Raw genomic sequence first — 72,089 nt, 5'->3', positions numbered from 1 at the left:
TTTGTGCGCATCTTTCCTTCATGGAAAGATTATACCGCAGACACAGAACAATTTCCAGTCTTCCTCCGCAACTTACGCGTAAGTAATGTACTAATGTTATTCATGGTCATTGCTGCATATGTTTCTGCTGACAGAAGACACAAGATTCATTCTTTTAAATAGGCGAGGACCAAACTGGATTGTGAAGACGAGCAAGGGTTGGTTGCGCTTTTCAAGCACTCGTTGATGAAGTATCGTTCCTACCTGAGGCAAGCGCACTTCGATGGCAAGCCTCTAAACGAAATTTCTGTAAAGTCTCCGGTGCTACATTTATCCGACGGTGACTGGAATAATCTTGTTACACATTGGTATCGGTTGCAGCGTAAGGTACTATCTATGATATCACATCACAATTTGAACTACATTTCTGCATTTGCCTTAACGTCTCACTTGTACAAAAATTGTTAGCAGAAGAACATTCATTCTCAAGGGACCACAAAATCTCGCAACTATATTGCACACTGCATTGCTCTTGTGAGTACCTCTTGCCTTGTATGACCATACTTACTTTCATAGCTGTTTGATTATGTAGCATCACTGCACATGTTAGCCTCGTTATCGTCCATTTGGTGGACATTATAAGATCTGTATGGACTCTTACATAAATTTAGAATCAACCCAATGCTTTTGAAGAGGTTTAGCTCTGCAGTCCTCTTGTAAGGACTGAACGTCGTCTATCACTGTACTTACATTAACGGCTACTCCCTCCGTCCCATAATATAAGAACGTTTTGTACAGTAAACCAGTGTTCAAAACACTCTTGTATTATGGGAAGAGGGATTGGTTCATTGTGTAGCATTCTGCATCTTATCTCCCTCGCCCACCATTTACTAAAAAAGATCAGATCTATATTTAATCTTACCAAAAAGTAGAATACACAGACAATGCCAGTGCAGAAGTGTAGCCCATTGCTCTTGTCAGTACATTTTGTCCTGTAATGCTTGTACTTCCAGGGATTGGTAGTTGATTATGTAGCATCAATCTGCATCTTATCTTCATTATCCTCTATCCCTTCCAGTATTATCATATCTATAATTACTCTCTACAAAATGTAGAGTACAGACAATGCTTATGAAGAAGATTCTGTGCTGAAATTCTTGAGTTATCCTTGACATGGAGAAGGGCATTATAAAGCCGGTGTTAACTATTAATGTAAGTCAGTCCTTCTAAAGCCTTTATCCTCAACTGCTGTTTAATTTGCTCATACTCCCTATCGTTTACTGCTGTTTAGTTTGCTGTTTCTACCAAAATGCATGTTCGCAAGAACCGTAAGTTCTAAGTTTTACTTGTAAAACCAAATTCCTTATTCATACCATGCACATTACTCAATACTCCCTATATGTATGCTTGTTTTTGTGGATCTATAATCCAGTGTGTGGTGAAGCAGCCCACGTTTGCACCTTGTCATCTCCTGTTTTATCTTACTGATGTGGCTGATGATATGAACAACATGCCATGCACATTAACCAAAATAGATACAATGATTTTCTTTGCCCTTCATCTATGCTTGTTATGTTGACATGGTAATCCAGTAGTGTGGTGAAGCTCCCCACATTATGAACAATGCCAAGTTATGCTATTGATATTTTGAACTTACTCTTTATTTTCTAATTTGAAATTGGATGGAATTGACAGCACAGTTATCATCTTTGTTTATACACGTGCAAAACCTGTCATCTCTCTGCTTTGTTTCAGGGTGATATGCCTGATGGCATGCACAAATCTGCTGAAGGTTGTGAGACAAACCCAACATATATTGCAGCAAAGAAGGCAAAACATCTTGAGGATAGCGAGACAACCTCAAAGTCTTGTCTTGATGCAGTGTTCAAGTTACTCGAGACGAGCAGTCAGACAAGCTCACAAAATTCGTTGTATGAATCAGTTCAACTACTTCAGTCCCAAGTTCTAGCAGAAAGGCATTCTGCAACTCAACTTCGACTTGAAGTCCTATCTCTAAGAAAGATTGCGGAGAACACCAATGAGAACCTCATCGCTAAACAACTACACCTGGAAGCTATGACCGACATGCTAGGCCGGTCTCACAGCCTTGCTCAGCAGCTTGCGCAGCAGTTCCCGCGCAAGGCTAACCTTTCTTGAACTGTCTTGGAAGTGGTCTCGGTTCAGTATTATTTTGTTACGCTGCAATGGTGCCCGGTTTTGTAATCTGCTTCTTCGTTGCGCGTTATGATCACTGGTGGCGAACTTCGATGCCCAGTGGATGTAATATACCATAAATCCTTTATTGTATAGTGTAGGTTTATTCTTAGTTACTATGCCGTAATTTCTTTATTGTATAGAGTAGGTTTGTTCTTAATTCTTAATAGTTACTGCCAACATTCGCTATCTGAAAAAAAATCAGATGTAGTCGACCGGGCCGAAACATTCGCCTCTAACGGGCCTGGTGTTTAGCAGGCCACAATTGGGCCAGCCTGCATCTTTCTTGGGCCCGAATCATTGGGGCCTTCACACTTTGTGCGAGGCCCACAACTTACACCGGCCTATATTTTAGTCGGGCCTTTTGTGGACCCGGCGCTTAGTTTGGCCCAGGTAGCGTTGGGCCATTAACAGGCTGAATATTGTACTGGCCTGTTACGACCCAGATGAAACCATGGGCCTTTAGCAGGCCGAAATGCATATTGGGCCTCAATTTTCACTAGTCGTCGACGGGCCTTCAGCGGGCTGAAATGTAGACGGGGCCTCTTGGGCCCATTTATATCACGGGCAGTTACCAGGCTGAAACATATCTCGGGCCTTAGTTGGCCCACTGATATCATGGGCCTTTAAGAGGCCGAAAGCTTAGTACAGACATCAACGGGCCGAATTATGCGACAGGCCTTTAACAGGCCCAAAGTCACGTTGGGCTTAACTGTTGCCACCTTTATCACGGGCCGTTAGTGGGCCCGATGTCCTGTCGAACCATATATGGCCCATGGGCAGCACAGGCCATTCCTAGGCCGAAAGTCACACCGGGCTGAAATGGGCCCATGTCTACATCGGGCCTCTAACAGTCCAAAAGTCACTGGGTGTAATTGGGCCCAAATATTCGGCGAACAATTAACGGGCCAGATCTGGCTTCGGGCCGTAAATGGGCCCAAATATTAGGTGAACAATTAACGGGCCAGATCTGGCTTCGGGTCGTATGACGGAGAGGTATCTCTGGGCCCACTCGGTAATGCATCATCATAATGAGCTCAATGTGACTAAGGAGTTAGTCACGGGATCATGCATTGCGGTACGAGTAAAGAGACTTGCCGGTAACGAGATTGAACAAGGTATTGGGATACCGACGATCGAATCTCGGGCAAGTAACATACCGATTGACAAAGGGAATTGTATACGGGATTGATTGAATCCTCGACATCGTGGTTCATCCGATGAGATCATCGTGGAACATGTGGGAGCCAACATGGGTATCCAGATCCCGCTGTTGGTTATTGACTGGAGAGGCGTCTCGGTCATGTCTGCATGTCTCCCGAACCCGTAGGGTCTACACACTTAAGGTTCGGTGACTCTAGGGTTGTAGAGATATGAGTATGCGGAAACCTGAAAGTTGTTCGGAGTCCCGGATGAGATCCCGGACGTCACAAGGAGTTCCGGAATGGTCCGGAGGTGAAGAATTATATATAGGAAGTCCAGTTTCGGCCACCGGGAAAGTTTCGGGGGTTATCGGTATTGTACCGGGACCACCGGAAGGGTCCCGGGGGTCCACCGGGTGGGGCCACCTATCCCGGAGGGCCCCATGGGCTGAAGTGGGAAGAGAACCAGCCCTTAGTGGGCTGAGGCGCCCCCCATGGGCCTCCCCCCTGCGCCTAGGATTGGAAACCCTAGGGTGGGGGGCGCCCCACTTGACTTGGGGGGGGAGTTCCCCCCCTTGGCCGCCCCCCCCCCATAGATGGGTTCTTGGCCGGCGCCCCCCCCCTCCCAGGGGGCCTATATAAAGGGGGGAGGGAGGGCAACAACAGCCCTGGGCGCCTCCCTCCTCCCCTGCAACACCTCTCCCTCTCGCAGAAGCTTGGCGAAGCCCTGCCGAGATCCCGCTACATCCACCACCACGCCATCGTGCTGCTGGATCTCCATCAACCTCTCCTTCCCCCTTGCTGGATCAAGAAGGAGGAGACGCCGCTGCTCCGTACGTGTGTTGAACGCGGAGGTGCCGTCCGTTCGGCACTCGGTCATCGGTGATTTGGATCACGGCGAGTACGACTCCATCAACCCCGTTCATTGGAACGCTTCCGCTCGTGATCTATAAGGGTATGTAGATGCACTCCTTTCCCCTCGTTGCTAGTATACTCCATAGATGGATCTTGGTGATGCGTAGGAAATTTTAAAATTCTGCTACGATCCCCAACAGTGGCATCATGAGCCAGGCCTATGCGTGGTTACTATGCATGAGTAGAACACAAAGTAGTTGTGGGCGTAGATGTTGCCAATTCTTCTTGCCGCTACTAGTCTCATCTTGTTTCGGCGGTATTGTGGGATGAAGCGGCCCGGACTGACCTTACACGTACGCTTACGTGAGACAGGTTCCACCGACTGACATGCACTAGTTGCATAAGGTGGCTAGCGGGTGTCTGTCTCTCCCACTTTAGTCGGAACGGATTCGATGAAAAGGGTCCTTATGAAGGGTAAATAGAAATTGGCATATCACGTTGTGGTTTTACGTAGGTAAGAAACGTTCTTGCTAGAAACCTATACAAGCCACGTAAAAAACTTGCAACAACAATTAGAGGACGTCTAACTTGTTTTTGCAGCATGTGCTATGTGATGTGATATGGCCAGAAGATGTGATGAATGATATATGTGATGTATGGGATTGATCATATTCTTGTAATAGGAATCACGACTTGCATGTCGATGAGTATGACAACCGGCAGGAGCCATAGGAGTTGTCTTTATTATTTTGTATGACCTGCGTGTCATTGAATAACGCCATGTAAATTACTTTACTTTATTGCTAAACGTGTTAGCCATAGAAGTAGAAGTAATCGTTGGCGTGACAACTTCATGAAGACACGATGATGGAGATCATGGTGTCATGCCGGTGACAAAGATGATCATGGCGCCCCAAAGATGGAGATCAAAGGAGCGAAATGATATTGGCCATATCATGTCACTATTTGATTTCATGTGATGTTTATCATGTTTTGCATCTTATTTGCTTAGAAAGACGGTAGTAAGTAAGATGATCCCTTATGATAATTTCAAGAAAGTGTTCCCCCTAACTGTGCACCGTTGCGAAGGTTCGTTGTTTCGAAGCACCACATGATGATCGGGTGTGATAGATTCTAACGTTCGCATACAACGGGTGTTGACGAGCCTAGCATGTACAGACATGGCCTCGGGACACACGCAATACACTTAGGTTGACTTGACGAGCCTAGCATGTACAGACATGGCCTCGGAACACGGAGGACCGAAAGGTCGAGCATGAGTCGTATAGAAGATACGATCAACATGGAGATGTTCACCGATCTTGACTAGTCCGTCTCACGTGATGATCGGACACGGCCTAGTTAACTCGGATCATGTTTCACTTAGATGACTAGAGGGATGTCTATCTGAGTGGGAGTTCATTGAGTAATTTGATTAGATGAACTTAATTATCATGAACTTAGTCTAAAATCTTTACAATATGCCTTGTAGATCAAATGGCCCACGTTGTCCTCAACTTCAACGCGTTCCTAGAGAAAACCAATTTGAAAGATGATGGCAGCAACTATACGGACTGGGTCCGGAACCTGAGGATCATCCTCATAGCTGCCAAGAAAGATTATGTCCTAGAAGCACCGCTAGGTGAAGCACCAATCCCAGAGAACCAAGACGTTATGAACGCTTGGCAATCACGTGCTGATGATTACTCCCTCGTTCAGTGCGGCATGCTTTACAGCTTAGAACCGGGTCTCCAAAAGCGTTTTGAGAAACATGGAGCATATGAGATGTTCGAAGAGCTGAAAATGGTTTTCCAAGCTCATGCCCGGGTCGAGAGATATGAAGTCTCCGACAAGTTCTTCAGCTGTAAAATAGAGGAAAATAGTTCTGTTAGTGAGCACATACTCAGAATGTCTGGGTTACACAACCGCTTGTCTCAGCTGGGAGTTAATCTCCCGGATGACGCGGTCATTGACAGAATCCTTCAGTCGCTTCCACCAAGCTACAAGAGCTTTGTGATGAACTTCAATATGTAGGGGATGGAAAAGACCATTCCTGAGGTATATTCGATGCTGAAATCAGCGGAGGTGGAGATCAGAAAAGAACATCAAGTGTTGATGGTGAATAAAACCACTAAGTTCAAGAAGGGCAAGGGTAAGAAGAACTTCAAGAAGGACGGCAAGGGAGTTGCCGCGCCCGGTAAGCCAGTTACTGGGAAGAAGCCAAGGAATGGACCCAAGCCTGAGACTGAGTGCTTTTATTGCAAGGGAAGTGGTCACTGGAAGCGGAACTGCCCCAAATACTTAGCGGACAAGAAGGCCGGCAACACCAAAGGAACTGCGGAATAAACGGAGACTCGCAAAGGACGAGGTGACGATGCGCGTCGGGAATGGTTCCAAGGTCGATGTGATCGCCGTCGGCACGCTACCTCTACATCTACCTACGGGATTAGTTTTAAACCTCAATAATTGTTATTTAGTGCCAGCTTTAAGCATGAACATTGTATCTGGATCTCGTTTAATTCGAGATGGCTACTCATTTAAATCCGAGAATAATGGTTGTTCTATTTATATGAGAGATATGTTTTATGGTCATGCCCCGCTGGTCAATGGTTTATTCTTAATGAATCTCGAACGTGATGTTACACATATTCATAGTGTGAATACCAAAAGATGTAAAGTTGATAACGATAGTCCCACATACTTGTGGCACTGCCGCCTTGGTCACATTGGTGTCAAGCGCATAAAGAAGCTCCATGCAGATGGACTTTTGGAGTCTCTTGATTACGAATCATTTGACACGTGCGAACCATGCCTCATGGGTAAGATGACCAAGACTCCGTTCTCCGGAACAATGGAGCGAGCAACCAACTTATTGGAAATTATACATACCGATGTGTGCGGTCCAATGAGTGTTGAGGCTCGCGGAGGATATCGTTATGTTCTCACTCTCACTGATGACTTAAGTAGATATGGGTATGTCTACCTAATGAAACACAAGTCTGAAACCTTTGAAAAGTTCAAGGAATTTCAGAGTGAGGTTGAGAATCAACGTGACAGGAAAATAAAATTCTTACGATCAGATCGTGGTGGAGAATATTTAAGTCACGAATTTGGTGCGCACTTAAGGAAATGTGGAATCGTTTCACAACTCACGCCGCCTGGAACACCTCAGCGAAACAGTGTGTCCGAACGTCGTAATCGCACTCTATTGGATATGGTGCGATCTATGATGTCTCTTACCGATTTACAGCTCTCATTTTGGGGCTATGCTTTAGAGACTGCCACATTCACTTTAAATAGGGCTCCGTCGAAATTCGTTGAGACGACACCGTATGAATTATGGTTTGGGAAGAAACCTAAGCTGTCGTTTCTAAAAGTTTGGGGATGCGATGCTTATGTCAATAAACTTCAACCTGAAAAGCTCGAACCCAAGTCGGAGAAATGCGTCTTCATAGGATACCCTAAGGAAACTATTGGGTATACCTTCTACCTCAGATCCGAAGGCAAGATCTTCGTTGCCAAGAACAGGTCCTTTCTGGAGAAAGAGTTTCTCTCGAAAGAATTAAGTGGGAGGAAAGTGGAACTTGATGAGGTGATAGTCACCCCTTCCGAACCGGAAAGTAGCGCAGCGCGGGAAGATGTTCCTGTGGTGCCTACATCGACTGGGGAGGAAGTTAATGATGATGATCATGAAGCTTCGGATCAAGTTACTGCTGAACTTCGTAGGTCCACAAGGACACGTTCCGCACCAGAGTGCTACGGCAACCCTGTCCTGGAAATCATGTTGTTAGACAACGGTGAACCTTCGAACTATGAAGAAGCGATGGCGGGCCCGGATTCCGACAAATGGCTAGAAGCCATGAAATCCGAGATAGGATCCATGTATGAAAACGAAGTATGGACTTTGACTGACTTGCCCGATGATCGGCGAGCCATAGAAAATAAATGGATCTTTAAGAAGAAGACAGACGCGGATGGTAATGTGACCATCTATAAGGCTCGACTTGTCGCTAAGGGTTATCGACAAATTCAAGGGGTTGACTACGATGAGAATTTCTCACCCGTAGCGAAGCTGAAGTCCGTCCGAATCATGTTAGCAATTGCCGCATACTATGATTATGAGATATGGCAGATGGACGTCAAAACGGCATTCCTTAACGGCTTCCTTAAGGAAGAACTGTATATGATGCAGCCGGAAGGTTTTGTCGATCCTAAGAATGCTAACAAAGTATGCAAGCTCCAGCGCTCAATCTATGGGCTGGTGCAAGCATCTCGGAGTTGGAACATTCGCTTTGATGAGATGATCAAAGCGTTTGGGTTTACACAGACTTATGGAGAAGCCTGTGTTTACAAGAAAGTGAGTGGGAGCTCTTTAGCATTTCTCTTATTGTATGTGGATGACATACTATTGATGGGAAATGATATAGAATTCTTGGAAAGTATAAAGGCCTATTTGAATAAGTGTTTTTCAATGAAGGACCTTGGAGAAGCTGCTTATATATTAGGCATCAAGATCTATAGAGATAGATCAAGACGCCTCATTGGTCTTTCACAGAGTACGTACCTTGACAAGATATTGAAGAAGTTCAATATGGATCAGTCCAAGAAGGGGTTCTTGCCTGTATTGCAAGGTGTGCAATTGAGCACGGCTCAATGCCCGACCACGGCAGAAGATAGAGAAAAGATGAGTGTCATCCCCTATGCCTCGGCCATAGGGTCTATTATGTATGCCATGCTGTGTACCAGACCTGATGTAAACCTTGCCGTAAGTTTGGTAGGAAGGTACCAAAGTAATCCCGGCATGGAACACTGGACAGCGGTCAAGAATATCCTGAAGTACCTGAAGAGGACTAAGGATATGTTTCTCGTTTATGGAGGTGACGAAGAGCTCGTCGTAAAGGGTTACGTCGACGCTAGCTTCGACACAGATCTGGATGACTCGAAGTCACAAACCGGATACGTGTATATTTTGAATGGAGGAGCAGTAAGCTGGTGCAGTTGCAAGCAAAGCGTCGTGGCGGGATCTACATGTGAAGCGGAGTACATGGCAGCCTCGAGGCAGCACAGGAAGCAGTCTGGATGAAGGAGTTCATTACCGACCTAGGGGTGATTCCCAATGCGTCGGGCCCGATGACTCTCTTCTGTGACAACACTGGAGCTATTGCCCTTGCGAAGGAGCCCAGGTTTCACAGGAAGACCAGGCATATCAAGCGTCGCTTCAACTCCATTCGTGAAAGTGTTCAAAATGGAGACATAGATATTTGTAAAGTACATACGGACCTGAATGTAGCAGATCCGTTGACTAAACCTCTCCCTAGAGCAAAACATGATCAACACCAGGACGCAATGGGTGTTCGATTCATCACAATGTAACTAGATTATTGACTCTAGTGCAAGTGGGAGACTGTTGGAAATATGCCCTAGAGGCAATAATAAATGGTTATTATTATATTTCTTTGTTCATGGTAATTGTCTATTGTTCATGCTATAATTGTGTTATCCGGAAATCGTAATGCATGTGTGAATACATAGACCACAACGTGTCCCTAGTAAGCCTCTAGTTGACTAGCTCGTTGATCAACAGATAGTCATGGTTTCCTGACTATGGACATTGGATGTCATTGATAACGGGATCACATCATTAGGAGAATGATGTGATGGACAAGACCCAATCCTAAGCATAGCTCAAAGATCGTGTAGTTCGTTTGCTAGAGCTTTTCCAATGTCAAGTATCTTCTCCTTAGACCATGAGATCGTGCAACTCCCGAATACCGTAGGAGTACTTTTGGTGTGCCAAACGTCACAACGTAACTGGGTGACTATAAAGGTACACTACAGGTATCTCCGAAAGTGTCTGTTGGGTTGGCACGGATCGAGACTGGGATTTGTCACTCCGTATGACGGAGAGGTATCTCTGGGCCCACTCGGTAATGCATCATCATAATGAGCTCAATGTGACTAAGGTGTTAGTCACGGGATCATGCATTGCGGTACGAGTAAAGAGACTTGCCGGTAACGAGATTGAACAAGGTATTGGGATACCGACGATCGAATCTCGGGCAAGTAACATACCGATTGACAAAGGGAATTGTATACGGGATTGATTGAATCCTCGACATCGTGGTTCATCCAATGAGATCATCGTGGAACATGTGGGAGCCAACATGGGTATCCAGATCCCGCTGTTGGTTATTGACTGGAGAGGCGTCTCGGTCATGTCTGCATGTCTCCCGAACCCGTAGGGTCTACACACTTAAGGTTCGGTGACGCTAGGGTTGTAGAGATATGAGTATGCGGAAACCCGAAAGTTGTTCGGAGTCCCGGATGAGATCCCGGACGTCACGAGGAGTTCCGGAATGGTCCGGAGGTGAAGAATTATATATAGGAAGTCCAGTTTCGGCCACCGGGAAAGTTTCGGGGGTTATCGGTATTGTACCGGGACCACCGGAAGGGTCCCGAGGGTCCACCGGGTGGGACCACCTATCCCGGAGGGCCCCATGGGCTGAAGTGGGAAGGGAACCAGCCTTTAGTGGGCTGGGGCGCCCCCCATGGGCCTCCCCCTGCGCCTAGGGTTGGAAACCCTAGGGTGGGGGGGCGCCCCACTTGACTTGGGGGGGGGGAGTTTCCCCCCCTTGGCCGCCCCCCCCCCATAGATGGGTTCTTGGCCGGCGCCCCCCCCCTCCCAGGGGGCCTATATAAAGGGGGGAGGGAGGGCAACAACAGCCCTGGGCGCCTCCCTCCTCCCCTGCAACACCTCTCCCTCTCGCAGAAGCTTGGCGAAGCCCTGCCGAGATCCCGCTACATCCACCACCACGCCGTCGTGCTGCTGGATCTCCATCAACCTCTCCTTCCCCCTTGCTAGATCAAGAAGGAGGAGACGCCGCTGCTCCGTACGTGTGTTGAACGCGGAGGTGCCGTCCGTTCGGCACTCGGTCATCGGTGATTTGGATCACGGCGAGTACGACTCCATCAACCCCGTTCATTGGAACGCTTCCGCTCGCGATCTATAAGGGTATGTAGATGCACTCCTTTCCCCTCGTTGCTAGTATACTCCATAGATGGATCTTGGTGATGCGTAGGAAATTTTAAAATTCTGCTACGATCCCCAACAGACATCTGTCCCAACGGTGAGCCGACACGTGTTTCCTCCAGCCAATGATGATTTTACACGTGGAAAATCCCCATTGGTCGGGGCTGTTAACGGGTTATCGGGTCCAAAACCGGACCCGATAGCTGAACCGCGTTCCGTTACGGTGGATGCCACATGTCGGTCACCCTTGACAAAAGCACTTCTGTGACGCGCGATTTATCGTCATGGAAGTGGACACTTCCGTGATGATAATTTTGGTAATGTCATGGAACACTTCTACGACTGCACAGGTATGACTGTCTTGATTCTGTCATAAATTTGTCATGGATGTACATGCATGACAGAAAACGAGACCTACTGTGACAAACACGTATCATCACGGAAGTGTATATTTTTTGTAGTGTGTTCCGGGTGGCGTGAGTTGCGAAATGATTCTGCATTGTTTCAAATGAAGACAAAACTCGTAACTCAAATATTCACCTCCACGATCAGATCGTAGAAATTTTATTTTCTTGTTGTGATGATTTTCCACTGCACTCTGAAATTCTTTGAAATTTTCAAATGTTTCAGACTTATGTTTCATCAAGTAGATATACCCATATATGCTCAAATCATCTGTGAAGGTCAGCAAATAACGATACCCACCGCGAGCCTCAACACTCATCGGAACGCATACATTAGTATGTATTATTTCAAAAAAGTCTGTAGCTCGCTCCATTGTTCCGGAGAACGGAGTCTTAGTCATCTTGCCCATAAGGCATGGTTCGCAAGCATCAAGTGATTCCAAAAGCCCATCAGCATGGAGTTTCTTCATGCGCTTTACACCAATATGACCTAAACGGCAGTGCCACAAATAAGTTGCACTATCATTATTAAACTTATATCTTTTGGCTTCAACACTATGAATATGTGTATCACTACTATCGAGATTCAATAAAAATAGACCACTCATTAAGGGCGCATGACCATAAAAGATATTACTCATACAAATAGAACAACCATTATTCTCTGATTTAAATGAATAACCGTCTTGCATCAAACAAGAGCCAGATATAATGTTCATGCTTAACGCTGGCACCAAATAACAATTATTCAGGTCTAAAACTAATCCTGAAGGTAGATGTAGAGGTAGCGTGCCGACGGCGATCACATCGACTTTGGAACCATTTCCCACGCACATCGTCACCTCGTCCTTAGCCAATCTTCGCTTAATCCGTAGCCCTTGTTTCGAGTTGCAAATATGAGCAACAGAACCAGTATCAAATACCCAGGCACTACTGCGAGCATTAGTAAGGTACACATCAATAACATGTATATCAAATATACCTTTCACTTTGCCATCCTTCTTATCCGCCAAATAGTTGGGGCAGTCCCGCTTCCAGTGACCAGTCCCTTTGCAATAGAAGCAGTCAGTCTCAGGCTTAGGTCCAGACTTGTGTTTCTTCACTTGAGCAGCAACTTGCTTGTCGTTCTTCTTGAAGTTCCCCTTCTTCCCTTTACCCTTTTTCTTGAAACTGGTGGTCTTGTTGACCATCAACACTTGATGCTCCTTCTTGATTTCTACCTCCGCAGCCTTTAGCATTGCGAAGAGCTCGGGAGTTGTCTTATCCACCCCTTGCATATTATAGTTCATCACGAAGCTTTTGTAGCTTGGTGGCACTGATTGAATAACTCCGTTAATGACACTATCAACCGGAAGATTAACTCCCAGTTGAGTATACCCAGACATTTTGAGTATATGTTCACTGACAGAACTATTCTCCTCCATTTTGCAGCTGTAGAACTTATTGGAGACTTCATATCTCTCAATCCGGGCATTTGCTTGAAATATTAACTTTGACTCCTGGAACATCTCATATGCTCCATGACGTTCAAAACGTCGTTGAAGTCCCCATTCTAAGTCGTAAAGCATGGCACACTGAACTATCGAGTAGTCATCAGCTTTGCTCTGCCAGGCGTTCACAACGTCCGGCGTTGCTCCTGCAGCGGATCTTGCACCTAGCGGTGCTTCCAGGACGTAATTCTTCTGTGCAGCAATGAGGATAATCCTCAAGTTATGGACCCAGTCCGTGTAGTTGCTACCATCATCTTTCAACTTAGCTTTCTCTAGGAACACATTAAAATTCAACGGAACAGTAGTACGGGCCATTTATCTACAATAACATAGACATGCAAAATACTATCAGGTACTAAGTTCATGATAAATTAAAGTTCAATTAATCATATTACTTAAGAACTCCCACTTAGATAGACATCCCTCTAATCATCTAAGTGATCACGTGATCCATATCAACTAAACCATGTCCGATCATCACGTGAGATGGAGTAGTTTTCAATGGTGAACATCACTATGTTGATCATATCTACTATATGATTCACGCTCGGCCTTTCGGTCTTAGTGTTCCGAGGCCATATTTGCATATGCTAGGCTCGTCAAGTTTAACGCGAGTATTCTGCGTGTGCAAAACTGGCTTGCGCCCGTTGTATGTGAACGTAGAGCTTATCACACCCGATCATCAAGTGGTGTCTCGGCACGACGAACTGTCACAATGGTGCATACTCAGGGAGAACACTTGTACCTTGAAATTTAGTGAGAGATCATCTTATAATGCTACTGCCGTACTAAGCAAAATAAGATGCATAAAGGATAAACATCACATGCAATCAATATAAGTGATATGATATGGCCATCATCATATTGTGCCTTTGATCTCCATCTCCAAAGCACCATCATGATCACCATTGTCACCGGCTTGACACCTTGATCTCCATTGAAGCATCGTTGTCATCTCGCAAACTATTGCTTCTACGACTATCGCTACCGCTTAGTGATAAAGTAAAGCAATTACATGGCGATTGCATTTCATACAATAAAGCGACAACCATATGGCTCCTGCCTGTTGCCGATAACTGTTACAAAACATGATCATCTCATACAACAAATTATATATCATCACGTCTTGACCATATCACATCACAGCAAGCCCTGCAAAAACAAGTTAGACGTCCTCTACTTTGTTGTTGCAAGTTTTACGTGGCTGCTATGGGCTTAGCAAGAACCGTTCTTACCTACGCTTCAAAACCACAATGATTTTTCTTCAAGTGTGCTGTTTTAACCTTCAACAAGGACCGGGCGTAGTCACACTCGGTTCAACTAAAGTTGGAGAAACAGACACCCACTAGCCACCTGTGTGCGAAGCACGGCGGTAGAAGCAGTCTCATGAACGCGGTCATGTAATGTCGGTTTGGGCCGCTTCATCCAACAATACTGCCGAATCAAAGTATGACATGCTGGTAAGCAGTATGACTATTATCGCCCACAAGTCATTGTGTTCTACTCTTGCATATAACATCTACACATAGACCTAGCTCTGATGCCACTGTTGGGGAACGTAGTATTTCAAAAAAATTCCTACGATCACGCAAGATCTATCTAGGAGAATCATAGCAACAAGCGGGGAGAGTGTGTCCACGTACCCTCATAGACCGAAAGAGGAAGCGTTAAGTAACGCGGTTGATGTAGTCGAACGTCTTCACGATCCAACCGATGAAGTACGGAACGCACGGCACCTCCGCGACCTGCACACGTTCAGATCGGTGACGTCCCTCGAACTCAAGATCCATCTAAGGCCGAGGGAGTGTTCCGTCAGCACGACGGCGTGGTGACGGTGATGATGAAGTTACCGGCGCAGGGCTTCGCCTAAGAACTACGACGATATGACCGAGGTGTAAAACTATGGAGGGGGCACCGCACACGGCTAAAGATCAACTTGTGTGTCTATGGGGTGCCCCCCTCCCCCGTATATAAAGGAGGGAGGAGGGGAGGGCAGGCCCCTAGGGCGCGCCCCAAGAGGGGAATCCTACTAGGACTCCAAGTCCTAGTAGGAATCCACCAAGAGGGAGAGATGGGGAAGGAAAGGAAGAGGGGGAAGGGAAGGAAAGGGGGCGCCGCCCCCTTCCCCTAGTCCAATTCGGACCCAAGGGGGGGCGGCCAGCCCCTCCTGGCCCTTCCTCTCTTCCCACTCAGGCCCATAGAGGCCCATTAGTTCTGCCGAGGGTTCCGGTAACCCCTTCCGACACTCCGGTGTTATCCGAAACTCTCCGAAACACTTCCGGTGTCCGAACAACATGGTCCAATATATCAATCTTTATGTCTCGACCATTTCGAGACTCCTCGTCATGTCCATGATCACATCCGGGACTCCGAACAACCTTCGGTACATCAAATCACATAAACTCATAATACCAATCGTCATCGAACGTTAAGTGTGCGGACCCTAAGGGTTCGAGAACTATGTAGACATGACCAAGACACCTCTCCGGTAAATAACCAATAGCAGAACCTGTATGCTCATATTGGCTTCTACATATTCTACGAATATCTTTATCGGTCAAACCGCACAACAACATATGTTCTTCCCTTTGTCATCGGTATGTTACTTGCCCGAGATTCGATCGTCGGTATCACCATACCTAGTTCAATCTCGTTACCGGCAAGTCTCTTTACTTGTTTCGTAATGCATCATCCCGCAACTAACTCATTAGCCACATTGCTTGCAAGGCTTATTGTGATGTGCATTACCGAGAGGGCCCAGAGATACCTCTCCGACAATCGGAGTGACAAATCCTAATCTCGATCTATGCCAACTCAACAAACACCATCGGAGACACCTGTAGAGCATCTTTATAATCACCTAGTTATGTTGTGACGTTTGATAGCAGACTAAGTGTTCCTCCGGTATTCGGGAGTTGCATAATCTCATAGTCAGAGGAACATGTATAAGTCATGATGAAAGCAATAACAACAAGCTAAACGGTCATAGTGCTAAGCTAACGGATGGATCTTGTCCATCACATCATTCTCTAATGATGTGATCCCGTTCATCAAATGACAACACATGTCTATGGCTAGGAAACATAACCATCTTTGATAAACAAGCTAGTCAAGTAGAGGCATACTAGGGACACTCTGTTTGTCTATGTATTCACACATGTACTAAGTTTCCTGTTAATACAATTCTAGCATGAATAATAAACATTTATCATGATATAAGGAAATGTAAATAACAACTTTATTATTGCCTTTAGGGCACATTTCCTTCAATTCCACTATTGGTGCCCTTGGAGGTGGCGACCGAACCTTTACAAACAAGGTTGGGGCAATCTCCACAACTTAATTGGACGCTCCCAACGACACCACGAAGCTTCATCGCAATGGAATATGGCTCCGCGGTGACCTCAACCGTCTAGGGTGCTCAAACATCCAAGAGTAACAAGATCCGCAAGGGATTAGTGGGGGAATCAAATTTCTCTTGGTGGAAGATCAGGGCCTTCTCAACCAATCCCTAGAAAATCAACAAGTTTGATTGGCTAGGGAGAGAGATCAGGCGAAAATGGAGCTTCGAGCAACATTGGAGCTTGGGAAGGGAAGAGGTGGTCAGGTTGGGGAAGAAGACCCCCCCTTATATAGTGAGAGGAAAGATCCAACCGTTACCCACTTACTCAGCCCGCGACATGCGGTACTACCGCACAGGCATGCGGTACTACCGCTCGCGCGGCAGGGGCCAGATGAGGCCCTGATGCACATGGCAACGAGTGGTACTACCGCGCGCCCTTGCGGTACTACCGCAAGGCAGGGCTCATTCTGGGCTGGGAAGGCACGGACTAATAAAATTACCTCCGTGGTTACTTCCGTTGAGTTTCGATCTGTGCAAAAATCCGGCACGGTACTACAGCTCACAGGGAGCGGTACTACCGCGTAGGGTGCGGAAGTAAAAAATTACTTTCGCCCCTACTTCCGCGCATGCTACCACTCTGGGCCAGAGGCCACGGTACTACCGCGTGCTAGGAGCGGTACTACCGCACTGGCGGTACTACCACTGCCATGGGCGGTACTACCAACGCCATGGGCGGTACTACCATGGGCAGCTGCGGTACTACTGCTCCCTTGAGCAGTACTACCGCACGCCACAGAACAGTAGCACTAGGAAGCCTTCATCTTCTCAACGACAAGGGAAACAACCGGTGCTCCAATGAAGCAAGGAAAGGTGGTGCAAAAGAACAGATGTGTACGTGTTGATTCGACCCTAAGCTTTCCGAAGCGGATCCCCTCTTAATAGTACGACTTTCCTACGACTCAAAACCATCGAAAAGAAACATAGAGAAATGCCGTCTTTGATAGGCTCCGAGGGGCACCGAATCGTCTTGTGCCTTAGACATGAGATATCTGAAATTCTCAATGCACACGATTAGTCCGCAAATGCATTGTCATCAATCACCAAAACCACTTAGGGAGAAATATACCCTTACAAATACAGAAACTCCGGAAATGAAAACGGAAACAGATACTACCAGAAGCAGAAACGGAGCGCATACAGAGCGGACACGGAAACAAAAGTGGACGTTGGCCGGAACTTAAAAACCCTTTGAATCATATGAAAATGAACAAGTTTAATGAATTGGTGACATGGCTAGAAAATAATATGATTATGTTAGTAACTTAGCATAGTATTGCAGTAGTATTGGACAATTGCGTATGGATATAGTTGAGCACGGGTGTGGTAGTAGAAGTTGGGATTCAAATGATCCATTCTGCTTATTGTGTCATTGTGTGTTGTTTGGTGGTTGGGCTACATAGTAGCCATAAGCCTATAGTAAAAACAGAAATTCCATATTCATGGAAACGGAAAGTTTCGTTTCCATGTCTGTTCCACCGCAAAACACTGTTCCATTTTTTTTTCATTTCCGTATAAAAAATTCCATTTCCACCTCCGTTTTGCAAATTTCCATTTCCGTTTTCATATTTCCTCTCCGTTTTCATTTTTATTCCGGAAAAGCGGAAATTTTCCAGTCCATTTTCATCCCTACGGGGGTGGACAAATTACGGTCTTTGCCTCCTTTGCAAAAGGGAGTCCAAACGTGGGGGAACATCTTTTCTTCAAATGTCGTTACTCCCTTAGGCTTCGGAACTTGGTCATTTGAGAAACTTCACCTTGAGAACATAACCACATCTTCATGGCCTACCGAGGACAACGTGAAGAATTAGTGGTCAAGTAGAATCTGCGTCGGCCCACTTCATCGAAAAGCCATGGCTTCGCTTGTCACGCTAGTGCCTTGGACCATTTGAAATGAGTGAAACGCCCGAATATACCGTCACAAGAGCACCCGGCCGTCAATCTTACTCAACATCATCATGATCAAGGCGAACTTGTGGATCACCGCGAGTGCGAAGAAACTAGAGTCAATTGTATTGTGTTAGTAATCTTTCATGTGGTGTTCGAGAGTCAATTGTATTGTCTGAGTAGTCTTCCACTCTAGACTGGTGAACTAGTGCGGTAGAGGCTAACCGGGCGTCTGGAATTGCCAGCTGCGTGGATGGCCCCTTGTCAAGATCTGGAGAGGCCAAATCCGATGGGGTGTTGGTCGATGCACTTTCGATGGTGCATGTAAGCAGTCACCAACACAGTACTAGATCCCCACGTGCATTGACTTGGCGCCTCTTTGTCGGGCGTCTAGTGTGTCGGCTTTGGCCTTCCTTCGCTCGTATGTCGTGGGAGGTCGGGTGGAAAGTCCCTGCCTCCCTTTTCTGGTGGGTGATGTCAGCCTGTTTTGGCTTCGGGGCGAGGTCCCTTGCTCGTGTAGGCTACAAAGGGGGTTAGCATTGGGTAGCCACGTCTCGTGTTTTCTAGCGGGCGCGTCCGGATCTCCTCATTTTCGTCTCAGATATGAGCTGGGTTGAGGGGCATCGGACAGTTCAGATCTCCTTATTTTCGTCTCAGATATGAGCTGTGTTGAGGGGCATCGAACAGTCCGGACGTATAGAACAGGTTTGTGTGGGCTGACTGGGTTGCATTTTCATGACAGATTATTGACCGGGCCACTCACAAGCGGGAGCCAGTGTAATTTTTCACTACTTTTCAGCTCGGTGTAATTTTTCCTTTCTTTTGCTGGGAACACGCAATGTACAAACATGCTGTTGGGAGAAGTTGATTGCCTGGTTACCAGCCAACTCGACCCAGCACGGCGGAAAGCGCAGTGCACGTACACGGCCCTGTGGATGCGCAGCAACGACCCATCCCTTGGTCATGTGCGAACTAGCCATTTCGTGCACTTGTCGTAGGCTGCCTGCTGCCATCTGCAGCACTGCGGCACTGCAACCCTCATCTCTGTAAGAAACATGTTCTGTCCGCTGCGCAGAACGCCATGGATCTCGCTCACTCGCTCGGACGGAGCCGAAAACCAAAAAAGTAGTAGGCCCTTCTGGATTCCTGCCAAGATTTACAGAATAATATCCTGTAACTTAAACGAGTCCTTGCCCACAATTTTTTTGCAGTAAGTTGTAAAACTGAGCAGGCAAAAAGGAATGCGTGAGAACTTAAAAAAAAAGAAGGAATGCGTGAGAAGTTACGGCCTTGCAGGACACTAGGCAAGATAGCACCAGACACTGGTGATGGAGCAGGGCATGTACATGTACATGCACTGTAGTACCTGTTAGCGGATAGATTCAGAAGATTTGGGTACAAGCATTGTACCTGTTGGCGGAAAGATTCACAAGACTTGGGTATCTCTTGGAACAAACCAACTGCTCTTGCAATCTACGCTAGATAAACACAGCGCGCGAACAACGGCGTCCGCGGTACAAAAGCCGAGGGAATTACAGTGTCCACGTTTTGTTCTTACGACCCGCACTACATGCCAGCAGTTTAATATTCTAATACGAGTATTAAGTTATAGTTAGTCAGTAGTGCGCATCCGAAGCAACTCCGCAGGTCCACAAAGCAACAAAACATGGCATTGATATCGAAAGAAGAAAAATATGTCAGCATCACACGAACAACAATGAAGCATCATGTGGCACTGAAGTTCAGGTAGCAAGAGTAGGACAGCACAGCGTACACATAGACCATACTACTTTTGTGTGGCGATGTGTTTCTTATTCCCTTCGACATAGCTGAATCATACGTACGTAGTACTCCCTCCGTAAACTAATATAAGAGTGTTTAGATCACTACTTTAGTAATCTAAACACTCTTATATTAGTTTACAGAGGGAGTATGTTGCAAGAACATCTTTTATAGGAAAGATACTATTGGATAAATAAGAAAATATTTGATCTATAACCAGAAAACTCATGGATATCATCCAACACGGGATATGAGAGGGCATTCCATTTGTTGAGGGGGTCCATCATGACGAAGGATGCAAATTACAGGGACTGTGATCAGAGTGTACAGCTATCAAATTGCAGTGGGTACACATGAAGACCATCAATGCAGGGTGCAAGTGTACAATAAATACAGTGAGATTCAGCAGGACCACTTTGGCACAAGACAAGTCTGTATCATCCTTGAAGCAACAACTTCTCAACAAATAGCGATTATCAAACCAAATAGCACAGAGATGCCACCACACAGCGAACTGTTCCATGGCTCAGAGTTTCCGAAAACACAAAGTGCCTACTGTTCGCCTTCAAATCAACTGTTCCATGCACCTCCTCCCAAACCTGCAATGGGACATTGCAGTGCTGATGAGGATGTATGCGGAGAAAAACAGACAACTAGGCCTTTATCTGTCGTGTCAGATGTCGACAAAAGTTCAAAAGCATGAGTGAAAACTGAAACTGAACACAGGATTGAAAGTTCACAAGCAGACAGACAGAACAAAGGGCGGTGTGTGTTTGACTGATAGATAGTGAAGACACCTATTCATCTTTGAAAGCGTTATGACATAGGAAAAATAGGATCTGCTATAGACTGGTGAAAGATCATTTTTATTGAGAACTAGTGTTCATATTCAGTTATTGATAGATCCCATGGGATATGTAGAGCTATGAAGAATGGCTCATCCTTTGGATCAACAAAATGATACACAGGAAATCCATATAAATGTTGTCTGTCAGGAATTTATTGCCAATTCAAGGACATTGTTTAACCTGGATAAATTCAAGCACGGTTCCATAGTACTCACACAGAAGATTGCTAAGGATCCAAACATAAACCATTGTACAGAACACTAGCGATTGGTTATATACAGGACTCTGCAAAACACAAACAAGTGAACGTTACCTGAATGGGGTCAAATCAATGTTTTCACATACTGATCGAGATGTTTATTGAAAAGGTCACACCTGCAAATAAAAATATGTTCAGAAAACACTAGAGAACAGAACAAAACAAGAGCCAATGTAGCCACTAAGCTTGGAAATGGTTATGTAACTTGTGTATGGGCAACAAAATAATGTTTTAGTTCAGATGATCCTACAAAAAAACGTTGTTCTTGATGAAGAGCGAGCAAATAAACTAACACTCCCTCCGTCCCGAATTACTTGTCTTAGATTTTTCAAGAATGTATCTAGACACATTTTAGTGTTAGATACATCCGTATCTAGACAAATCCAAGACAAGTAATTTGGGACGGAGGTAATAGGACAGTATGCCCTTATGACTGAATGCAAATTCAATTTCCATAATTTATTATCCTCCATGAAATGAATTCTTCACAGGTAGGATGTTGGCACATTAGGCAGATCGAGAGGACTTGGCATGAGAAGATCTAAAATGAATTGTTAATATGTATGTTTCACACAATTCCTTATTTAGGTACATCCTATTTGCAACATCTATATGCTTCCCTAAACAATTCATGAATCTATCTGTCCAGTTTAACCCACTGCTTTAGTGGGACAATTGCTCAATCATGAAATGAAAAGGTATCCTTGTATAAATAAAGTGACAAAAATGATGCCATCTCCATTCAACTTTCAACCATCCTGGTATTAACAACTGCTTCTAGCTAATCATGTAGCACAACAATTTTCAATTGATAGGCACAACTTACTTGATTGGGCTGCCAGGAGCATACAGAGGATTCTTTACAACATACTCCACATATAGGCTGTAAATATGCTTCAGCGCATCTCGTTGATCACCAGTCCTTGGATGGGTAAGGAGAATAAGCTGTATAAAATGGAAAATACAGTGAATATATATCTTTTTGAACAAAGGATTATCACATACGTATATGCGCTTTAAGTACCATGGTAAAGGTGGAAGGTTACAATCATAGTTTAAAATATGCGTAGTGTGGACTGTCGAACAGGTCTGCATGAAAAAATGCCGCACTGATGCTTCTACATTTAAGGTCACACTAGTTAATTATGGCTTCCATTGAAGTGATACAATGGCTGGATTCACATTAGTTTAAAGTCACTGAAAAACAACCTTAGTCTTCTTCATCCAATACTGATGAGGAACACTAGATGAGAAGAAAGAAAACACATGCCAGATCTGTTTGGCTACTTCTAGATGCTTCCACTCTAGTGTAGTATTTCTTTCCTTTTCTTTTCTATCCTACCTACTGTTTTCTAGAGTCTTCTAGTTGTGAGTAGCTATGAGTAGAATGGTGAAACTTACATAATGTTTTCTAGAGTATTCCAGCTATAAGTAGAAGTATGTGAAGGCTTCCCAAAGCCCTATAAATAGAGGTCCTCGCCTCTACTTTGGAGGCAGACTATGTACCCCTACCTATAATAGAACTTGTTGTTCTTATCTAAGATCTTGGAGTAGATCTTGTGCCCTAGGAGTTCTGGATTGAACTCTTGCTGCCCTATCAACCTACATTCACCTCTAGAGCGATATCTAGCGCAGCACGTTGAAGCTGTTCCTTCAACACTTGTGCTGTACACATTGTAGCAGCAAGGTGGAGTTGCTCCTCCACAAACTTTATGCTGCTTCAGGTGGTATCAGAGCCTCGTTGACCCATACTAGTTCTTGCTGTCCTCTTCGAGAGTAAGTTGCAGCAAGCAATGGAGCAATTGGAGAAGAGGATGGATGCTGCTGAACAACAAATCAAAGAGCTGCGTGAAGATCTTAATAGGAGATTTGACCAGCTGGTTGAGATGATAAGAAAGGGTGTCCCCCCTGCTACCAATGAAGGAGATTCATCTAAAGAAGAGGAAGATGTCCATCAAGGAAGAAGAAGAGGTAATCTTGGAGCAAGACCGCCACGACAACATGTTGTTCAACGTGCTTCAAGAAGGCCAATTTATGTTGATGCTTCTGAAGGTGAAGAATATGATGATGCCCTTGAAGAAGCAGATCTCTACGCATATCGGAGAGTACCCAACCCTACATATGCAAGAGATACATACAAGGTGAAAGCTGAGATCCCAACTTTTAATGGAAATGTTGACATTGAAGGGTGCCTGGATTGGTTATATGAAGTGGAGACTTTCTTTGAGGTCATGGAGGTCCCGGAAGATCGTAGAGTTCCTTTGGTCGCATACAAACTGAAAGGAGGAGCCGGTGCATGGTGGCATCGCGTTCAAGAGGAGCGCAGGCTCAGAGGAGAACCTCGTGTTAGAACTTGGCGACAAATGAAAGGCCTCTTGAAAGGGAGATTTTTGCCCGCTGATTATGACCAGATCCTATTTATCCAATTTCAAAATTGTGCTCAAGGAAATAGGACTGTTTCAGATTACACGGAGGAGTTTCTAAGGCTACAAGTGAGGTGCAACCTTGCTGAAAGTGAAGAGCAACAAGTTGCAAGGTACATCAATGGTCTCAATCTATTCAAGATCGATTGATGATGCAACAAATCTGGTCCGTTGATCAAGCACAAGCTCTAGCCTTAAAGGCCGAGAGGTTTGTGAGGATGAGAAAGACAACTAAGGCTCCATATCCTCCATATCCTCATACCGAAGGCTCATCTAGGAGCCAACCTAATAGAGTGGAAGAAAAGACCACTCCACCAAAGACAAAACAGCCCATCCCGAAGCAAACTAGAGGCAAGGGTAAGGCAAATGAAGGCCCAAAGTGCTATAAATGTGGTAAAGAGGGACACATATCCAGCGGCTGCCCACTAAGGAAATTTGTTAACACGACTATCCATGATGGTGAAAGCGATGAGGAAGAATACGAATCTGAAGATGTAGACGGACAAGAGGTTTGTCAAGAAGAAGGTGAAGAGGTGGTACGTGTGATCCAGCATGTCCTATGTTCCACACCACAACTCGATGACACACAACGGAAGAAAATATTTGAGAGCAAATGCACGGTGAATGGCAAGGTATGCAAACTAGTGATTGATAGTTGCAGCTGCGAGAATCTTATCTCCCAAAAGTTGGTGGACCATTTAAAGCTTGAAACCTATGATCATCCAAATCCCTACACTATTGGATGGATCAAGAAAGGAGTGAATATGAGGATCACCAAACAATGCAACCTGCCACTTTCTTTGGGTAAGCATTATCGCTCAAATGTGTTGTGTGATGTGGCTGACATGGATGCCAGCCATGTTCTTCTTGGGAGGCCTTGGCAATTTGATGTGGATACTACACACAAGGGCAAGGAAAATTCTTACTCTTTCATTTGGAACAAGAGAAGGATCATTATCTTACCAAACAAACCCGAAGGTAATACCTCTAAGGAGGAGGGGAAAACTATGTTAACTATCTCCCATACCTCTCATGAGTTTATGGAAGACTTGAAGGAGGCAGATTTGTGTGCTGCACTTGTTGTAAAGGGAGAAGAGCACCTGACTGTTGAAATTCCAGCAAAGGTACGTGGTTTATTGGCAGAATTTCAGAACATACTTGGGGAGCCACATGGCTTGCCACCGATGAGAGGAATTCAACATAGAATTGACTTAATTCCGGGAGCAAGTCTTCCTAATCTTCCACACTATCGAATGAGCCCAAAGGAGCATGGTATATTGAAGGAGAAAGTGGAGGAATTGTTGCAAAAGGGGCACATTCGAGAAAGTATTAGCCCATGTGCTGTACCAGCCCTACTCGCGCCAAAGAAAGATGGATCTTGGCGCATGTGTACGGACAGTAGAGCCGTTAACAAGATCACCGTAAGGTACAGATTCCCTATTCCCCGTCTGAATGATATGTTGGATCAGCTTAGTGGAGCAAGAGTGTTCACAAAGCTAGATTTAAGAAGTGGATATCATCAAATCCGTATAAGACCCGGGGATGAATGGAAGACCGCCTTCAAGACAAAGGAAGGGTTGTTTGAATGGCTAGTCATGCCATTTGAACTCTCAAATGCACCAAGTACCTTTATGCACTTAATGAATCAAGTCCTTAGACCCTTCTTATCCCACTTTGTTGTGGTCTATTTCGATGACATCTTGATATATAGCAAGGATGAGGATGAACACTTTGATCACGTTCGGAAGGTGCTAGAAGTACCAAGGAAAAATGAGCTCTACGTCAACTTGAAGAAATGTGTTTTCCTGCAAACACAATTTCTTTTCCTAGGATTCGTCATAACATGTGACGGCATTCGTGTTGATGATTCTAAGGTTGAAGCAATCCGAGAATGGCCAACTCCTAAGACCATTTCTGAGGTAAGAAGCTTTCATGGCCTTGCAACTTTCTATAGGCGATTTGTTAAGAATTTCAGCACTATCATGGCACCAATTACCGAGTGTTTGAAGAAAGGAAAGTTCCAATGGGCAGAAGCAGCTGAAGCTAGCTTCAATGAGATTAAACAAAAGCTATCACAAGCTCCTGTCTTGGTACTACCTGATTTCAACAAGACTTTTGAGTTGGAGTGTGATGCAAGTGGAGTAGGCATTGGAGCTGTCCTATCTCAAGAAAGGAAGCCCATTGCTTTCTTTAGTGAGAAGTTAAGTGAAGCTAGACAGAAATGGAGTACCCATCAGCAAGAATTATACGCCGTTTTCAGAGCGTTGAAAACTTGGGAAGTCTATTTGCTGCCTAAAGAGTTCATTGTTTATAGCGACCATCAATCCTTGAAGCATTTTAGAAATCAAAAGCATGTTGACCGCATGCTAGCAAGATGGGCAGCATATCTTGAGAGGTTTAACTATCTCATCGTGCATAAATCTGGAATAACTAACAGAGTGGCCGATGCTTTGAGTCGTCGTGGATGCCTCTTGACTTCTTTTGAAGCTGAACTTCCGGGCATGGGTCAAATAAAGGAGTTGTATGAGGGTGACGAAGACTTTGGCCATGTTTGGGTAAAGCATGCAAGGGGCCAACCATTAGGTGATGACTATTTGATGCAAGATGGATATCTCTTCAAAAATGATCGTTTGTGCATTCCAAGAAGTTCTCTACATGACAAGCTGGTTAGAGAGCTCCATTCAAGTGATCTTAGTGGCCATATTGGACGGGACAAGACTATCGCTAACCTAGAAGCTCACTACTTTTGGCCACAACTAAAGAGAGATGCTGGAAAGTTCGTTCAACAGTGCCCCGTATGTCAGACCTGCAAAGGCCAAGTCCAGAACACAGGGTTATACATGCCTTTGCCTGTTCCTGTTGCTCCATGGGAGGACATATCTATGGACTTCGTCTTGGGCTTGCCAAGAACAAGACGAGGAAGTGATGTTGTATTTGTGGTCGTGGATAGATTCTCTAAGATGGCTCATTTCATCCCATGCCGCAAGACAACGGATGCTCATCATGTGGCAAACCTATTCTTTCGAGAAGTGGTCAGACTTCATGGAGTTCCAAGGTCCATTGTCTCAGACCGTGATAGCAAGTTTCTTGCTGCATTTTGGCTCACTTTGTGGAAGCAATTCAACACTGAATTGAAATTTTCTAGCACTGCTCATCCACAAACAGATGGACAAACGGAAGTGGTGAACAAGTTTTTGGGTAATCTGATCCGTTGCATTTGTGGAGAAAGAAAGGGGCAATGGGATTTGGCTTTATCTCTTGCAGAGTTCTCCTACAATAACTCCAAGCATAGATCCACAGGAAGGAGCCCTTTTTCCATTGTCTACACTGAAGTTCCAACACATGTGGTGGACCTGGTGAAGCTGCCATCAAGGGGAAACTCAAAATTAGCATTGTCCTTTGCTGATAATTACACCGAGTTATTTGAAGAGATTCGCGGCGCTTTGGAAGCACAAAATCAGAAATATAAACAACTTGCTGATTGCAAAAAGAGGCCAAAATCATTCCAAGTCGGTGATAAGGTGATGGTCTACCTCCGAAAAGAGAGGCTGCCTTTAGGTGTTAAAGGAAAACTTAGGCAGCGAAGGTATGGGCCCTTCTCTATCATGAGGAAGATAAATGATAATGCTTATGTGATAGATCTTCCAAGTGACATGGGTATCTCCAACACTTTCAATGTTGCGGACTTGACTCTCTACCATCCAGAAGAAGCGCTCTATGAAGATAACTCGAGGGCGAGTTCCAAACAACCAGGGGAGAATGATGAGGAACACTAGATGAGAAGAAAGAAAACACATGCCAGATCTGTTTGGCTACTTCTAGATGCTTCCACTCTAGTGTAGTATTTCTTTCCTTTTCTTTTCTATCCTACCTACTGTTTTCTAGAGTCTTCTAGTTGTGAGTAGCTATGAGTAGAATGGTGAAACTTACATAATGTTTTCTAGAGTATTCCAGCTATAAGTAGAAGTATGTGAAGGCTTCCCAAAGCCCTATAAATAGAGGTCCTCACCTCTACTTTGGAGGCAGACTATGTACCCCTACCTATAATAGAACTTGTTGTTCTTATCTAAGATCTTGGAGTAGATCTTGTGCCCTAGGAGTTCTGGATTGAACTCTTGCTGCCCTATCAACCTACATTCGCCTCTAGAGCGATATCTAGCGCAGCACGTTGAAGCTGTTCCTTCAACACTTGTGCTGTACACATTGTAGCAGCAAGGTGGAGTTGCCCCTCCACAAACTTTGTGCTGCTTCAAATACAAACACTTAAGTGTGGTTATCCAGAAAAGACCTTCGATTTTCACAGGATCTAACCAAGTTACTTCACCAGCCAAAATAAAAGCACGATGATTCTAAGAATGGAAGACAGCAGGGGAAGATAATAATAACATATCGACTAACCTTTATACCAGACGGGCTCTCCATGTAGTTCAATTTATATGTGTTTGTCTTGAAGCTATGAAATGAACATCCCTGACCTGGCAGTAGTGGCGCCCCAAGATTCGCGTGTTCTGTTCTGCATATGTAAAAGGTGCATGAGCCAAGTATGACTCTAGGATGTGAAGTGCTAAACATGGTACCCATCAACAATTCCAGTTATCTAGGTTATACGGTTATAGATATATTTCTTAGGGCCAAAATTTTGGAAAGAGATAATAGAGAAACAGTGCCCGCCTGTCCGAAGATGAAAATACACGATTTCTGAAGCAGGGGAGCAGTATGGCAGTGCTAGTCATTCTATGGCTAGAGTTTTAAAAGGTTTACCCGTATCATCTCTTCAGATTTGTCATTCCGCCGTTAAGCTACCTCAGGTGCGTACACTGACTTTTGTTGGCAAGTAGTATGCGGCATTTCGTATAACCCTGGAGTTTACATTTTTCTGGCTCACAGAAGTATGTACAGAAAGATCTTGAAAGGAAGATCAAATGTCTCCCTTTCGGCATTTTTATTCAGTCACGAACAGTGGTTGTTCACTGTCTGTCTCTCTTACCCTTCGTTTCCCCCCTCCCATCCCTTGCCCCACTATCTCCTGTTACTTCGTACAGTAAAATCATGCAATTTCTGTCAACTAGTCAAATTGGTCATAGTGTGGATTGCTCCTACCGAAACAAAGTTGTGGACTAACATATACTGCCAATAAACTCACTGGATCTCCATTTCAAGAAGCGTCTAGTCCATTATCACTCACCGACAGATTAGTCAAGATTAGCGAACTCAGTAACCTATGACCGAGATCAACTACCGGAAATAGTGTGTGTGAGGTAAGAAGTGGCATACGAGGTGGGGTCGATCTTGGCGGTGAAGGAGCGGAGGGAGAAGAGGAGGCCGAACATGAGCTTCTGGTCCTGGTTGCGGGCGAGCGTGCGGAGCGGGCGGTGCCACTCGCGGTACAGCAGGCACACGCCGTTGCGGTTGAAGACGTAGATCACCTGGGCGTTGGAGCCCGTTCCCGTCCCCGGAGGCGCCGCTGGTGCCGGGCTGGACTCCGGCGCGACGGACGTCAGCGACGACCCGCCGAAGAACTGCATCGCGGAAGCAGCGGCCGAGCCGGGCGGAGGGGCGCGGCGGTCTGGCGTGGATCTCCGGCAGGGGTGAGGAGACGACAACGGTGCGGAGCGGAGTTGTTACTGCTGGAGAAGATCGTGGACCGGTATGGCAAGGAGATTATGGGCCAATCTCTACATAAAACCCACACGGACGCAGTTTTGGGTTCGAGGCTCAAGGCCCAATGGGCCTTCCCTGTAGACAAGATGCAGTTCCATGTGCCAAAGGTAAATGCCGCTATTTAAAAAAACAATAACTACACGCACTGACATGTGACGGGCGTTTTACGGATTGGTTAACGCTAATTGGCCTCTCCCCCCTGATTTTCAGGGGGATGGGCCCCTGTCTTTCCCTAATCCCAATTAGAAGATGCCACCTGTGCTGGTCCGTGAACTACGTAAAAACTTCTCCGTGTGTGTAGCATCTCTCTTAAAAAAAAACTCAGGTGTTACCATGTGACACATGTGGTAAGCAATTCAAACAATTCCAAAAAAAAACTCAGGTGTTGGGACTGTCACGACAGTGTGTATGGACAGGGAAGGGTTGTTCATGGGAGCATTGACCATCTTCTTCAAGGGCATATCTGATCCTACAACACTCGAAGCTATGGCAGTAACAGAAGCTATGGCGGTAACAGAGGCTATGGCTCTAGCGGAGGATCTGAATCTTCAGGCTATCCATGTGTCATCCGATTGCAAGATGGTTATCGATGACATCCAGCAGAATAGTGGTGCTACTTATGGTGCTATCATACATGAAATAATAGAATATTCTAGGAGTTTTAATTCTTACAACTTTGTTCATGAGTTTAGGAGCTCTAATGTCGCGGCTCACAATCTAGCGAAGCATGCTTTATATTAGGGGTTGACCGTCATGTTTTGTTAGGCAACCCTGGTGAACTTTCCTTCGTCCCTGTAAACATTCTGACGGATCAATAAAGTTTCGTATGATTGTCTTGGAAAGAAAGTGTGTGTATGATGAATGCTAAGCTTGGAGCTGCGCCATCACACATTTGGCAATCAATTCTTGCAGGTCGCGACACCATGACAAGGGGGCTCATTAGGCGAGTTGGTGACGGGATGTCAACACACATATGGCAGCAAAACTGGATCCCAATAGACTTTAATATGCGATCGATAGTCAGCAAAGTACCACATCCCCCAAGTCTAGTGGCCGAGCTACTCAGACCAAATGCATCATGGAACACAAACAAAGCTAGATGAAATTTTCTTGCCCACTGATGCCCAAGCGATCGCAATAATACCATTGTGTACTAGGTAGGTGGACGATTTTTGGTTGTGGATTCACAAGAAGAACGGTATTTTCAGTGCCCGATTGGCGTGCAGAATGATTGTTTGCAAAGCTAAGGTGTGAAGCATGGCTAGATGGACGAGTTCATCAAATTCAAATGCAGAAAAGAAGACGTGGACTAGCCTGTGGAAAACTCAAGTGCCATCTAAAATCAAGATATTTTTATGGAGGTTAGCACAGCAATCTCGACCATCTGCTGATTTATTGCATCACCGAAATATGTCGACTACGTCAACCCGTGGAATCTGTGGTTCAGAAGATTCTTGGCAACATTCCCTTCTCCACTGTCATATGGCGAGGTGTGTTTGGGCCCTTGAAGACCCGAACCTGGTCGAGGCCATGGAGAGCAGCAGAGAATTGGGTGCCAAAATGTGGCTATTTGCACTTATTGATTTGATGATTTTATCAAAATTGTGGTCACCTTATGGGCTGTGTGGCATGCACACAGGAAAGCATTTCACAAACATATCTTTCCCTCGCCCCATTCAACGCACCACTTTGTGACTAACAATATAAGGGAGCTGGGTGATGCACATCAAAGAAGCCACATCTAGCACCCGTGACCGGACCAGCACACATGCGTGCAGTACCCCGGGCTGCTGGACATGCAAAAATCAGAGTTGATGGTGCAACTTCACGTGGTTTGGACGGTGGCTTGTATAGCGTACTTGGGGGCTTCAGCTATCAAGTACGCAGGCATAATTGATCCGGCATTGCTCAAGGCACACGCTTGTCGAGAGGCTCTTTCTCTCGCTCTGGACTTAGATCTAACACATGTGATAATAGTGTCGGATTGCCAAGCAGTTGTCACGAACATTAACAAAGGCTCGGGAGGATTATATGCGGGCATTGTTAGAGAGATCCAAGCTACTGCTAATCAGTTCACAGTTTGCTCCTTCATCTTCGAGGATTATATTGAGGCACATAGCTTCGCTAAGCATACTTTAGGACTTTCTTTTGGACGTCATATATGATGTCTCGATACTCTGGACCTAAATTGTATTACTGTGTATTTGGACTATGATCAATAAATAAAGTATGTTTAGACTAAAAAAGCATGTATGCTGGAAAAAAAGTTCATGTGTGTTCGTGTTAAGACATGAGGCTCGATCAACTTGAGTAAATCATCTGTTTTTTAATTGTTTTCTCCGTTTTTTCGTTTTCTTTTGTTTTCTATTTGGTTTTCTTATTTCTTCTCCGGTTTTTCTTTTTTTCGTCATTATACTTCGGTTTCTTTGTTTTTCTTTTGGTTTCTTTCATGGTTTTTATCCATTTTTCATTTCTTTCTCATTTTCTTCTTTGGTTTTTGTTTTCTTTCTTGTTTTCAGTATTTTTTCTTTGTCTCTTTATTGAATTTCATAGTTATTCAATTCTTTTTGCATTTGTTTTTAGTTATATTTTTCATATTCCTTTTTCTTTGGTTTATTTCTGATTTTTTTTTGTTTTTTCATTTTTCTTCTTTATTTTGGTTTTCATTCTACATTCTTCTAATACAAGTTTTACATTTTTTAAATACAAGTTTAACATTTTTTGAATACATGGTCACATTTTTTAGGCACATTTTAAACATTTTTGAAAGACAAGATTAACATTTTCAAATGCTCGATAAACATTTTTTAAAGACAAATTTAGGATTTTTAATGCTTGGTCAATATGTTTTCTATACATACTTAACATTTTTCAAATACTTGATTAACTATTTTTCAAATGCAATATTAATATATTTTTAATACATGGTAACCATTTTTTATACACATTTAACAATTTTCAAATGCTCTGTTAACAGTTTTCAAATGCAATATTAAAAAATTTGAATACATGGTCAACATTAATCTGCCTTGCAAATATTTTATGTATTTTCCAAATATTTTATGTATTTTTTGTAATATATTTATTTATAATATTTCGAAGTATAAACAGAAGTAAAAAAAATCAAAAACATGAAAAAAAAACCCTAGGAAACGAGGCCTGAGCCTCCTGCGCGGCTGGACCGGCCCATCTAGAGCTCCCCGGTGCGAGAGCTTCCCTCTGTTTCGCAACAAGCGAGTCATAGGGGTGCCCCATTTGTCAAGTGTTCCTTTTTTTGAAGGAATTGAGGGGAAGTGTTCGTCATGTTAGATTGTGTCTCTTCTATGACATTTCCATAGTGAAGCAAAGCATAGATAAAATAAAAATCTGACAGCTCTATTGTTTACCTTGGTGTGATCGTAGCCGACATTTATCTCTCTCAAAAATAAAAACAAAGCCAATATTAATGAAACAGATGGTATTTTGGTCCTGATATTTTTTAAATGGAATGAACGACTCCGAACCGGAAGGAAATGTGGTGGAAGCTTTAATAAAACTATCATGGTGCTATTTGATGGGAATTTGATCCTAAAGCGACAAAACAATGGTCCATTAATCTGCCTTGCAAATCATTTGATCACATCCGCAATAACTTCTCGCATACTAGGACCCATGCATTTTTTATAGTCTTTGATGTTAGTCCATATTGCATATGTTTGTTCATGTACAATGCTAGGCCCCGGTCGGGAGAAGGGTGCGGTAGATTGACCGCCTCTCCCACCACTCGACCCACTTAAAATGACAATTTTGATGTGTCTAATTGTCGCAACCAAAAGGCCCACACATAACGGTTTCTACATATGCAACATTGTAACATTTTTGTCCAGATTATGACATGTGAAAGAACATCGCAACATTCAAAACACATCGATACAATATATATTTATTTGTAAAATAAAATATTAATTGACCACAACACATCTTTGAGAACAATTGTTTACAAGGTATGCAAACATAGAAGCCAACATTTGCAACAACACGGAATAGCTTGGCAACATGAACATAACACTTGTTATGGATGTCTAGATGCTTATAGTTGTTGTGGCATGTCGTTCACGTGTACAAGACAAAATAGTACATGCTTGCATGAAATACCCCTTGGAAGATAACTCTTATGTGGTCTAGTGGTAGGCAACTTGGCTGGAGCTGTCGTTGACCCGGGTTCAACGACTCATTCTCCTATCAGAATCACAGAGTGAGCTTCTTTCCCTCTATTCTCATTTTTTTTGTAACACCCTTTGGAATATTAAAAAATATTGATTTCGCTAACTTCTCACATCAATGATGGAGGCACAAAGCTCACCGATTCAGGCTCACATGCCCATGAATCTGTCTTTGTTGGAGGCATGCAACCCCTTTGCACTGGATGGGGAGATCGCGGCCTGATTCCCCGTAATCTCCTAGCCTTCCAGGAACTCAATGTTTGGGAGGACTTTAGTTTCGAGCTCCATCATCAGGTCATGACAACGAGCTCCGTGAGATCGATCTAGGTCAGAGAGGTAGTGGAGGAACGACATAACCGAAAGAATGACACATGATGGAAACAAATTAACATCGATCAATATGAGATGCGTGGGAAGGGGAAGAGGGCAGAAAGCGTGCACATGCCATGAGTAACGTGGAGCCAATGGCGTGAGTGCACCAATCCGACCGATGGAGCGTCATTGGTGATACAATCATTAGGGCTCATTCGTTTTGTAGGGATATTGAAAGATTTCTATAGGATTTTCTTTTGGCATAATTCTTTTTCTATGTATGGTAGTGAGATACTAGATTTCTTAGGATTGTCTGCATATTGACATATTTCCTAAGAAATAGCATTTGATAAGACTCATTTACTACTCCCTCTGCTCGCTTTTATGTAACGTTTTAGAAAGTTCAGATAGTGCCCACAACAGTTCAAAACTAGCTGTCTAAAATGCCTTATAAAAACAAACGGAGGGGGTAAATGTTTATGTCCTGGTTTTTTTTTTTTTTGCAACTTAAAAGACCCGAACGCTAGTCCTACTGCACAAGTCGGACCCTCCGTCCTTTCGATTCGGAACCGTGCCGACTTGCGGCCACCCGTCGCGCTCCTGGTGGTGGGCGTCTCCCCTGCCGACGCGCGCCTACCACGCATTCCGTCGACGTGTCTGCCGCGTAAACCCAACCTCGTGCCCTTTATATTCCAGGGATCTCGACGGAGCAAACCCATCAAGCTAGCAGCACGGCATTAAACTAATTTGACAGCGATCCCGATCCGTCATCACATCTCACACGAGACAGTCGTTCGATCCGTCCGTGGAGCAGCCATGGCGCAGCTGATGGACAAGGCCAAGGGGTTCGTGGCCGAGAAGATATCGGGGGTGCAGAAGCCGGAGGCGGACCTGTCGGACATGTCGGTGCAGCACGTTGGCCGCGACGGCGCCACCCTGTCCGGCCGCCTCGACGTGCGCAACCCCTACTCGCACACCATCCCCATCTGCGAGATCAGCTACTCCCTCAAGAGCGCCGGCCGCGACGTGGCCTCCGGGACCATGCCGGACCCGGGGTCGCTGGTGGCCAGCGACACCACCAGCCTCGACATACCGGTGAAGGTGCCGTACGACTTCCTGATGAGCCTGGTGAAGGACGCCGGCAAGGACTGGGACCTCGACTACGAGATGCGCGTCGGCCTCACCGTCGACCTCCCCATCGTCGGCAACTTCACGCTGCCGCTCACCAAGGCCGGCGAGCTCAAGCTCCCCACGCTCTCCGACCTGTTCTAAACTTACCGCCGCACCCAGCTAAGTAGGTTCGACCGTGCCGTACTAGCTGCTGCGCTCTCCATCGCCTGTACGGGTGATGGGTAGTACTGGGCTGGGCGAGCGGGACGATCGATCGCTGCCTAGCTCTGTTTTTACTTCGGATCGCGGTGTGGGTGTGCACGACGTAATAATGATGTATTGCGTGTTGTATTTCTAGACTTTTATACGTGAATAAAATAAACAGACGGGTTTACTGTACTCCACAGGCTGTCTCCGTTCATTGTTGGCTAGATGCATGTGATCTTTTCACCGCACGTGCAGTCTGAGTCGGGCACTCTTTTTTTTAGGGCTTCTGAGTCGAGCACTCGAGCAACCAGTGTTCACTGCTCAGTACATTGAGTGGTGGAGGAGGAGCGCTGGACCTGGAGAGGCCAACTGAGTCGTAGTTCATGACCTGAGGGAGTACTGTGATCAATGATAGTACAACATGTTAAAACTTCAGGGGAAATTAGTGGTGGAGTTAAGTTTACGTTCAGGGGTATCCTCGTTGTGTGCTTTGGCACAGAACCATGTATCAGTTGTGTGTCCAAGGGTTGTGTGTGTTCTGGCATTGGGAATTGTTGGCCCTTGTGCTTTTCTGTATTATGTGTGGGCTACTGCTCCTCTATTAGCAAATGAGTTTGCTGCTGCTTGTTCAACCGCTGTCTGCGTTGGGGCGACTGATGTTCTTGCTCACAGTGGCCTTGCTTCAGGCGACAGCGACGCGATGGAGGTGGCGAGGATGGCGAGGCCGACGGCGAGGACACACCGCCCCTCGCGGCTACTCCGGGGGCGTGTCGATGTCGAGCCCCCGACCGCTACTGGAGAGACGGCGCGACGCCGCGACGGTGAAGACGAAATGGTCCCGCCTGGACTGCGAAACCAGCAGCAGCGTGGTAGCATAGATAGTACCGCCCCACGGTGGGCGCCAACTGTCGTGGTATTCTCACGGGGGGGGGGGGGTGTGAGGCGACAGATGCCACAAGGGCTTAGTGTGAGGGTAAGACTGCTGCTGATAGGCCCGGGAGCGGGTATGCGGGTAGCACGCGCTAGTTTACCCAGGTTCGGGGCTCTCCGGATAGATAACACCCCTACTCCTGCATGTCTGAGTATCTGTAGTATATCTGGTACAGGATGCTCCTGAAGCTGTATCTGAGATCAGTGCCATAGGCATCTGGCATCTGGCCTCATATGTGCCTCGTATGTGGCAGGCTAGTGGCCGGCCAAGCTCATGGCCGTAGCATGTGGGTGCTCACGTGTGAGAGTGAGTGAGAGTGAGTCCCCCCTCTTGGATGGATGGATGGATGGCTATATATAGTGTGGAGCTAGCTTACTATCTAAGCTATGTGGTGGTATGGGAGCAAGGCATGGTGCATGTCATGCTTGTCCCCTGGGTCACTTCATAAATAGTGCCAGGGGACAAGTGACACTATACATGATGGCTGGGGTGACACGTGAATAGTGCTCGGGTACGACTGTCTCGTCGGTGTCTTGTCGATATCGGGTCGGGCTGCAGTCGGCAGCCGGCTAGTTGGTGCAGTCGGCAGCCGGCAGCCGGCCAGGCAGAGCAGTCGGACGGGGAGCCGGCAGGAGCAGCCGGGCAGTCGGACTAAGGGGCTTTGCTAGCCCCGATGTCTTGAAATATTGTCTTGCCGTCTTCGGGATACCCGTGGCCAATTATTCCGACAGTAGCCCCCAAGCCTCCGGGCAACTTGGCAAAGTTGGGCGGAGGTTTTTTGGCGGGTGTTCATGGAAATGATCATGCAAAAGACAAAGTTAGTCCATGTAGATATATCAAATGATTGCTTTTAGCGTTGCAAGTTTTATGCAGAGGGTGTCGACTCGGTTTTGTCCGAGCCCCCTTCAATCTTTTTCATGTTCCCTCCACTCTTTGGTTTGCTCTCGCTTGCCGGACAGCCGCTCTGCGGTCTGTGGCTGAGAGTGGGCCGCGGAGTGGAGTGTACAATACTCAGATTCTCGGAGCGAATTTAACCGAGCAGATACTCATAAAGAAAACGGCCGGGTCGCCCGAACCGCTTTTCTTCCCGGACGTTTTTCGCGTGGGTGGCCTCCAGCGTTCACTCTTGCTAGCCGGACAGCCGCTCCGCGGTCTGTGACTAAGAGTTGGCCTTTGGTACCGCGCACGCTACTAAGCCGTCTGTGGGAACAAACGTCTCAGGCCAAGCGGCCAGCCCCCGGGCCAACTCTGGCTGGCGCCGGGGCGAACAGTGCTGCAACTGTAATAAAATGCGGAGATAGCCCCCGAGCATCGCTCGGGGTTATCTGTGCTCTCGCGGTGAAAAAATATGCGGGTGAGGAGCTCACATTGATTTTTGTGTAGCCGAGGCGGAGTTTGCCGAAGAGAGCCGGCGCACCCGCTGGGTGTAGCCTTCGAGCCCCCGGGCACTCGAAGGAGGGTCCCGGCCGGTCAGGCTCGACCGGCCAGGCGGCGAGGCGTCTTGCAGCGCCCCTTTTTTTCTTCTGCCGGCTGCTGGCAGCCGGACAAAACTCTTCTCTTGTCTGCAATCTTCCGTGGGGGCGCGCCAGCGCACCCACTAGGTGTAGCCCCCGAGATTCGGGCCGACTGCTGAGCAGTCGGGCCGGATCTTTCGGCAGCTACTTTGTCTTCTTTCCTCGCGGGGGCGCGTCAGCGCACCCGCTGGGTGTATCCCCCGAGATTCGGGCCAACTGCTGAGCAGTCGGGCCGGATCTCCCAGCGACTACTTTGTCTTCTTCCTCGCGGGGGCGCGTCAGCGCACCCGCTGGGTGTAGCCCCCGAGATTCGGGCCAACTGCTGAGCAGTCGGGCCAGATCTCCCAGCGACTACTTTGTCTTCTTTCTCGCGGGGGCGCGTCAGCGCACCCGCTGGGTGTAGCCCCCGAGATTCGGGCCGACTGCTGAGCAGTCGGGCCGGATCTCCCGGCGACTACTTTGTCTTCTTCCTCGCGGGGGCGCGTCAGCGCACCCGCTGGGTGTAGCCCCCGAGATTCGGGCCGACTGCTGAGCAGTCGGGCCGGATCTCCCGGCGACTACTTTGTCTTCTCTTTCTTCGCGTGGGCGCGTCAGCGCACCCGCTGGGTGTGCCGTCGGAGCAGGAGGCAGACCAGCCGGCTTGGCACTGCCGAAAGCGCGAATCACGAGTGACCGTCGGAGTGGCGAAGCAGGCGGACGAATCATCCGGACGGGTGTTTCTTTTCTTCTCTTTGTCCCAGCCGACTTCTTTCTCTTTTCTCTCTCTTTTTTTTGACACCCGGCTGTGTGCAGTCGGACATACTCCAGCCGACCTCTTCTTTTCTTCTCTCTATTCTTTTTATGCTCTGCCTGACGAGCTGGTAGGAGCGGGACGCGGCGGAAGCCAACGGCCGGGTCGCGCCAGAGGCCGGCGTCCGGGTTGCGGGGGGGGGGGGGGGGGGGTGGGTGGGGGCCGGCAGGCCAGGTCGCCGGTGAAGCTGGCGCGGGCGGAGCCGGCAAGCCGAGTCGCCGGCAAGCCGGGTCGCCCGGGAAGCTGGCAGGCCGGGTCACCGGGCGGAGCCGGCCAGCGCAGGAGGCCGAGATGCCGCAGCGGCCGGCGGCGGGGTCGCGGCAGCAGCCGGCGGCCGGGACGCGGCGCGGGAGTGGAGGCGGCGGGCCGGGTTGAAGACGAGGCCGGCGGGCGGGGCACCGAGCCGGAGGCGGCGAGGGGCGTGGCAGCCGAGGGGCGGCGCGGGAGTCGGACCTGGCGTGGGATGGCCGGGTCGACGCGGGGAGCCGGACCCGGCGTGGGGCGGCCGGGTCGACGTGGGGAGGCAAAGCCGCGGACGAAGGCGGAGCCGGCCCGGGCGAGACGGGCGGGCGCGGGGCGTCCAGCCGCAGGCAGAGGAGACGCGGGCGCGGTGGGAGCCAACGGCCGGGTCGCGCCAGAGGCCGGCGTCCGGGTTGCGGGGGAGCCGGCAGGCCGGGTTGAGGACTTGGCCGAGTCGCGACGATGAGGCGAGCGCGTGGGGGTGCCTCGGGCGGAGGCGGGGGTGCATGGAGGCGAGGCAGGCGCACCGACGCAGCGGCGAGGAGCGACGCGGAGGAGCGGGGGCACCCGTGCGTGACTGCGTGCAGTGGCTGGAGACGGCCGGGCGTGTCGGGCTCAGGCGCGTGGGACGGCGACGGGGAGTTGGCCGGGCAGCCACAGCCGGGTCCCCACTTCCGAAATGTCTCTCCTTTTATTTTGTATACTCTGCCTGAGCAGCCGGCAGTAGCGGTACGCGGCGGAAGCCCGTATCCGGATTGCGCCAGAGGCCAGCGTCCGGGTTGCGGGGAAGCCGGCGTAGGGGCGAAGCCGGCAGGCCTAGTCGCCAGGGAAGCCGGCGCGGGCAGAGCCGGCAGGCCGGGTCTCCGGGGAAGCCGGCCGGGCGGAGCCGGCCGGCAGCCGAGCCACCGGCGAGCGCGGACGGGGCACGGAGCGGAGCAGTGCGGGCGGAGGCAGAGAGCACGCGCGTGCGTAGCGGAGCGAGCGACGCAGCGGGGCGACGCGGCCGTGGGAACGCAGGGGAGCAGAGGAGCCGCGGGGGCGCGCAAAGGCGGCCGAGCGCGGCGACGGAGTAGCGACGGCAAGGGAGGCCGAGCTCGGCGCGGGTGAAGCCGCGTGGAGGCGAGCCGCGCGTGGGGACGAGGCCGACCGTGCGGTTTGTGGGGCGGGGCCCGGGGCGCCCACTTGGTGTGGACGGAGGCGGATAGGGTGAAGCAACGCACCGGAGGGGGAACGAGCCGCCGCGGGCGGGCGGAGCAGCAGGCGGCCGGGCCGGCCGGTGGGCTACAGGGGCGCGGACGGCTGGTCGCGGACAGGCGCGGGACTGCGCGCGTGCGGGGCTGGAGACGACGAGGAGGTCGCCACGGCAGGGGCTCCTGCGTGCACGAACGCAAGGGAGTTACAGATGCGTGGACGCGTCCGTGCATTGGAGAAGCTGTTGGTCGAATGGATCGATGGATTGGATGGCTGAAGGAGTTCGGGCCGGAGCGAAGCCTGAGCAGCGCGTAGAGGTGGTGCAGCCGGCCGGAGCGAAGTGGTGCGGCGGAGCGGGTGCACTTCCGTGGACGGAGCAGGCGGAGTACGGGCAGAGAGCCATCGTCTGAGAATTGTAGGAGTGGTGTACAAGTACGACCATGGTCTGGGTAGTGCAGGACCACCATCCGTGGCATGTATGGCCATTATCTAGAGAGTGTATGGGAAGTGGATGACCAATGTATAGGTGGTGTTTTGACCATGGTTTGACTTGCATCTAGCTAGCTTGCATAGATGCAAGTGAGCGGGATGAGCGTGAGCAGGCTCAGCGGTGTCGAGGCCGACGACACGGTCCCGTGCGGCCGCCCCGGGGGCGTGTCGATGTCGAGCCCTCGAGCGCGGCTGGAGAGGCGACAGCGACGCGATGGAGGTGGCGAGGATGGCGAGGCCGACGGCGAGGACACACCGCCCCTCGCGGCTACTCCGGGGGCGTGTCGATGTCGAGCCCCCGACCGCTACAGGAGAGACGGCGCGACGCCGCGACGGTGAAGACGAAATGGTCCCGCCCGGACTGCGAAACCAGCAGCAGCGTGGTAGCATAGATAGTACCACCCCACGGTGGGCGCCAACTGTCGTGGTATTCTCACGGGGGGGGGGGGGGGGTTGAGGCGACAGATGCCACAAGGGCTTAGTGTGAGGGTAAGACTGCTGCTGATAGGCCCGGGAGCGGGTATGCGGGTAGCACGCGCTAGTTTACCCAGGTTCGGGGCTCTCCGAAGAGATAACACCCCTACTCCTGCATGTCTGAGTATCTGTAGTATATCTGGTACAGGATGCTCCTGGAGCTGTATCTGAGGTCAGTGCCATAGGCATCTGGCCTCATATGTGCCTCGTATGTGGCAGGCTAGTGGCCGGCCAAGCTCATGGCCGTAGCATGTGGGTGCTCACATGTGAGAGTGAGTGAGAGTGAGTCCCCCCTCTTGGATGGATGGATGGATGGCTATATATAGTGTGGAGCTAGCTTACTATCTAAGCTATGTGGTGGTATGGGAGCAAGGCATGGTGCATGTCATGCTTGTCCCCTGGGTCACTTCATAAATAGTGCCAGGGGACAAGTGACACTATACATGATGGCTGGGGTGACACGTGAATAGTGCTCGGGTACGACTGTCTCGTCGGTGTCTTATCGATGTCGGGTCGGGCTGCAGTCAGCAGCCGGCTAGTTGGTGCAGTCGGCAGCCGGCAGCCGGCCAGGCAGAGCAGTCGGACGGGGAGCCGGCAGGAGCAGCCGGGCAGTCGGACTGAGGGGCTTTGCTAGCCCCGATGTCTTGAAATATTGTCTTGCCGTCTTCGGGATACCCGTGGCCTATTACTCCGACACACAGTCCATGTGTGACGCCCTCGATTCAATCGTACACTAATCATACACGCAAATGTGTACGATCAAGATCAAGGACTCACGGGAAGATATCACAACACAACTCTAGACACAAATTAAAATAATACAAGCTTTATATTACAAGCCAGGGGCCTCGAGGGCTCGAATACATGAGCTCGATTACACAAGAGTCAGCGGAAGCAACAATATCTGAGTACAGACATAAGTTGAACAGGGATGCCTTAAGAAGGCTAGCACAAAAAGCAACACGATCGAAGAGGCAAGGCCTCCTGCCTGGGAGCCTCCTAAGTACTCCTGGTCGTCAGCGGTCTCCACGTAGTAGCAGGCATCGACGGTGGCATCTGGCTCCTGGGCTCCGACATCTGATTGCATCAACCGGAAAGAAGAAGAAAGGGGCAAAGGGGGAGCAAAGCAACCGTGAGTACTCATCCAAAGTACTCGCAAGCAAGGATCTACACTACATATGCAACATTATCAAAGGAAGGTTGTATATGTGGACTGGGCTGCAGCAATGCCAGAATAGAGAGAAGGCCTAGTCCTATCGAAGACTAGCATCTTCTGGAAACCACCATCTTGCAGCAACAGGAGGGAGTAGAGTAGCATAAAGTAAAGTAGTAGAAGTGTTATCAACCTCGGCCAGAGATCCTTTCTCGACTCCCTGCGAGAAAGCAATCCCAGAGCAATACTATCCAGTTCCAATTATAATCCAATTCTCATATCCAAGTCTCATCACAAGTATCCAGTTCCAGTTGTATCGATCGGGATACAACTCCAAGTGTCCGTTACCGTAGGACAGGCTATCGATATATGTTTTCTTCCCTGCAGGGGTGCACCAACTTACCCACCACGCTCGATTAACTCCGGCCGGACACACTTTCCTGGGTCATGCCCGGCCTCGGCCAAACAATACGCCGCAACCCGACCTAGGCTTAATAGAGAGGTCAAGCACGCCGGACTAAACCTATGCCCCCAGGGTTCATGGGCCATCGCCCCGGGAACTCCTGCACGTTGCGTGGGCGGCCGGTGAGCAGACCTAGCTACCTCCTTAAAAAGGTAGGAGCTTACCAGTCCAACCCGGCGCGCGCCGCTCAGTCGCTTGACGTCTATTAAGCTTTGGCTGATGCATACGACGCAGAACGCCCATACTATGCCACGTGATGGTTAGTGCTATCAGGCCAGAGGCCCCTCGGATCAAATATCCAAATCGTAGTGGATTAGGAACGCGCGGTAACAAGCAGAGACTCACGAAAGATGTGACCCCGTCGCCCCGTCTCGAGGAATTGCGGCAAGGGCTAGGAATGCCCGACCACGCCTCGTAATTATCTCGCGGGCACCTTCCAGGTCAACCCGACTCCACATCACTCGCAATTAAGCTCGCGCGGGTACCCCTCAGGGTCGACCCGTCTTTAGTAACATGGTTCAGTGTGAAGTCATAGTAACCATAGTAACTGTGTGTCCAAACATTAAGGGGAAAACCCGAGGAATCACCCCCGGTGAATTCCACTTGATGTAATCATCAAGGTGAACGTAAGAGGAACCACCCCCAAGGTTCACACTTGAGGGGTTGCACGACAGAGTCGTATCGGAAGTGGTTAAGGCGGAATCACCCTCGATGACCACGACCGATTAGCTACACTACAGGGTTAACATCAGAAGTGTTGTAGAGGTCTCACCCTCGGCACTCGATAGTAACCCAATAGTGTCGAGCAACTAAGGGAAAAGTGATGTGCAGTGCCGGGGCATGGTCTTCGATTCCCTTTGATCGGGTCTTCAATGATGAAGCAGGGCAACAAGGACAAGGTGGGGGGTCACTAATGGATCACTAACCAACCTATACTAAGCAGTTTAGGATAAGCAGGTAGGGTACAATGAGCAGGTTACAAAAGCAGGCTATGCATCAGAATAGGAGCAAACAATAACAGTAGCAAAATCTAATGCAAGCATGATAGAATGGAATGGGCGATATCGGGATGATCAAAGGGGGGGCTTGCCTGGTTGCTCTGGCAAGGAGGGGTCGTCGTCGACGTAGTCGATCACAGGGGCGGCATCAGTCTCGGGGTCTACCGGAGAGAAGAGGGGGAAGAAACAGTAAATATAAAGCAGACAAAGCATCACAAAGCATAACATGGCAATATGCGGTACCGGGTGTGACCTAACGTAAGGCTACATGATATAGGTGAAGGGGGAATTCAACCGTGAATGTTTTCCCGGTTTCGGACCTGTGTCAGACAGATGATCGGAGGGGGAATGTTCCATGTTCAGATAGTTAGAGGCATCTGACTGATGAATGGACCGCGTATTCGGATTCATTGGATTTTTTGAGCAACTTTCATATAGAAACATTTTATGCCGAGTTACGGTTTATTTTTCTATGAATTTTCAAAGATTAAACCATTTTCTGGATTTATTTAAATTAACAAAAAAAATGACGTCAGCATGACGTGCTGATGACGTCAGCAGTCAACAGACTCGCTGACCAGGTCAAACTGACCAGTGGGTCCTACATGTATAGAGTGGACTAACATGGGTTATTTTAATTAAACGTGGCTAATTAGCAGCTGGGTCCCACTGTCAGTGACTATTTAGTTTAACTATTACTTTTAATTAGAAAACGTTTTAGGTAAATTAATTATGTGTGGGGGCCCGCAGTCAGTGCTGGGCTGCCAGTCAGCACGTTGACTGGGTCACCAGTCAACGGGGCCTGCGGGGCCCGTGGCAGTGACCCAGGGGTGGCCCAGGTGTTGCCACGTCGGCGGTGGCCGAGTCGCGACGCCGGCGACCAAAACAGCGCGGGGCTCGCCGGACTTCGCCGGAAAAACGCACAGGGGCAGTTTCGAGCGGGCTGGGCTCGTTCGGAACAGGAGGGCGGCGCATCCAACTCCGCGACCTTAGCTCGGCGCGGGGGCGGGCTGCAACGACGAGCGTCGAGCGGGGCGGACGGCCGGAACGGGCGTTGGCGGGATCGGGCTACGGTCGGCGAGAGCAGCGGACGCACGCGTTGGGCCCTGGGAACCCAGGAGCACGATGCGGTGCTCGGCGCATGTGACGGCGACATGACCACGGCGCGAGCTCGTCGGCGGCAACGTGCTCGGCGACGGCGGGCGAGCTAGCTAGGAGGCGCGCGAGAGCGAAAGGACAGGGGGAGGAGGGGGAAGAAGCTCACGGCGAGGCTGTAGGGGGACGACAGCGTGCTCGGGGAGGCTCGTCGGAGGGTACGGCGCGCGATCGGCGACGGCGGGTTGGGAGGAGCTCGATCCCGAGGCTGTGGTGGCGTCGGGCTCGATCCGAGGGGAGAGGAAGTAGATGAACGAGGGCCGGAGGGGAAGACATCGACGGTGCTGGTGGACAGGTCGTAGGACGAGCGGCTCCGGTGGCCGCGGTGACGACAGAGATGGCGCGGGCCGCTACGGCGCAGAGAGAGGGGAGGTGAGCGAGCAGGAAGAGAGATCGACGAGGGAGGATTAGGGGGCAAGGGGCGAGTGGGGAGGGAGCCGAGGCGTCGGGGCTGCCCTTATCCCCTCGCCGGCGACGTGCAGCGCGAGTGGCGCCGCGCACGGGTCCGGGGAAACGAGCTGCGGGGGGGCTCGGACGCGGTGAACAGAGAGGAGGGATGACCGTGGGAGGGGGAGCGGGCCGGCCTAGCTGGGGTGGGCCGAGGCCCCAATGGGAGGCCAGGGGTACTAGCCCCTTTTCTCTCCTTTGTTTTTGTTTTAACTTTTGCTGTCTTTTTTTAACAACTTTCTTTATAGCTATTTTAGGCCCATTTAGGTACTTTGCAAAAAATGTTGGTTCACCACCAATATTACCAGAAGAATATTTTCCACACGATGAACCATTTTAGTTTTCATGTTTGAGCATTTTGAAATTCACTTAGAATTTGAAATTGAATTCAACTGGAATTTAAAGGAGTGAGAACAAGGATGACAAACACATGTTTAGCAAAATGATTAGCTTAACCCCAAGGGTTACTGTAGCATCATTACACCGGGGTGTTACAACTCTCCTCCTCTAAAAGAAATTCTCGTCCCGAGAATTAAGAGGTAGAAGGGAACAGGTCGGGGTATTCAGCCCGGAGGTTATCTTCGCGTTCCCAAGTGGCTTCATCTTTAGTATGATTCGACCATTGCACCTTGAGGAACTTGGTAACCTTCTGGCGGGTTCGACGTTCAGCTTCTTCAAGAATGCAGATCGGATGCTCCTTGTATGTGAGATCATCTTGAACTTCAATCAATTCCGGATCCACTTCACGTTCCGGATCCTTGAAGCAACGACGAAGTTGTGACACATGGAAGACGTCATGGACGTGAGAGAACTGAGGTGGCAACTCAAGTTGATAAGCCACCAGCCCACGACGGGCCAGAATGCGGAAAGGACCAATGTAGCGCGGAGCTAGCTTGCCCTTGACTCCGAACCGATGAGTGCCTCTCAAAGGAGTGACACGCAGATAAGCTTGTTCACCAGGTTGATAAGTTGAACCCCAGTGTTTCCGGTCATAGTTGCTCTTCTGGCGGGACTGGGCCGCCTTGAGATTATCCCGGACAATGCGAACCTGCTCTTCAGCTTGTTGAATAATGTCTGGACCAATGAGCGTCCGTTCCCCAGTTTCTGACCAATTCAGAGGGGTTCGGCACTTACGTCCATAGAGCACTTCAAAGGGTGCCATCTTCAAGCTGGCTTGATAGCTGTTGTTATAAGAGAACTCCGCATAAGGGAGAGATTCTTCCCACTTCTTGCCGAAAGAAATAACACAAGCCCGAAGCATGTCTTCAAGAATTTGATTGACTCGCTCGACTTGGCCTTGGGATTGGGGATGATAAGCAGTGCTCCAGGTAATATGAGTTCCCATTGCCTCTTGGAAACTATCCCAGAACTTTGAAGTGAATATACTGCCGCGATCTGAACTGATCTCCTTCGGAATGCCGTGGAGTGACACAATTCTGGAGATATACAAGTTTGCTAATTGACTAGCAGTGATAGTCTCCTTGACTGGCAGAAAGTGAGCAACCTTCGAGAATTGGTCGATGACGACAAAGATAGCATCGTTACCTTTCTGAGACTTGGGAAGGCCAGTGACAAAGTCCATTTGGATCTTATCCCACTTCCATTCAGGAATCGGAAGTGGTTGTAGAAGTCCAGCCGGTTTCTGATGTTCTGCTTTGACGCGACGACAAACGTCACATTCTTCAATATATCGAGCAATGTCTTGCTTCATATTAGACCACCAGTACTTCTGACGGATGTCTAGATACATCTTGGTACTTCCCGGATGAATAGAGAGAGGGGTGTCATGCGCTTCTTTCATCACCTTCTCTGTCATAAGCTCGAACCGGGGTACTACAATGCGATCTCTGAAGTATAAGGTTCCATCTTCACCAAGTGAGAAATCTCTGGATTTCTCTAATGCAAGATCCTTTTTCATCAGATCAACATGTGCATCTTTGGCTTGAGCAGACTTGATTGCTTTCAGAAGAGTTGGTTCCAAGACAAGGTTATTCAGAGAACCCTGTGGAACTAGTTGAAGGTTCAGCTTGCATAGCTCTTCATAAAGGCGGGGTTGAGCTTTGAAGACCATGTGATTGTTGCAATAAGACTTACGACTCAGGGCATCGGCCATTACATTAGCCTTGCCAGGGGTATAGGATATACCGCAGTTGTAGTCAGCAATAGCTTCCATCCATCGCTGCTGACGGAGGTTCAGATCTGGCTGAGTAAACAGGTACTTCAGACTCTGATGATCGGTGAAGATCTCACAACGATTACCGAGAAGGTATTGTCGCCATAGCTTCAGTGCAAAGATAACCGCAGCAAGCTCGAGATCATGAACTGGGTAGTTCTCTTCATGAGGACGCACTTGACGGGAGGCATACGCAATTACTTTGCGCTCTTGCATTAGGACACAGCCTAATCCTTGACGTGAAGCGTCGCAATAGATGACGAAGTCCTTGCGAGAATCAGGGGGAGCAAGCACTGGGGCAGAAGTCAGCTTGTCCTTGAGTGCCTGGAAACTTTCCTGACATTTGTCTGTCCAATCGAACTTAACGCCCTTGTGAAGCAGATTGGTCAGTGGCTTGGCAATCTTTGAGAAGTTCTCGACAAAGCGGCGACAATAGCTGGCAAGTCCGAGAAAGCTTCTGACTTGCTTGACAGTCTTCGGAGGGGTCCAGTCAAGAATAGCCTGAACGCGCTCTGGGTTGACGGCAATACCATCCTTGGAGATGACATGACCAAGGTAGGTGACTTCGGGTAACCAGAATTCACACTTGGAATACTTGGCATAAAGTTGATGCTCTCGAAGCTTCTCTAGAACAAGTCGAAGATGTTCAGCATGTTCTTCTTTGTTCTTCGAATATACCAGGATATCATCCAGATAGACTACGACGAACTTGTCGAGGTAATCCATGAATATGTAGTTCATCAGACGGGAGAATGTAGCTGGAGCATTGGTCAAGCCAAAAGACATGACGGTGTACTCGTAAGAACCATAACGAGTGACGAATGCGGTCTTTGGAATATCCTCTTCACGAACACGGATCTGGTGGTAACCCAACCTCAAGTCGAGTTTAGAGAAAATCGATGAACCAGCCAGTTGATCATACAGATCATTGATCCGAGGAAGGGGATATTTGTTCTGAATTGTAGCTTGGTTGATAGGACGGTAGTCTTGGACCAAACGGTTCGTTCCGTCCTTCTTCTTGACGAAGAGAGAAGGTGCTCCCCAAGCAGAGGAACTTGGACGAATGAAACCCTTGCGAAGAGATTTGTCGATTTCCTCCTTAAGTTCAAGGAGTTCATGAGGTGGCATCTTGTAGGGTCGTTTGGCAATAGGAACGGTGCCTGGTTTCAAGTCGATGACGAACTCGACAGCCCGGGCAGGGGGTATTCCTGGAAGTTCTTCTGGAAATACGTCTTGGAAGTCGCGAACGACTGGAATCTTTTCAATTCCCTCAAGAGGTGCTGCGTTCAACGCATTCAAAGCATAAAGTCGTGCTTCAGCGTTTTGAACAAGCTGAGCATGGTAGGTTACTATCTCATCGGAAGGATGTAGGAGGTGAACGACCTTGGTGGCGCAAACGATAGAGGCAGTATGCGCTTTCAACCATTCCATTCCCAGAATGAGGTCAATATTGGAAGACTCCAGAATAATGGGAGAAACAAGGAATTCCAACCCTTCAATTTCAACGGGGACGTCGCGACCAATCATGGTAGTTCGACACTGACCCGCAGGGGTGCGTACCACTATCGGGGTGTTCATGGGCTCGCATCGAATGTCGTGTGCGTATGCAAAATTTTCTGACATGAATGAATGCGATGCTCCTGAATCGAATAAAACAGAAGCCGGTACTGAATTAACGAGAAGAGTACCCATCACAGTGGCAGGCTGGTCTTGAGCTTCATTCAGATCAACATGATTAGCCTGACCACGACCATAAGGTCTGGCATTGTTGTTATGGGGCTGATTGTTACGGCCAGTTGAAGGCAGAGCCAACTGGCTCTTTTTCTGATTGCATTCTTTAGCAAGGTGGCCTGGGCGGCCACATCTGAAGCACAGACCATCATTGGGATCGGGAGCAGGAGCTTGGGATGGTACATCTCGAAGAGGCTGCCTCTGCGGTGGAGGAGGCAGACGAGGTGCAGCATAGGACTGTCTTGGTGCGGGTGCAGTTGGACGATACATGCTGTGGGGGATCCATATCCGACGCTTCTGCGCGGACGGGCCCGAAGATGAGCCAGCGTCACGGCTGCGCCTGAGGGATCCCTGATGTTCCTGCAGACCAGTTTCGACCTGAATGGCCTTGTTCACCAAGGTGGCGAAGTCGGCAAAGTCATGAACGAGCAGTGCTAGCTTGATATCAGGGTGAAGTCCATCACGAAACTTCTCTTGCTTACGAGCATCAGTTGCAATGTCTTCTTCAGCATAACGTGACAAGTCCAGAAATTCCCGTTGATAAGCATCTACAGACTTGTTGCCTTGGGTGAGGTTGCGGAAATCTCGCTTCTTCCTGTCCATGATTCCCTGAGGAATGAAGCGGGCACGGAAGGCAGCTTGGAAATCCGGCCAAGTGATGACCGTTCCAGCAGGTAGGGTACGCCTGTGGCTGTCCCACCATTGAGCAGCGGGACCCTTCAGAAAGAAGATGCAAAGGTGACATAGCTAGCAGGGGCAACACTAGCAGACTCCATTTCATACGTGATGTCGCGGAGCCAGTCATCAGCATCAAGGGGTTGAGTTGAGCTGTGGTAGATAGTTGGGTTGAGGCGCATGAAGTCCTGCAGAGTTACTGGGGTTGGTTGTTGATTCATGTTCGGACGAGGAAACTGAGCCATCATTCCTTCCATGAACTGGCGGTTCAGCTCAAATTGTTGCATCATTCCAGCAAAGAATTCGGGCGGTGGTGGATCGTTGGCACCACGGCCACGACCAGCGGGTCTAACCATCCTGCTAACATGTAACAGGGGGGTAGTTCAGCATTGAGCATTTGCAAAGACAAGGACCATTCATGATGAAACATGCATAATGAAAGAGGTACGATGGATACCACTTCGTAGTCAACACGACAGTGTGTGTACTATTCAGAATACTATTCTAAGGAATAACTATGGCTTATCCAACTTTGGGGTGAATGTGGTCACGGGATCCTAATGTTAGAGTTAGTAAATTCGTTTAACCCGAATGGAAGAGAGATCAGAGTCCCAGAGTATAGATGAGGAGTAAAAGATCCTAATACCACCCAATGGCGACGTGGGCCCGTAAGCACACAAGCCAATGTTAGTAAAAGTTTTTCAGTGACTAGACTCAACTTCGGCCAAGGAGTTGGAAAGGGGGCTACCTACAGGCAGTCGGCTCTGATACCAACTTGTGACGCCCTCGATTCAATCGTACACTAATCATACACGCAAATGTGTACGATCAAGATCAAGGACTCACGGGAAGATATCACAACACAACTCTAGACACAAATTAAAATAATACAAGCTTTATATTACAAGCCAGGGGCCTCGAGGGCTCGAATACATAAGCTCGATTACACAAGAGTCAGCGGAAGCAACAATATCTGAGTACAGACATAAGTTGAACAGGGATGCCTTAAGAAGGCTAGCACAAAAGCAACACGATCGAAGAGGCAAGGCCTCCTGCCTGGGAGCCTCCTAACTACTCCTGGTCGTCAGCGGTCTCCACGTAGTAGCAGGCATCGGCGGTGGCATCTGGCTCCTGGGCTCCGACATCTGGTTGCATCAACCGGAAAGAAGAAGAAAGGGGCAAAGGGGGAGCAAAGCAACCGTGAGTACTCATCCAAAGTACTCGCAAGCAAGGATCTACACTACATATGCAACATTATCAAAGGAAGGTTGTATATGTGGACTGGGCTGCAGAAATGCCAGAATAGAGAGAAGGCCTAGTCCTATCGAAGACTAGCATCTTCTGGAAACCACCATCTTGCAGCAACAGGAGGGAGTAGAGTAGCATAAAGTAAAGTAGTAGAAGTGTTATCAACCTCGGCCAGAGATCCTTTCTCGACTCCCTGCGAGAAAGCAATCCCAGAGCCATACTATCCAGTTCATTAATCCAATTCTCATATCCAAGTCTCATCACAAGTATCCAGTTCTAGTTGTATCGATCGGGATACAACTCCAAGTGTCCGTTACCGTAGGACAGGCTATCGATAGATGTTTTCTTCCCTGCAGGGGTGCACCAACTTACCCACCACGCTCGATTAACTCCGGCCGGACACACTTTCCTGGGTCATGCCCGGCCTCGGCCAAACAATACGCCGCAACCCGACCTAGGCTTAATAGAGAGGTCAAGCACGCCGGACTAAACCTATGCCCCCAGGGGTCATGGGCCATCGCCCCGGGAACTCCTGCACGTTGCGTGGGCGGCCGGTGAGCAGACCTAGCTACCTCCTTAAAAAGGTAGGAGCTTACCAGTCCAACCCGGCGCGCGCCGCTCAGTCGCTTGACGTCTATTAAGCTTCGGCTAATGCATACGACGCAGAACGCCCATACTATGCCCACGTGATGGTTAGTGCTATCAGGCCAGAGGCCCCTTGGATCAAATATCCAAATCGTAGTGGATTAGGAACGCGCGGTAACAAGCAGAGACTCACGAAAGATGTGACCCCGTCGCCCCGTCTCGAGGACTTGCGGCAAGGGCTAGGAATGCCCGGCCACGCCTCGTAATTATCTTGCGGGCACCTTCCAGGTCAACCCGTCTCCACATCACTCGCAATTAAGCTCGCGCGGGTACCCCTCAGGGCCGACCCGTCTTTAGTAACATGGTTCAGTGTAAAGTCATAGTAACCATAGTAACTGTGTGTCCAAACATCAAGGGGAAAACCCGAGGAATCACCCCCGGTGAATTCCACTCGATGTAATCATCAAGGTGAACGTAAGAGGAACCACCCCCGAGGTTCACACTTGAGGGGTTGCACGACAGAGTCGTATCGGAAGTGGTTAAGGCGGAATCACCCTCGATGACCACGACCGAATAGCTACACTACAGGGTTAACATCAGAAGTGCTGTAGAGGTCTCACCCTCGGCACTCGATAGTAACCCAGAGTGTCGAGCAACTAAGGGAAAGTGATGTGCGTGCCGGGGCCTGGTCTTCGATCCCGTTGATCGGGTCTTCGATGATGAAGCAGGGGCAACAAGGACAAGGTGGGGGTCACTGATGGATCACTAACCAACCTATACTAAGCAGTTTAGGATAAGCAGGTAGGTACAATGAGCAGGTTACAAAAGCAGGCTATGCATCAGAATAGGAGCAAACAATAACAGTAGCAAAATCTAATGCAAGCATGAGAGAATGGAATGGGCGATATCGGGATGATCAAAGGGGGGGCTTGCCTGGTTGCTCTGGCAAGGAGGGGTCGTCGTCGACGTAGTCGATCACAGGGGCGCATCAGTCTCGGGGTCTACCGGAGAGAAGAGGGGGAAGAAACAGTAAATATAAAGCAGACAAAGCATCACAAAGCATAACATGGCAATATGCGGTGCCGGGTGTGACCTAACGTAAGGCTACACGATATAGGTGAAGGGGGAATTCAACCGTGAATGTTTTCCCGGTTTCGGACCTGTGTCAGACAGATGACCGGAGGGGGAATGTTCCATGTTCAGATAGTTAGAGGCATCTGACTGATGAATGGACCGCGTATTCGGATTCGTTGGATTTTTCTGAGCAACTTTCATATAGAAAACATTTTCATCCGAGTTACGGTTTATTTTCTATGAATTTTCAAAGATTAACCATTTTCTGGATTTATTTAAATTAACAAAAAAAATGACGTCAGCATGACGTGCTGATGACGTCAGCAGTCAACAGACTCGCTGACCAGGTCAAACTGACCAGTGGGTCCTACATGTCATAGACAGTGGACTAACATTGGGTTATTTTAATTAAACGTGGCTAATTAGCAGCTGGGCCCCACATGTCAGTGACTATTTAGTTTAACTATTGATTTTAATTAGAAAACGTTTTAGGTAAATTAATTATGTGTGGGGCCCGCACGTCAGTGCCACTGGGCTGCCCAGTCAGCACGTTGACTGGGTCAAACCCAGTCAACGGGGCCTGCGGGGCCCGCTGGCAGTGACCCAGGGGTGGCCCCAGGTGTGCCACGTCGGCGGTGGCCGGAGTCGCGACGCCGGCGACCAAAACAGCGGCGGGGCTCGCCGGACTTCGCCGGAAAGACGCCACAGAGGGCCGTTTCGAGCGCGGCTGGGCTCGTTCGGACACAGGAGGGGCGGCGCATCCAACTGCGACCTTAGCTCGGGCGGGGGCGGGCTGCAACGACGACGGCGTCGAGCGGGGCGGACGGCCGGAACGGGCGTTGGCGGGGATCGGGCTACGGGGCTCGGCGAGAGCAGCGGATGCACGCGTTGGGCCCCTGGGAACCCCAGGAGCACGATGCGGTGCTCGGCCGCATGTGACGGCGACCATGACCACGGCGCCGAGCTCGTCGGCGGCAACGTGCTCGGGCGACGGCGGGCGAGCTAGCTAGGAGGCGCGCGAGAGCGAAAGGACAAGGGGAGGAGGGGGAGAAGCTCACGGCGAGGCTGTAGGGGGACGGCAGCGTGCTCGGGGAGGCTCGTCGGAGGCGTACGGCGACAGCGATCGGCGACGGCCGGGGTTGGCGAGGAGCTCGATCCTGAGGCTGTGGTGGCATCGGGCTCGATCCCGAGGGCGGAGAGGAAGTAGATGAAGAAGGTGAAGCGGTCGGGCTTGTCGGAGAGGCACTCGGGGCTCGGTGGCCGCGCTAAGACACGGCCATGGTGGCGGCGACGACGGGTGCCCGTGGAGAAGGAAGAAAGCGGGCGAGGGAGAGGGGAAGAAGTGGATGAGGATGCCAGGGAGTGGGGGTGAGTGGAGGCGGGGAGGCGCGGAGCCTTATCCCCTCGCCCGGGCGTCGCCGGCGAGGTAATGGCGACGGGCGCGCGCGCGCTGTCCCGCCCGGTCGGAGGAACAGGGAGGGGGCGCGGTGCTGGGAGCTGGGCCGGCTTGCTGTGGTGGGCCGAGGCCCATGGGAAGGCCAGGGGCTGAGGCCCTTCTTCCTTTTTTTCTTTCTTTTTAAAAGTTTTTTTAAAGCTTTTCTGTTTTAGCTATTTTAGGCCACTTAGACATTTAGGAAAAATGTTGGACCACCACCAATATTATCAGAAGAATATTGTCCACATGATGAACATTTTAGTTTTCATGTCTGAGCATTTTGAAATTCACTTAGAATTTGAATTTGAATTCAACTGGAATTTTAAAGGAGTGAGAACCAAGGATGTACAAACACATGTTTAGCAAAAATATTAGCTTAACGCCAAGGGTTACTGTAGCATCATTACACCGGGGTGTTACAACTCTCCTCCTGTAAAAGAAATTCTCGTCCCGAGAATTAAGAGGTAGAAGGGAACAGGTCGGGGTATTCAGCTCGGAGGTTATCTTCGCGTTCCCAAGTGGCTTAATCTTTAGTATGATTCGACCATTGCACCTTGAGGAACTTGGTAACCTTCTGGCGGGTTCGACGTTCAGCTTCTTCAAGAATGCAGATCGGATGCTCCTTGTATGTGAGATCATCTTGAACTTCAATCAATTCCGGATCCACTTCACGTTCCGGATCCTTGAAGCAACGACGAAGTTGTGACACATGGAAGACGTCATGGACGTGAGAGAACTGAGGTGGCAACTCAAGTTGATAAGCCACCAGTCCACGACGGGCCAGAATGCGGAAAGGACCAATGTAGCGCGGAGCTAGCTTGCCCTTGACTCCGAACCGATGAGTGCCTCTCAAAGGAGTGACACGCAGATAAGCTTGTTCACCAGGTTGATAAGTTGAACCCCAGTGTTTCCGGTCATAGTTGCTCTTCTGGCGGGACTGGGCCGCCTTGAGATTATCCCGGACAATGCGAACCTGCTCTTCAGCTTGTTGAATAATGTCTGGACCAATGAGCGTCCGTTCCCCAGTTTCTGACCAATTCAGAGGGGTTCGGCACTTACGTCCATAGAGCACTTCAAAGGGTGCCATCTTCAAGCTGGCTTGATAGCTGTTGTTATAAGAGAACTCCGCATAAGGGAGAGATTCTTCCCACTTCTTGCCGAAAGAAATAACACAAGCTCGAAGCATGTCTTCAAGAATTTGATTGACTCGCTCGACTTGGCCTTGGGATTGGGGATGATAAGCAGTGCTCCAGGTAATATGAGTTCCCATTGCCTCTTGGAAACTATCCCAGAACTTTGAAGTGAATATACTGCCGCGATCTGAACTGATCTCCTTCGGAATGCCGTGGAGTGACACAATTCTGGAGATATACAAGTTTGCTAATTGACTAGCAGTGATTGTCTCCTTGACTGGCAGAAAGTGAGCAACCTTCGAGAATTGGTCGATGACGACAAAGATAGCATCGTTACCTTTCTGAGACTTGGGAAGGCCAGTGACAAAGTCCATTTGGATCTTATCCCACTTCCATTCAGGAATCGGAAGCGGTTGTAGAAGTCCAGCCGGTTTCTGATGTTCTGCTTTGACGCGACGACAAACGTCACATTCTTCAATATATCGAGCAATGTCTTGCTTCATATTAGACCACCAGTACTTCTGACGGATGTCTAGATACATCTTGGTACTTCCCGGATGAATAGAGAGAGGGGTGTCATGCGCTTCTTTCATCACCTTCTCTGTCATAAGCTCGAACCGGGGTACTACAATGCGATCTCTGAAGTATAAGGTTCCATCTTCACCAAGTGAGAAATCTCTGGATTTCTCTAATGCAAGATCCTTTTTCATCAGATCAACATGAGCATCTTTGGCTTGAGCAGACTTGATTGCTTTCAGAAGAGTTGGTTCCAAGACAAGGTTATTCAGAGAACCCTGTGGAACTAGTTGAAGGTTCAGCTTGCATAGCTCTTCATAAAGGCGGGGTTGAGCTTTGAAGACCATGTGATTGTTGCAATAAGACTTACGACTCAGGGCATCGGCCATTACATTAGCCTTGCCAGGGGTATAGGATATACCGCAGTTGTAGTCAGCAATAGCTTCCATCCATCGCTGCTGACGGAGGTTCAGATCTGGCTGAGTAAACAGGTACTTCAGACTCTGATGATCGGTGAAATCTCACAACGATTACCGAGAAGGTATTGTCGCCATAGCTTCAGTGCAAAGATAACCGCAGCAAGCTCGAGATCATGAACTGGGTAGTTCTCTTCATGAGGACGCACTTGACGGGAGGCATACGCAATTACTTTGCGCTCTTGCATTAGGACACAGCCTAATCCTTGACGTGAAGCGTCGCAATAGATGACGAAGTCCTTGCGAGAATCAGGGGGAGCAAGCACTGGGGCAGAAGTCAGCTTGTCCTTGAGTGCCTGGAAACTTTCCTGACATTTGTCTGTCCAATCGAACTTAACGCCCTTGTGAAGCAGATTGGTCAGTGGCTTGGCAATCTTTGAGAAGTTCTCGACAAAGCGGCGACAATAGCTGGCAAGTCCGAGAAAGCTTCTGACTTGCTTGACAGTCTTCGGAGGGGTCCAGTCAAGAATAGCCTGAACGCGCTCTGGGTTGACGGCAATACCATCCTTGGAGATGACATGACCAAGGTAGGTGACTTCGGGTAACCAGAATTCACACTTGGAATACTTGGCATAAAGTTGATGCTCTCGAAGCTTCTCTAGAACAAGTCGAAGATGTTCAGCATGTTCTTCTTTGTTCTTCGAATATACCAGGATATCATCCAGATAGACTACGACGAACTTGTCGAGGTAATCCATGAATATGTAGTTCATCAGACGGGAGAATGTAGCTGGAGCATTGGTCAAGCCAAAAGACATGACGGTGTACTCGTAAGAACCATAACGAGTGACGAATGCGGTCTTTGGAATATCCTCTTCACGAACACGGATCTGGTGGTAACCCAACCTCAAGTCGAGTTTAGAGAAAATCGATGAACCAGCCAGTTGATCATACAGATCATTGATCCGAGGAAGGGGATATTTGTTCTGAATTGTAGCTTGGTTGATAGGACGGTAGTCTTGGACCAAACGGTTCGTTCCGTCCTTCTTCTTGACGAAGAGAGAAGGTGCTCCCCAAGCAGAGGAACTTGGACGAATGAAACCCTTGCGAAGAGATTTGTCGATTTCCTCCTTAAGTTCAAGGAGTTCATGAGGTGGCATCTTGTACGGTCGTTTGGCAATAGGAACGGTGCCTGGTTTCAAGTCGATGACGAACTCGACAGCCCGGGCAGGGGGTATTCCTGGAAGTTCTTCTGGAAATACGTCTTGGAAGTCGCGAACGACTGGAATCTTTTCAATTCCCTCAAGAGGTGCTGCGTTCAACGCATTCAAAGCATAAAGTCGTGCTTCAGCGTTTTGAACAAGCTGAGCATGGTAGGTTACTATCTCATTGAAGGATGTAGGAGGTGAACGACCTTGGTGGCGCAAACGATAGAGGCAGTATGCGCTTTCAACCATTCCATTCCCAGAATGAGGTCAATATTGGAAGACTCCAGGATAATGGGAGAAACAAGGAATTCCAACCCTTCAATTTCAACGGGGACGTCGCGACCAATCATGGTAGTTCGACACTGACCCGCAGGGGTGCGTACCACTATCGGGGTGTTCATGGGCTCGCATCGAATGTCGTGTGCGTATGCAAAATTTTCTGACATGAATGAATGCGATGCTCCTGAATCGAATAAAACAGAAGCCGGTACTGAATTAACGAGAAGAGTACCCATCACAGTGGCAGGCTGGTCTTGAGCTTCATTCAGATCAACATGATTAGCCTGACCACGACCATAAGGTCTGGCATTGTTGTTATGGGGCTGATTGTTACGGCCAGTTGAAGGCAGAGCCAACTGGCTCTTTTTCTGATTGCATTCTTTAGCAAGGTGGCCTGGGCGGCCACATCTGAAGCACAGACCATCATTGGGATCGGGAGCAGGAGCTTGGGATGGTACATCTCGAAGAGGCTGCCTCTGCGGTGGAGGAGGCAGACGAGGTGCAGCATAGGACTGTCTTGGTGCGGGTGCAGTTGGACGATACATGCTGTGGGGGATCCATATCCGACGCTTCTGCGCGGACGGGCCCGAAGATGAGCCAGCGTCACGGCTGCGCCTGAGGGATCCCTGGTGTTCCTGAAGACCAGTCTCAACCTGAATAGCCTTGTTCACCAAGGTGGCGAAGTCGGCAAGGTCATGAACGAGCAGTGCTAGCTTGATATCAGGGTGAAGTCCATCACGAAACTTCTCTTGCTTACGAGCATCAGTTGCAATGTCTTCTTCAGCATAACGTGACAAGTCTAGAAATTCCCGTTGATAAGCATCTACAGACTTGTTGCCTTGGGTGAGGTTACGGAAATCTCGCTTCTTCCTGTCCATGATTCCCTGAGGAATGAAGCGGGCACGAAAGGCAGCTTGGAAATCCGGCCAAGTGATGACCGTTCCAGCAGGTAGGGTACGCCTGTGGCTGTCCCACCATTGAGCAGCGGACCCTTCAGAAAGAAAGATGCAAAGGTGACATAGCTAGCAGGGGCAACACTAGCAGACTCCATTTCATACGTGATGTCGCGGAGCCAGTCATCAGCATCAAGGGGTTGAGTTGAGCTGTGGAAGATAGTTGGGTTGAGGCGCATGAAGTCCTGCAGAGTTACTGGGGTTGGTTGTTGATTCATGTTCGGACGAGGAAACTGAGCCATCATTCCTTCCATGAACTGGCGGTTCAGCTCAAATTGTTGCATCATTCCAGCAAAGAATTCGGGCGGTGGTGGATCGTTGGCACCACGGCCACGACCAGCGGGTCTAACCATCCTGCTAACATGTAACAGGGGGGTAGTTCAGCATTGAGAATTTGCAAAGACAAGGACCATTCATGATGAAACATGCATAATGAAAGAGGTACGATGGATACCACTTCGTAGTCAACACGACAGTGTGTGTACTATTCAGAATACTATTCTAAGGAATAACTATGGCTTATCCAACTTTGGGGTGAATGTGGTCACGGGATCCTAATGTTAGAGTTAGTAAATTCGTTTAACCCGAATGGAAGAGAGATCAGAGTCCCAGAGTATAGATGAGGAGTAAAAGATCCTAATACCACCCAATGGCGACGTGGGCCCGTAAGCCACACAACCAATGTTAGTAAAAGTTTTTCAATGACTAGACTCAACTTCGGCCAAGGAGTTGGAAAGGGGGCTACCTACAGGCAGTCGGCTCTGATACCAACTTGTGACGCCCTCGATTCAATCGTACACTAATCATACACGCAAATGTGTACGATCAAGATCAAGGACTCACGGGAAGATATCACAACACAACTCTAGACACAAATTAAAATAATACAAGCTTTATATTACAAGCCAGGGGCCTCGAGGGCTCGAATACATGAGCTCGATACACAAGAGTCAGCGGAAGCAACAATATCTGAGTACAGACATAAGTTGAACAGGGATGCCTTAAGAAGGCTAGCACAAAAAGCAACACGATCGAAGAGGCAAGGCCTCCTGCCTGGGAGCCTCCTAACTACTCCTGGTCGTCAGCGGTCTCCACGTAGTAGCAGGCATCGGCGGTGGCATCTGGCTCCTGGGCTCCGACATCTGATTGCATCAACCGGAAAGAAGAAGAAAGGGGCAAAGGGGGAGCAAAGCAACCGTGAGTACTCATCCAAAGTACTCGCAAGCAAGGATCTACACTACATATGCAACATTATCAAAGGAAGGTTGTATATGTGGACTGGGCTGCAGCAATGCCAGAATAGAGAGAAGGCCTAGTCCTATCGAAGACTAGCATCTTCTGGAAACCACCATCTTGCAGCAACAGGAGGGAGTAGAGTAGCATAAAGTAAAGTAGTAGAAGTGTTATCAACCTCGGCCAGAGATCCTTTCTCGACTCCCTGCGAGAAAGCAATCCCAGAGCAATACTATCCAGTTCCAATTATAATCCAATTCTCATATCCAAGTCTCATCACAAGTATCCAGTTCTAGTTGTATCGATCAGGATACAACTCCAAGTGTCCGTTACCGTAGGACAGGCTATCGATAGATGTTTTCTTCCCTGCAGGGGTGCACCAACTTACCCACCACGCTCGATTAACTCCGGCCGGACACACTTTCCTGGGTCATGCCCGGCCTCGGCCAAACAATACGCCGCAACCCGACCTACGCTTAATAGAGAGGTCAAGCACGCCGGACTAAACCTATGCCCCCAGGGTTCATGGGCCATCGCCCCGGGAACTCCTGCACGTTGCGTGGGCGGCCGGTGAGCAGACCTAGCTACCTCCTTAAAAAGGTAGGAGCTTACCAGTCCAACCCGGCGCGCGCCGCACAGTCGCTTGACGTCTATTAAGCTTCGGCTGATGCATACGACGCAGAACGCCCATACTATGCCCACGTGATGGTTAGTGCTATCAGGCCAGAGGCCCCTTGGATCAAATATCCAAATCGTAGTGGATTAGGAACGCACGGTAACAAGCAGAGACTCACGAAGGATGTGACCCCGTCGCCCCGTCTCGAGGAATTGCGGCAAGGGCTAGGAATGCCCGGCCACGCCTCGTAATTATCTCGCGGGCACCTTCCAGGTCAACCCGACTCCACATCACTCGCAATTAAGCTCGTGCGGGTACCCCTCAGGGTCGACCCGTCTTTAGTAACATGGTTCAGTGTGAAGTCATAGTAACCATAGTAACTGTGTGTCCAAACATTAAGGGGAAAACACGAGGAATCACCCCCGGTGAATTCCACTCGATGTAATCATCAAGGTGAACGTAAGAGGAACCACCCCCAAGGTTCACACTTGAGGGGTTGCACGACAGAGTCGTATCGGAAGTGGTTAAGGCGGAATCACCCTCGATGACCACGACCAATTAGCTACACTACAGGGTTAACATCAGAAGTGTTGTAGAGGTCTCACCCTCGGCACTCGATAGTAACCCAATAGTGTCGAGCAACTAAGGGAAAAGTGATGTGCGGTGCCGGGGCATGGTCTTCGATCCCGTTGATCGGGTCTTTATTGATGAAGCAGGGGCAACAAGGACAAGGTGGGGGGTCACTGATGGATCACTAACCAACCTATACTAAGCAGTTTTAGGATAAGCAGGCAGGGTACAATGAGCAGGTTACAAAAGCAGGCTATGCATCAGAATAGGAGCAAACAATAACAGTAGCAAAATCTAATGCAAGCATGATAGAATGGAATGGGCGATATCGGGATGATCAAAGGGGGGGCTTGCCTGGTTGCTCTGGCAAGGAGGGGTCGTCGTCGACGTAGTCGATCACAGGGGCGGCATCAGTCTCGGGGTCTACCGGAGAGAAGAGGGGGAAGAAATAGTAAATATAAAGCAGACAAAGCATCACAAAGCATAACATGGCAATATGCGGTGCCGGGTGTGACCTAACGTAAGGCTACATGATATAGGTGAAGGGGAAATTCAACCGTGAATGTTTTCCCGGTTCCGGACCTGTGTCAGACAGATGATCGGAGGGGGAATGTTCCATGTTCAGATAGTTAGAGGCATCTGACTGATGAATGGACCGCGTATTCGGATTCATTGGATTTTTCTGAGCAACTTTCATATAGAAAACATTTTCATCCGAGTTACGGTTTATTTTCTATGAATTTTCAAAGATTAAACCATTTTTTGGATTTATTTAAATTAACAAAAAAATGACGTCAGCAGTCAACAGACTCGCTGACCAGGTCAAACTGACCAGTGGGTCCTACATGTCATAGACAGTGGACTAACATTGGGTTATTTTAATTAAACGTGGCTAATTAGCAGCTGGGCCCCACATGTCAGTGACTATTTAGTTTAACTATTGATTTTAATTAGAAAACGTTTTAGGTAAATTAATTATGTGTGGGGCCCGCACGTCAGTGCCACTGGGCTGCCCAGTCAGCACGTTGACTGGGTCAAACCCAGTCAACGGGGCCTGCGGGGCCCGCTGGCAGTGACCCAGGGGTGGCCCCAGGTGTGCCACGTCGGCGGTGGCCGGAGTCGCGACGCCGGCGACCAAAACAGCGGCGGGGCTCGCCGGACTTCGCCGGAAAGACGCCACAGAGGGCCGTTTCGAGCGCGGCTGGGCTCGTTCGGACACAGGAGGGGCGGCGCATCCAACTGCGACCTTAGCTCGGGCGGGGGCGGGCTGCAACGACGACGGCGTCGAGCGGGGCGGACGGCCGGAACGGGCGTTGGCGGGGATCGGGCTACGGGGCTCGGCGAGAGCAGCGGACGCGCGCGTTGGGCCCTTGGGAACCCCAGGAGCACGATGCGGTGCTCGGCCGCATGTGACGGCGACCATGACCACGGCGCCGAGCTCGTCGGCGGCAACGCGCTCGGGCGACGGCGGGCGAGCTAGCTAGGAGGCGCGCGAGAGCGAAAGGACAGGGGGAGGAGGGGGAGAAGCTCACGGCAAGGCTGTAGGGGGACGGCAGCGTGCTCGGGGAGGCTCGTCGGAGGCGTACGGCGACGGCGATCGGCGACGGCCGGGGTTGGCGAGGAGCTCGATCCCGAGGCTGTGGTGGCATCGGGCTCGATCCCGAGGGCGGAGAGGAAGTAGATGAAGAAGGTGAAGCGGTCGGGCTTGTCGGAGAGGCACTCGGGGCTCGGTGGCCGCGCTAAGACACGGCCATGGTGGCGGCGACGACGGGTGCCCGTGGAGAAGGAAGAAAGCGGGCGAGGGAGAGGGGAAGAAGTGGATGAGGACGCCAGGGAGTGGGGGTGAGTGGAGGCGGGGAGGCGCGGAGCCTTATCCCCTCGCCCGGGCGTCGCCGGCGAGGTGGTTGGATGGCGACGGGCGCGCGCGCGCTGTCCCGCCCGGTCGGAGGAACAGGGAGGGGGCGCGGTGATGGGAGCTGGGCCGGCTTGCTGTGGTGGGCCGAGGCCCATGGGAAGGCCAGGGGCTGAGGCCCGTCTTCCTTTCTTTCTTTCTTTTTAAACAGTTTTTTAAAGCTTTTCTGTTTTAGCTATTTTAGGCCACTTAGACATTTAGGAAAAATGTTGGACCACCACCAATATTATCAAAAGAATATTGTCCAGATGATGAACATTTTAGTTTTCATGTCTGAGCATTTTGAAATTCACTTAGAATTTGAATTTGAATTCAACTGGAATTTTAAAGGAGTGAGAACCAAGGATGAAAAAACACATGTTTAGCAAAAATATTAGCTTAACCCCAAGGGTTACTGTAGCATCATTACACCGGGGTGTTACACCGTGCCACCATCGCCTCCTCCTCTTGCCATGTGGTCTGCCTCCAAGAAACGAAACTCGACAATATCAACCAATTCACGGCCGCTTTCTTAGGGGGTCATCGGTTGCGTAGCTTTGCGCAACGACCGGCGAATGGTACCAGAGGGGGGATCCTGCTGCTCTGGGATGATCTCCTAGTTGAGATATTCAACATAACTACCACAACTTTCTGCCTCTCCGCCATGGTCCGTGTTCGCGAATCAGGGGAAATATTTAAAGTAACATCCGTTATGGTCCTACTGACCCTGCCCTCGAAGACGCTTTCTTTGCCGAGCTCCTTGGACAGAAACCACCGGTGGGGGTGTCTTGGCTAGCATGTGGGGACTTCAACCAAATTTATCGGGCGAGGGATAAAAACAAGAGGAATGTGAACCACAGTAGGATCAACCGTTTCTGGGCAGCGCTCGATAGCTGCGAGCTCAAAGAGATCCATCTTCAGAACAGGAGGTTCACCCGGAGCAACGAGAGGCAAAACCCAACGCTGAGCAAGCTTGACTCCTTCTTTTGCAACGCCGAGTGGGACACAACCTTCAACACGCATGTGTTCCACGCCCTCTCCTCGTCCCTCTCCAATCACTGCCCGCTTTTGCTCGCCGATGATAAGGGGCCTAGGCGGCCTAAGACTTTCAAGTTCGAAAACTTATGGGTCTCCATACCCGGTTTCAGCGAGGTAGTCCAAAAGGCATGGGATGAGCATGTTGATCACACTGAGCCCTACATCATCCTCTTCCACAAGCTCAAGAAAACGACTCTCCGTCTGTCGCAATGGAGCAGAGGTCTCTTCTCTCGAGCCAAAGTCCATCTCCAGGCTGCCCTCCTGGTGATTCTTCGCCTTGACATTGCACAAGAAGGCAGACAATTAAACACCGAGGAGCTTGACCTTCGGGCTAGGCTTAAGCGGAGGGCAATAAGCTTGGTTGTGCTTGAGAAGGCACACAAGAAGCAATGTGCTCGAATCTCAAACATCAAAGAGGGTGATGCTAACACGATATTCTTTCATAGACGGGTCAATGCGCGAAGGAGGAAAAATCACATCCACAGAATCATGAATGATCAGGGATGGGTGATCGAGCACGAAGCAAAGGAGAAGATAATCCAGGAGCACTTCGCGCATGCAATGAGAAGAGGGGATAGGAGTACCAAGGACTTCAATTGGGAGGAGCTTAACTTGGAGAAGCATGAGTTACAAGGGCTTGACTCCCCCTTTACCGAGAAGGAGGTAATTGAGGCAATCAACGACATGCCTAGTGACAAGGCTCCCGGGCTGGATGGTTTCACGGGTGCTTTCTTCAAGAAGTGTTGGGACACCATGAGGCATGATCTCATGAGGGCGATCGACCGTTTTGACTCCCTCCACTCAACAAATCTGCATTGGATCAATTCTGCAAACATTGTGCTCCTACCGAAGAAGGAAGGGGCAGAGAGGGTCGCCGACTATAGACCCATTAGCCTCATCCATGCTATTGCCAGGATAATTGCGAAAATGCTCTCCATCAGGCTTGGCCCGCACATGTCCACTCTCATCTCCAACGCCCAGAGTGCTTTCATCAAAACACGGAGTATCCATGATAACTTCATGTATGTCCGTAACCTTGCTCGACGTCTCCATAAGTGCAAGACTCCTTCCCTTTTGTTCAAGCTTGATATCCGCAAGGCTTTCGACTTGGTCAGATGGGAGTATTTGCTTGATCTCCTTGAGAGGAGGGGGTTCCCAAGTAAATTTAGAGATTGGATTGCGGCTTTGTGGTGTTCCTCCTCCTCGAGGGTTCTGCTGAATGGGGTGGCCGGCACCCCCATGAAGCACGGCAGTGGGCTACGCCAAGGGGACCCCATTTCCCCTCTCTATTGACCCTCTGCAACGAATCCTTAATGTGGCCACTAGGAAGGGGATGCTACATAAGATCAGAGGGAGGGGTGCTATGGTACAAACATCTCTCTACGCAGACGACGCGGCGTTGTTCATGGCCCCGATCAAACGGGATATTGACAACCTCGCAGCTATCCTGAGAGGCTTTGGGGAGGTCACGGGCCTTTCCACCAACTTCTGTAAGAGTTCAGTGGTTCCCATTCGGTGCAATCACATTGACCTAGAGCACATAACACAAGGGTTGCCGGTTGTGAGGGCGTCTTTCCCTCTGCGATACTTGGGGCTCCCTCTCTTTGTCTGGAAGCTGAAGTTGGTTGACCTACAATTCTTGGTGGATAAAGTGGCAAACAAGATGACAACATACGAGGGCTAGAACATCACCACCATTGGGCGTGCGGCTCTTGTCAAGTCGGTTCTCGCGTCACAAGTGGTCTACTTCATTACACCTCTTGTCATTCCGCCAAGCATTCTACGCACCATCGACAAGCTAGAGAGGGCGTTCCTTTGGGCCGGCTCAGACAGGACGACCGGGGCCAAGTGCAAGGTGAATTGGGAAATGGTGACTCGGCCACATGATTAAGGTGGGCTTGGGATGCTCAACACGAAGAAGTTCGCGCGTGCCTTGCGTTTGCGTTGGCCATGGTTTGAATGGAAGGAGCCTTGTAAGCTCTGGGTGGGGCACGGGAACCCATGCGACGCTGAAGACCTCGACTTCTTCTATGCTTCTACCACCATCACTGTGGGTAACGGTGCGCGAACGCCTTTCTGGGATTCTCCTTGGCTTCTTGGCCGCAAGCCCAAGGACATTGCTCCACTCATCTTCGAGGCCTCGTCACGAAAGAATTGGAAGGTGCGGGAGGCCCTCAGGAACAACGCTTGGATCCTTAGGATCAAACCTCCATCCGCAGTTGTGTCCGCTGAGCATATTAGACAGTTGTTCTCCCTCTGGATGCTCCTGGACGAGGTCCTGCTTGATGAGCTTACTGATGATGACATCTCGTGGAAGCACATGGCCTCTGGCCAGTACACATCGGCCTCTGCTTACAAGGCACAATTTTTGGGCGTGGTTCTTTCCCCCATGGACCAAATGGTTTGGAAGGCCTGGGTGCCACTGAAAGTGATGTTTTTTGCTTGGCTTGCGCTCCAGGACAGAATTTGGACTGCCGACCGGTTGGCCAAGCGAGGGTGGCCAAATTGCGGTCCTTGTCCATTGTGCAAGGGCGTGCAGGAATGTGGGCCACATATCCTCTTCAAGTGCCGCTATTCTTTGAGGCTCTGGAGGTTGGTCATTCAGAGATTCGGCATTGACGACATGGACACGACCTCATGGCACTTGATGGACTCAGTTGAGAGCTGGTGGGTGAGTACATGCGACGTCGGCACTACGGACAGGAAGGCCAAGGCGTCGATTACCATACTCGTGTCATGGGTAATCTGGAACGAGAGAAACGCAAGAGTATTTCGGCACAAGAGCGCTCCTCCGCCAATTCTGCTCAACTCCATTGTGGACGAGGCAAGCCTTTGAGTCACCGCCGGGGCAAAGAAGTTAGGGTCTTTTATTTTGCGAGAGTAATTGCCATGTCGCGTAAAGGGTGTGTGTTGTAAAAAAACTCTATTCTCTCTTTAATTAATACATGAGGCAAAGCTTTTGCCTCCATTTCAAAAAAAAGAAAAGAATTATTAGTCAGTTTTTACAAACTTGTTCATACACATTAAAAAAATGTTCACCATATTATAACATGTTCTTCTCAAGAACTTTTCAAGTACATGCCAATGTAGTTATGCTCTTGTCTAATCTAGTTAGGGCTTCCAATTTTTGATGAGCAGGAGCATATGCTTCCACGAGCCGAATTGAATTTCTGGTATTTCCTAGTACCTTGCTACATCCAAAACGCCACAGGAGAAAAAGAAGTGTGATGCTTAGACACCGGACATGAGCTAGTGTTCCGGTCGATGATCCGCAGCTTCCCCTTACGATCGTACCGGAGGCGGAAGGTGGTGATGTGGAGGACGCAGCCACCGGCGACACCAAATGCATCCTGAAACTCGATTCCATCGCCAGCCACGCAATCGACCAGGCAAAACGTGGCATTTCCCATGTACTCCCTCCGTTCCCAAATATAAGTCTTTCTAGAGATTCCAACAAATGATTACATACGGAGCAAAATGAGTGAATCTACACTCTCAAATATGTATATGTACATCCGTATATTGTAGTCCATTTGAAATGTCTAAAAAGACTTATAATAGGGACGGAGGGAGTACATGAGAGTAGCTCCCTCCCCTTTCGCCAATTGATGCCACGGGATCCATATCCTCTGCTCGTCGGCCATCTTCCACTCTGGCTGCTGCGCGGTGGCGCCGTCGCTGCGGGAGGCGACCAGGCAGGAGCAGATGTAGCCGTCCTCGTGCAGCCCGACCCACGCGTCTAGCTCGGCGTCGAAGTAGCCTCGGCCTCTGAAAGGCAACATCCACTCCCCATGGCGCCTCCACTTGCAGCTCCTGGTGTCGACGGAGTATGTGCTGCAGACCGCCCTGCTCCACGAGGACACGAATATGGTGCGCCCATCCGGGTGCAGCGCGTAGGAGAAGATCATCTCCTCCTTGGTGAAGGACGTCGGCATGCTTTCCCATGACCAGTCGGTGGGCAGCAGGTCGCCGTCTTCCGTCGGCGGCGGCTTCGTCATCGCCTCAAAGGACACAAGCCGCTCCTGTAAAAGGAGAGGTTAGAAGCGTATACCACCGGCAGGGATGCGTACGTGTTAATATAGACAAGATGTACAGGAGTTGGTTAGGCTGTAGAATTGATCTCCAAGAAAACAGAGAAGAGATCGATCCTAACAACCTAACACGGTTTACAGAGATAAACACACGCACACATCCTATACCCTGTACGGTTTATACAATACCGTATTTACAATGTTTAACACTCCCCCTCAATCACAACTATCCAAGTTGAGATTGTGTCTAAAAGCTTCTAACTGCCGCACTGAAAGCTGTTTAGTAAATCCATCTGCTACTTGATCACCCGTTGGTATAAACCAAATATTGAGAAGCTTATTGGCTACCCCTTCTCGAACAAAGTGATAGTCAATTTCAATATGCTTTGTCCTAGCATGAAACACAGGATTAGTAGATAGATAAGTGGCACCAAGATTGTCACACCATAGCGAGGCTGCCTTTGGATGGTGAACACCCAACTCAGTTAACAAGTTTTGGACCCAAATAACTTCAGCAGTAGCATTAGCTAAAGCTTTGTACTCAGCTTCTGTGCTTGGTCGAGATATAGTAGGTTGCTTACGAGCACTCCACGGAATCAAATTACCACCAAGAAAAACTGCAAGGCCACCTGTAGACCTTCTGTCATCAGGACAACTTGCCCAATCTCCATCTGAAAAAGCACTAACCAACATGGAGTCTGATCTAGCAAGTTTGAGTCCATAACCCTTTGTTGCTTGAAGATACCTAAGGATTCTTTTTGTAGGAGATATGCCCTAGAGGCAATAATAAATGATATTATTTATCTCCGAGTTCATAATTATGTTTATGTTCCATGCTATAACTGCAATGATTCTCGAGTCTGCAATATCCACGAGGCTCGGAGGAAGACTCATATGCACGTGTGGAATAATAAACGGTAAGAAGTATTCTAGTCTGGCCTCTAAGACTAGCTCAAGTGTTGCATGATGGTTCAGTTTTCTTGATCATGGGCAAGTCTATGCCAGCAATTTTGAGGGCACAATGTTAAGAGAACATTTGTGTTCAATCGACCCGGATTGATGTTATGCTAAGAGATTCATTCATCACAAGTTAATGGTACATAACACAGAGATGGTTAACGTTTGCATGATTCCTTAGACCATGAGAGTATCGAGTTTCTTCATGCTTGCTTCATGAACTTTGGGGTTTGTTAAATGTCATCCGTAAATGGGTGGCTATTACGGCGGCTTACGGGTTCATGGAAAAGTGTTTCAAGTAACTTGATAGCTCAAGATTGGGATTTGCTCCTCTGACGATGGAGAGATATTCTCGGGCCCTCTCGGTATTACGGTATCCATCATCGTCTGGCCAGACACAGTGTGATTTGATCACTGGGATGCCGGAACACGGAAACGAGAAAAGAGAACAAAACCGGTAACGAGGTAACTTGCATGGTGGACAAATTGTTCGTCCACGGGGATGCAACAAATCTCACCTCGGGTGTTTGTGACATATCGCGAAGCAATAGGAATAGCTCACTGCAACTGGAGGTTCACTCGAATATTTATTCGTGTGGGTATAGGGGTCAATATGGGTGTCCACGGCTCCGATGTTGATCATTGATCGGAAGGGGTTCCGGGTCATGTCTATACTTCACCGAACCTATAGGGTCACACGCTTAAGGGTCATCTATCTGCTGAATACTAGACAGGGAGTCTGAGAGAAAATCATCGAAAAAGTTTCGGACACCGAAAAGTTTCGGACAGCGGAAAAGTTCCGCAGAGAGAGGTCACCGGATGAGTTTTGGTGAAACCGAAATAGTTGTTTCGGGGTATGCCATTAAGTCAAAATGGTTTCGGCACATGCCTGATAATTCTTGGAGGGTGCCAGAATCATTCTGGAAACTTTTTGGAATTTTCAGAAATAAAAAACCGGAAATGTTTCGGAGCTGTTGGAACCGGTTCAGATGCTTTTCGCAGATGAAAATCACTAAACTGGAATTGTTCCAGAATGCGTTGCAAATTATTATGGTGGGTACTAGAAATGTTCTAAGCCCACATAAATATTTTCAGTTCGAACGGACGCTGAAAAATGTCGTCGTGAATAGTGAAAGTGCTTTTTGGGATATTTATGGAAAGCCACCTTTTGGGGCTTTCCCAAAAGGCTTCTAGAAGGACTTGGGGATCAAGGAACCCCCTTTGGGGGCCCCCCATGAGGGTGGGACGTTGGAGGGTGCAGCTCCTCCATGGGGCTCCACTTGTCATCCCTTTATGCCCTTTATGCCCTTTTATGTGTGACATAAAGTGTGGGCATTTTGGGTTTTTTCATGTGTCCCCTACCCCTTGGGTTTTCCTATAAATAGAGGTGGAGAGGCACTCTCCACACTCACTCTTTCTCACATACAAGTGCCATGCAATGATCTGGCGTCTCTCTCCCTCCCCGCGAAATAGTTTTGTAGAGCCGAAAGGCTGTCTAGGTTCCGGCAGGAACTAGTTCTGGACGGTGAAGCCCTACCGGATATATGACACCGTATGTGTGCAACTCTGTAGAGAGATCGTAGTTTCGGTCTTAGTTCGTGAGTGCCTCCCGAAGGGCTGTCCGTGTGACTGTCCGAGTTTCGAAGGTCCTCCCGAAGGGCTGTCCGAGTGACCGTTCGAGTTTCAAAGGTCCTCCCGAAGGGCTGTCCGCGACACCGTCCGGGGGGCTGTTCAACCGCCTCCCGGAGGGCTGTCTGAGGAGCAGATGAGGGTATACATCCTCGCGGTTGGGAGGTTGTAAATCCTAGCTGCGGGGATCTGCACCGCCGATCGTCATTGGCTCTACTTCCCGCTGCGCTACTAGTCGGTAACGAAAAAGATCAAACCATGTATGCAGTCTCCATAGTGGTCCTGGGCTGGTGCGTAGGTCGGAAATTTTTTGTTTTCTGCTGCGTTACCCTACAGTGGCATCATGAGCCGTGCTATGTGTAGATGCATGTTGCGATCTAGAATACATGGAGATGTATGGGTGTTGCACAATATAATTAGGTAGTAGATGAGTTCTATTACTGAAAATTATTTGTGCTGGTAGCAGATGAAATATGTTACCCGATGTTCTTGTTGCTTCCCTTAAATTTGCGTAGTCCTGATCTTGGCAGCATTGTGGAATCTGACAAAGTTCTGGCAATCCGCGATCCTTTCATGCTGCTCCTAAGCATGCTGATTGACAGATCAACGAAGTGCTAACAGTTCTTTGGGTTCCACTTTAGTCTAAGAAAGATGGATGTTTCGTAGACTAAAGGGCAATGCAGATATGATCTGCACGGGGGTCATGCATATGACGAAGTTCAGTGTGGGGTTCGAGATTTTATTATCTCGTGTTTCATACACCCCGATAAGTTAAGCTAGCGCTTGAATTATCATACTTGATGATGGACGTTGGTAGCTTCGGTTTGTTTCGAAACCTTAGAAGCCACGTAAAACAAGTTTTTGCATGAACCGATTAGAGACGTCTAACTTGGTTTTGCAGGAGGGTTTGCATGTGCATGTGATGTGGTATAGCAGTGCTCATAATAATTTGATTATGTATGAAATGACTATATGATGTAAAATTGATTAACATGACCTGCGAGTCATGATTCGGCATGATGGCTCGAGCCATATGATTGCACTTTAATGACCTGCGTGTCAACCTTAAGTAATGCATTAATTTTATACGCTATGGAGATAACAATATTATCTGGTGCATCGACAAGGTGGTGGCAATCTTCGGGAAGGTGAACACCGATGCGAATGCCGAAGACGAAGAAATGAAAGACTTCTCCGTCAGAAAGGGCTATACGATATCTTGCTATTATGAATTGCCTGAGATGTTAATCCCTTATGATGCACCCTTCTTGATTGCGTGGTAGTCGCTTCTTATTAGGGTGATCTCTCACTTAAAATATCAAAGTATTTAGTGTTCAGCCAAGTGTAGCACCGTCTGAAATTCGTATCTTTTCGGGGTGCGCCATGTACACATGAGCATGAACGAATCGAGAGGAATGAGGCGGGTGAGGTCAGACCTCGCAGCAAGATCACTTGGTTGTCTTTGACGTTCAGGCAGGAGAGTCCTGAGCTCGGAACACGCCCATCGAAAGATGAACAAGAATCACATAGAGATGTGATCGGCAAGTTGGCCTACCGATTGAAATTCGTGTCATCAGTGATGAACCCGTCAATGGCATCGAATAGAAATATGGATCTTGAATCACTCTAAATTAATTATGAGAGATAT

The 72,089-nt window shown here is 48.8% G+C and overlaps 2 protein-coding genes across 2 annotated transcripts; one reads left to right on the top strand and one right to left on the bottom strand.

The window, feature by feature from the left end:
* Positions 1–20,417: 20,417 nt before the first annotated feature.
* On the bottom strand, positions 20,418–29,372 carry LOC123077842 (trafficking protein particle complex subunit 1). The gene is made up of 5 exons (XM_044500177.1): positions 28,988–29,372; positions 28,112–28,226; positions 22,117–22,235; positions 21,345–21,406; positions 20,418–20,782 (listed from the first exon to the last, which is right to left on the bottom strand). Exons 1-4 carry the CDS (start codon positions 29,236–29,238, stop codon positions 21,355–21,357), a joined length of 537 nt encoding a protein of 178 aa, XP_044356112.1. The 5' UTR covers positions 29,239–29,372; the 3' UTR covers positions 20,418–20,782; positions 21,345–21,354.
* A 5,210-nt stretch (positions 29,373–34,582) lies between these two features.
* On the top strand, positions 34,583–35,397 carry LOC123077841 (late embryogenesis abundant protein Lea14-A). The gene has a single exon (XM_044500176.1). It carries the CDS (start codon positions 34,705–34,707, stop codon positions 35,158–35,160), a length of 456 nt encoding a protein of 151 aa, XP_044356111.1. The 5' UTR covers positions 34,583–34,704; the 3' UTR covers positions 35,161–35,397.
* Positions 35,398–72,089: the final 36,692 nt, after the last annotated feature.

The sequence above is a fragment of the Triticum aestivum genome, chromosome 3D (genome assembly GCF_018294505.1).
Source record: "Triticum aestivum cultivar Chinese Spring chromosome 3D, IWGSC CS RefSeq v2.1, whole genome shotgun sequence".
In the NCBI taxonomy this organism is placed as follows: domain Eukaryota; kingdom Viridiplantae; phylum Streptophyta; class Magnoliopsida; order Poales; family Poaceae; genus Triticum; species Triticum aestivum.
Note: the sequence above shows the minus strand (reverse complement) of the source record. Positions and strands in the feature narration are given on the sequence as shown.

Coding starts and splice junctions, on each gene's coding strand:
- LOC123077842 (XM_044500177.1), bottom strand. CDS start 29,238: ATGCAGTTCTTCGGCGGGTCGTCGCTGACGTCCGTCGCGCCGGAGTCC. Junction 22,236..28,111: donor AGAGCCCGTCTGGTATAAAG/GTTAGTCGATAT, acceptor CATTTTATACAG/CTTATTCTCCTTACCCATCC. Junction 21,407..22,116: donor GCTCCTGGCAGCCCAATCAA/GTAAGTTGTGCC, acceptor TTTTATTTGCAG/GTGTGACCTTTTCAATAAAC.
- LOC123077841 (XM_044500176.1), top strand. CDS start 34,705: ATGGCGCAGCTGATGGACAAGGCCAAGGGGTTCGTGGCCGAGAAGATA.